At 44.4% G+C, this 70,997-nt stretch overlaps 3 protein-coding genes across 12 annotated transcripts in view; 1 reads left to right on the plus strand and 2 right to left on the minus strand.

The window, feature by feature from the left end:
* Window positions 1-12,651: 12,651 nt before the first annotated feature.
* C12H1orf116 (chromosome 12 C1orf116 homolog) lies at window positions 12,652-22,321 on the minus strand. 2 transcript variants are annotated; one of them, XM_029573347.1, is made up of 4 exons: window positions 22,174-22,321; window positions 17,246-17,396; window positions 16,687-16,846; window positions 12,652-15,971 (listed from the first exon to the last, which is right to left on the minus strand). In XM_029573347.1, exons 2-4 carry the CDS (start codon window positions 17,345-17,347, stop codon window positions 14,224-14,226), a joined length of 2,010 nt encoding a protein of 669 aa, XP_029429207.1. In that variant the 5' UTR covers window positions 17,348-17,396; window positions 22,174-22,321; the 3' UTR covers window positions 12,652-14,223. The 2 variants fall into 2 exon arrangements, with proteins under 2 accessions (XP_029429207.1, XP_029429208.1); XM_029573348.1 differs by lacking the exon at window positions 22,174-22,321 and adding an exon at window positions 21,723-22,011.
* Window positions 22,322-41,245: 18,924 nt separating this feature from the next.
* On the minus strand, window positions 41,246-51,140 carry LOC115073979 (ubiquitin thioesterase OTU1-like). The gene is made up of 2 exons (XM_029572999.1): window positions 50,774-51,140; window positions 41,246-48,228 (listed from the first exon to the last, which is right to left on the minus strand). Exons 1-2 carry the CDS (start codon window positions 50,979-50,981, stop codon window positions 47,519-47,521), a joined length of 918 nt encoding a protein of 305 aa, XP_029428859.1. The 5' UTR covers window positions 50,982-51,140; the 3' UTR covers window positions 41,246-47,518.
* Window positions 51,141-51,232: 92 nt separating this feature from the next.
* LOC115073803 (6-phosphofructo-2-kinase/fructose-2,6-bisphosphatase 2-like) overlaps window positions 51,233-70,997 on the plus strand; it is a 50,968-nt gene continuing 31,203 nt past the window's right edge. For 7 of the 9 annotated variants that reach the window (XM_029572617.1, XM_029572618.1, XM_029572616.1 and 4 more), the window contains exons 1-11: window positions 51,233-51,319; window positions 52,966-53,107; window positions 56,896-57,021; window positions 61,002-61,098; window positions 61,521-61,587; window positions 61,667-61,741; window positions 63,283-63,339; window positions 63,715-63,839; window positions 65,113-65,320; window positions 66,423-66,569; window positions 68,100-68,204. In XM_029572617.1, the coding sequence (XP_029428477.1) occupies window positions 53,008-53,107; window positions 56,896-57,021; window positions 61,002-61,098; window positions 61,521-61,587; window positions 61,667-61,741; window positions 63,283-63,339; window positions 63,715-63,839; window positions 65,113-65,320; window positions 66,423-66,569; window positions 68,100-68,204 (1,107 nt within the window). In that variant the 5' untranslated portion in view covers window positions 51,233-51,319; window positions 52,966-53,007. Of the gene's footprint in view, window positions 51,355-51,472; window positions 51,805-52,965; window positions 53,108-56,895; window positions 57,022-61,001; window positions 61,099-61,520; window positions 61,588-61,666; window positions 61,742-63,282; window positions 63,340-63,714; window positions 63,840-65,112; window positions 65,321-66,422; window positions 66,570-68,099; window positions 68,205-70,997 lie in introns of those variants that run through there. The other 2 variants (XM_029572614.1, XM_029572615.1) reach the window with 2 other exon arrangements.

The following is a 70,997-nucleotide window of genomic DNA, read 5'->3' on the forward strand; positions in this document are numbered from 1 at the left end:
TTTCAGGACTTTAGAACAGTCCTCCAAACTATTCTATTTTCAAAAATTGACTATTGCAACTCTCTGCTAATTGGCCTCCCAGCTATCACCACCAAACCATTACAAATGCTGCAGAACTCGGCTGCCAGGATCCTAACCAACTCTAGTAGAGGAGAACACATCACACCTATTCTAAAGAACCTACACTGGCTCCCTATTAAATTTAGAATCATATTCAAAGTACTAACCATAACCCACAAGACCATTCATTCCCAAACTTCGCTAAATCTAAGTGACCCACTTCGTCCCCACGCATCATCGAGACCAATCAGATCCAGCTACTTAGGCACCTTAAATGCACCTCCAGCCAAGTCATCGCTCAAGAAACGTGCATTCTCGACCGCCAGCCCCTCTCACTGGAATGCCCTTCCCACAGACCTTCGGCTAGAAACTTGTAGTTGGATGTTCAAAAAGAAGCTCAAAACTTGGCTTTTCACAAAAGCCTTCACTTAAAGGTCTCTCCCTCAGGGTCAGATTCACGATGATGCGAGATGTCCGACGCCGTAACCATTTAATCTTATAATTTAATCTCATTATTTCCCCGCAAGCTGTATGTTATAATGCACTCATGCTTTTCAAGTCTGCTGTAAATCCAAGTTTGTTGAATGTTTATGTTTATTTATATTTTGTATATTTATACTTATATTTATAATAATTTTATTTTATTTTAAGTCATTCGCTGCTTTATCTATAAGTTCATACGAAGTTAACCCTGTTATCTGTACCCTCTTGTTTGATGAAATTTCCAACTTTGGTTCTATGTAAACCAATGTGATATGTACTAGTACAGGAACATCGGTATATAAAAGCCTTAAATCAATCAATCAATCAATCAATCAATCTGCAATAGGCCATGTCCCCCAGCCAAGCAAAGCAGGCAGAGTTCCCAGGGAGCTTCACCAGGAGCCCAAGAAAGCTGAGTGGAACAATTACACAGCAAGCCGTCCCTGGAGATTCTTGCTAATTAGGTTTAAGAGGAAAGAAGAGAAGCCTCGGGGAGAGTGTGGATCCCCAGGCATGCAATAGAAGCCTTTAACAGAAATCATACACTGGAAGCCCCTGCCCTGACTCTCAGCACAGACTGGGGAGGACCTGAATCTGTGCCCCAGGCTAATCACCTTCTGCTGCACTCATTAATGCCAGCTGCTGTCAGTAAGGAAATCAACGGTGCTGCTGGCTTGATTAGGCTGATTTAAATGCCTGACGAGGTCTGAGAAAGTGATGCCACAGTGGGATTGGCACCAGGAATGGGCAGGTGGTTTGATGCTGGAAGCTGAGCACCTTCATTTGGAAATCATTTACTTACAAAACACCACGGGTGGATTTAGTCAGCTTCTACATTTTCCCCCTTTTTTGGTTTAAGTTATAATTTAGAATTCCAAAATCATGAGGAAAGCATCCACAATCATACGCATGAAATGCTTTGATATTCCAGAAGTTAAAACGTAACTGAATCCAAGCTTTTCTTCAGCTGCCTTAGAGAGTTCTGTGCAGTTGCTTCACCTTGAAAGATAAAAATTGTGAACCATCCGGTCCGGCCGGCCTGTCTGCCCACATTGACAAATCTCAGGCTCCCAGAGTCCTAAAGCTGTAAAGATGGGCAGAACACCATCTCACCCACATCAACCCAAGGAGGCAGATCCAGACCGGGCTTTGCCCCATTGGATACAGGGAGATGTAGGCCTGCATTCCTTAGGGAACTCAAAACTACAGCTCCAGTGAATATGAGGGGCAGAACCAGCACCGGGTCACTCTATTCGAGTTGACCTGGATGAGATGGCAGAGCCCTAGTGATGGGCGTTTTCAGTGACAAACCTTAGGCATAAGTGAGCCCTGAATGCAAAGTTCAGCAGCTAGGGCCACAGAGGGGCAGGACGACAGGCTATATTCTCCCTGTCCTTCTCTGAACTTGCCCCTGCAGAGCCCAAATAAACAGAACCAGTCTGTGTGCCTATTTCCTTAACATATTCCTCCATCCCTCTTTGATAAGCATAAAGGAATCTGAGGATATAAAGGTAAAGCCTGGGATAAGCACAGAGGATCCTTAGCTGTGGGGGAGTGAGGGGTAAAGCCTGGGATAAGCACAGAGGATCCTTAGCTGTAGGGGAGTGAGGGGTAAAGCCTGGGATAAGCACAGAGGATCCTTAGCTGTGAGGGAGTGAGAGGTAAAGCCTGGGATAAGCACAGAGGATCCTTAGTGTGTGGGGGAGTGAGAGGTAAAGCCTGGGATAAGCACAGAGGATCCTTAGCTGTGGGGGAGTGAGGGGTAAAGCCTGGGATAAGCACAGAGGATCCTTAGCTGTGGGGGAGTGAGGGGTAAAGCCTGGGATAAGCACAGAGGATCCTTAGCTGTGGGGGAGTGAGGGGTAAAGCCTGGGATAAGCACAGAGGATCCTTAGCTGTGGGGGAGTGAGAGGGAAAGCCTGGGATAAGCACAGAGGATCCTTAGCTGTGGGGGAGTGAGGGGTAAAGCCTGGGATAAGCACAGAGGATCCTTAGCTGTGAGGGGAGTGAGGGGTAAAGCCTGGGATAAGTACAGAGGATCCTTAGCTGTAGGGGGAGTGAGGGGTAAAGCCTGGGATAAGCACGGAGGATCCTTAGCTGTAGGGGGAGTGAGGGGTAAAGCCTGGGATAAGTACAGAGGATCCTTAGCTGTAGGGGGAGTGAGAGGTAAAGCCTGGGATAAGCACAGAGGATCCTTAGCTGTAGGGGGGAGTGAGGGGTAAAGCCTGGGATAAGCACAGAGGATCCTTAGCTGTGGGGGAGTGAGGGGTAAAGCCTGGGATAAGCACAGAGGATCCTTAGCTGTGGGGGAGTGAGGGGTAAAGCCTGGGATAAGCACAGAGGATCCTTAGCTGTGAGGGAGTGAGAGGTAAAGCTTGGGATAAGCACAGAGGATCCTTAGATGTGGGGGGATTGAGGGGTAAAGCCTGGAATAAGCACAGAGGATCCTTAGCTGTGAGGGAGTGAGGGGTAAAGCCTGGGATAAGCACAGAGGATCCTTAGCTGTGGGGGAGTGAGGGGGTAAAGCCTGGGATAAGCACAGAGGATCCTTAGCTGTGGGGGAGTGAGAGGTAAAGCCTGGGATAAGCACAGAGGATCCTTAGGTGTGAGGGAGTGAGGGGTAAAGCCTGGGATAAGCACAGAGGATCCTTAGCTGTGAGGGAATGAGGGGTAAAGCCTGGGATAAGCACAGAGGATCCTTAGCTGTGAGGGGTAAAGCCTGGGATAAGCACAGAGGATCCTTAGCTGTAGGGGGGAGTGAGGGGTAAAGCCTGGGATAAGCACAGAGGATCCTTAGCTGTGGGGGAGTGAGAGGTAAAGCCTGGGATAAGCACAGAGGATCCTTAGCTGTGAGGGAGTGAGGGGTAAAGCCTGGGATAAGCACAGAGGATCCTTATCTGTGAGGGAGTGAGGGGTAAAGCCTGGGATAAGTACAGAGGATCCTTAGCTGTGAAGGGAGTGAGGGGTAAAGCCTGGGATAAGCACAGAGGATCCTTAGCTGTAGGGGAGTGAGGGGTAAAGCCTGGGATAAGCACGGAGGATCCTTAGCTGTGAGGGAGTGAGAGGTAAAGCCTGGGATAAGCACAGAGGATCCTTAGCTGTAGGGGGAGTGAGGGGTAAAGCCTGGGATAAGCACAGAGGATCCTTAGCTGTGGGGGAGTGAGGGGTAAAGCCTGGGATAAGCACAGAGGATCCTTAGCTGTAGGGGGAGTGAGGGGTAAAGCCTGGGATAAGCACAGAGGATCCTTAGCTGTAGGGGGAGTGAGGGGTAAAGCCTGGGATAAGCACAGAGGATCCTTGCTGTGGGGGAGTGAGAGGTAAAGCCTGGGATAAGCACAGAGGATCCTTAGCTGTGGGGGGGTGAGGGGTAAAGCCTTGGGATAAGCACAGAGGATCCTTAGCTGTGGGGGAGTGAGGGGTAAAGCCTGGGATAAGCACAGAGGATCCTTAGCTGTGAGGGGAGTGAGGGGTAAAGCCTGGGATAAGCACAGAGGATCCTTAGCTGTGAGGGGAGTGAGGGGTAAAGCCTGGGATAAGCACAGAGGATCCTTAGCTGTGAGGGAGTGAGGGGTAAAGCCTGGGATAAGCACAGAGGATCCTTAGCTGTGAGGGGAGTGAGAGGTAAAGCCTGGGATAAGCACAGAGGATCCTTAGCTGTGAGGGAGTGAGAGGGTAAAGCCTGGGATAAGCACAGAGGATCCTTAGCTGTGAGGGAGTGAGGGGTAAAGCCTGGGATAAGCACAGAGGATCCTTAGCTGTGAGGGAGTGAGGGGTAAAGCCTGGGATAAGCACAGAGGATCCTTAGCTGTGAGGGAGTGAGGGGTAAAGCCTGGGATAAGCACAGAGGATCCTTAGCTGTAGGGGGAGTGAGGGGTAAAGCCTGGGATAAGCACAGAGGATCCTTAGCTGTGGGGGAGTGAGGGGTAAAGCCTGGGATAAGCACAGAGGATCCTTAGCTGTAGGGGGAGTGAGGGGTAAAGCCTGGGATAAGCACAGAGGATCCTTAGCTGTAGGGGGAGTGAGAGGTAAAGCCTGGGATAAGCACAGAGGATCCTTAGCTGTGGGGGAGTGAGGGGTAAAGCTTGGATAAGCACAGAGGATCCTTAGCTGTGGGGGAGTGAGGGGTAAAGCCTGGGATAAGCACAGAGGATCCTTAGCTGTGAGGGAGTGAGGGGTAAAGCCTGGGATAAGCACAGAGGATCCTTAGCTGTGGGGGAGTGAGGGGTAAAGCTTGGGATAAGCACAGAGGATCCTTAGCTGTGGGGGAGTGAGGGGTAAAGCCTGGGATAAGCACAGAGGATCCTTAGCTGTGAGGGAGTGAGGGGTAAAGCCTGGGATAAGCACAGAGGATCCTTAGCTGTGAGGGAGTGAGGGGTAAAGCCTGGGATAAGCACAGAGGATCCTTAGCTGTGAGGGAGTGAGGGGTAAAGCCTGGGATAAGCACAGAGGATCCTTAGCTGTAGGGGGGAGTGAGGGGTAAAGCCTGGGATAAAGCACAGAGGATCCTTAGCTGTGGGGGAGTGAGAGGTAAAGCCTGGGATAAGCACAGAGGATCCTTAGCTGTGAGGGAGTGAGGGGTAAAGCCTGGGATAAGCACAGAGGATCCTTATCTGTGAGGGAGTGAGGGGTAAAGCCTGGGATAAGTACAGAGGATCCTTAGCTGTGAAGGAGTGAGGGGTAAAGCCTGGGATAAGCACAGAGGATCCTTAGCTGTAGGGGGGAGTGAGGGTAAAGCCTGGGATAAGCACAGAGGATCCTTAGCTGTAGGGGGAGTGAGGGGTAAAGCCTGGGATAAGCACAGAGGATCCTTAGCTGTAGGGGGAGTGAGGGGTAAAGCCTGGGATAAGCACAGAGGATCCTTAGCTGTGGGGGGAGTGAGGGGTAAAGCCTGGGATAAGCACAGAGGATCCTTAGCTGTAGGGGGAGTGAGGGGTAAAGCCTGGGATAAGCACAGAGGATCCTTAGCTGTAGGGGGAGTGAGAGGTAAAGCCTGGGATAAGCACAGAGGATCCTTAGCTGTGAGGGAGTGAGGGGTAAAGCCTGGGATAAGCACAGAGGATCCTTAGCTGTGGGGGAGTGAGGGGATATGTACAGAGGATCCCTGGATGCCAGAGTGTGAGAATAAAAGGAGAGATTTCCTGGCTGGCGTTCAGGGCATGGCACCAGGGATGACACTGGGCAGACTTCATTTGCTTATGGTCTTTACTTGTCCTGGTATTCTTTGTTTCTTGGGATGAAGGTCACACTGCAGAGCCACCCTGCACTGCCCCACCCTGCGCAGCCTCTGTGCTGTGACACCGAGTCTTGTCCATGCACTCTGCATATAACAAAGGCGACTTTGTCTTTATCACTTCTTCCAGGATAAACAAATGAAAACGCTGGCTACACAATTATTTGTACAAAAGAAACTGTTACATCTTTAGAAGCACCCATGAGACTGACTCGGGCGGTCTGCCACCCTTCCTAGCGAGCAGTTTAATTCTCAGCTGCCTCCTTGAGGTGCCAGTTGCAGAACTGAAGCCTCTTGTTTGTAAGGCAGGAGGTGCTGTACTGGCAGTGGCATTTCAAGGGAGGGCTGGGGCATTAGAGAGGCCATGGCTGTGCTGATTCGTATCAGAGCCTCCTGGGGCATCACACTGAAACCGAATGTAGCACCAGCCTAGCCCTTCCAAGAGGCCCCGACTGTGCAGCTGGGAAGGTCAGCTATCACTATCGAACAGGCTTCGACACAGGTCCAGGAGGCCGACGCTGACAGGAATGACGGCCAGAAGGAAGGCACCTAGTGCAGAACTGCAGTGGAGGTTATAGGAGCCAACACCGTGACAGAGTCCAAGGAAACTCAGGACAGGCAGCTAGCAGCGGGAGGCTGGAGATCAGAGATAGCAGCGGGCAGGGGAGAGGCAGGCTGGGTGCATGCGTTGCAGGCATTGTCTACTGTCACAATGGAAGACAAATTGGCTGTGTCAGCTATCACATGTGGTTGCTTCTCATGCATGTTAAGAACATAAGTGCCATACTGGGTCAGCCAAGTACCCCCCACTGATGCACAAACGTTGGGTTGCATAAAATGAAAGGGAAGAGACAGGACAGGGTAAAAGGCTTCTGCTGCACAGATATTTTATTTATTGTACTTATAGCCTGTTTTCCCAGTCTCACCCCAAGCGCCTACTCTCAAGATCTCAAACCCTGGTACAAAATGTGGCATAAGCATTGTGGATGAGCACAGATTAATTTACATCAGCAAAAATATTCACATCATACAACTAGAACATGAAATAACAGACAGAACTACAAACCACATTTTATCAGATATCACTCATATAATAAGGAATAGAGAATATTAGGTATCAGCATACACTAAAACAACCCTGCAGTGTCGTGGATTTAAGAAAGGGCGTAAACTGAGATCCCCTGGGAACTGTGGATCATTATCAATAATGCATAGAAAAAGGGGAATCCAGGACTAAGACCCAAAGAGGGAGGAATAGAACTAAAAACCATGCATATCAGCACTGCAGTTTGCAGAAAGATTATACTACTCCTGTTGGATGATTATTATTATAAATTGGGGTTTTTTCCATTTAATGTTGGCTGCTGTCTCTTGCATGGAATTAGATCTGTCTTGACTAGTGGTGAGGACAGAGGAACAATTGAGGCTCTGTTTAAAGTTAATGTGTGTTCAGGTCCTGGGCAGAGCGAGAGCATAGGGGGCGGAGTCAGAGAAGTAGGAAGGAGAAAACACGTTGGGGGCAGTTTTTAAAAAGATGTTTTTATCTGTAATTTGATAGCAACTGTAAGAATTAATTTTGATATTTTTTGTGCAGTTTCTATAGAAAATAGAATTTAAAATACTTTCTGAAGGCTCCCAGGAAACACCACCATTGAGTAGCTGCTACACATAAAAGGGGGGACTGATTGCAACCTGGAAAGAAACTTTTCAGCCTAAAACAGGAATGGGCAAAAACTCTTATTGATCCTTTTGGCTGCCCATCATCCCGGCGAGGTGATCCCGGCAGCAACGCCAAAGGCGGAGAGCGGACCCGCTGACCTCAACAGCGGCAGGCGGCTCGAGCGCCAACACCGGGGGCAGAGGGAAGACGTGCTATACATTTAGTGAGGAGGAGGAAGAGAGGTCACCAGTGCCAGGTAGGTGAGCCTACCCACCCTCCAGGCGAGGTGATCTCAGCAGTGAAGCTGAAGGCGTGAGGCCTTGACGCGTACACAAAAGAGCTTGCCTTGTTGTGCACCTGGAGTGCAAGCCCAAAGTGGTTATTTTATTACCTCCTACCTGGCTTTAGCACAGGCTGCCCTTACTATACAGCTAACTTGCTGGCTTGCACCTGAAATAAATACATTTTAAACCCATCTCTAACCATACATATCAGAAAATGGAGGCAGTCCACTTTATTGAAATCATCACAGTAGGTGGAAGACATGAAAAGTGCCAGAGAACTTCCAAACACAAGCAAAGAGAGGACGAAACCCTGATCTATCCCAAGTTAAGTAACAACTCCTCTGCAATTTCTCCCTGCCTAATGTTTACTCTCCTAGTATTAAAAACTAAATGCACAATCGTTATAAACAAAAATCCCACTAATAAATGATCTACCAGAGGATCTAAATCCCTCTTAGCCTGTGCATCACCGAAACATGGCTGAAAGGTAGTGATAATGTCCTAAACCAAATTGATCACCCCAACTATGATATCTTTCACTTCCCCAGGCACAAACGTAAAGGTGGGGTCTCTTAATAATCTGCAAAAAGGAACTCAAACTTAAACCCTACAAAGTGGAGATAAACCCACCCCGCGAGATTGCAATACTAAAATCACCACTTCTAAATATTGGCTTGATCTATTGCCCACCTAGAACTCAGCAAAAAGACTGCTCACCTCTAATCGAAATCTTCACTAAAGTGTTTCCAACTCTAATCGTAGGAGACTTAACCTACACAGGAGCGGATCGGCCCGTCAGGGGATCGGGCATCCCCCGGTGGGCCGACTGCTCCAGTCACGTGGTCTGCCGTGCGTGGCCGTGACAGAGCCGCGCTCGGCCGACCGCGTGATGTGTCCTGGGCAGCGAATACCCGGGCCGGTCCGACATCGTGAATCCGCCACTGAACCTAGATGTAGTCAGTGCACATAAATCTACAGGCTGTGAAATTTTCCTAGATCCCATGGAAGCCATAGCTTGATGGACTTTATAACAGGGTCTTAGCAAGCTAGGGCGAGATAACATAGTACAAAATGTCATCTTTGTGAGACTTCCCTTATTCCAAATGACAACAGATCTTCACCGAGGTGTACTGTGCTGTTTGTACTTCTCCGAAACCACCCCCTCACCTTGAGCTATTGGCTAACCCTCCTATAGAGCTATAAATACTTGACTATTATGAAAGCCTCTCTACACCTCCCTTTTCCTTAGTGCAGGCATTAGGCCTGTGATATTACAGCATTTTGATGAAGCTAGGGGTAAGTTTGTACCTGAGGCAGTAGAGGGTAAAAGTGACTTGCCCAAGGTCACAAGGAGCAACAGTGGGCCTTGAACCCAAGTTGTAGTCTGTTCCTCTAACCACGAGGCTACCCCTCCCTCCATTCAAGCATAATAAATGCCTCCACATCCTTTGACTCCTGGGATAAAATCATCATCAATGAACGAGCAGACTCCCTACACCCAATCCTGAAAAACAAATCCCAAAATGAAGCCAACACAACTAAGCAAAAGAAACCTTGGTACAAAAAAGAGCTAAGACATAACAGACCCTGAGAAAATCTGAACAACAATGGCAGAAATACCATTGCTAGTCAGATCCTCTCACTGTATCGATGTGGGAAATTACCCAAAACCGTAACAATTAACCATCATCCCTCTACCTGGGCCTTGAGAGTCAGCGCTTCCTGCCTGGACTCGTTTTAGAGCAGTCATTAGTTAAATGAAGCTCAGGCAAAGCCTTGGTTTTGTTTATCTATCTTGCTGCTTTGGGGAAGAGATAGCTTTGCTTCAGATTAGCAGCATTTCTGCTCCTTTGGTAGATTAACCATTAACATCAAACAGGGCCCCATAAACTAAACTGCAGGGAAATGCAAGTCACTTTCTCTAGCAACACACACAGCTGGCTTTAAAGATCATGCAAAACCTCTCAGTGGTTGGTAGATCTAATACCATAGGTTTTCAATACTCTTGCTAGAAAACCGCACACGTCTCCATGGGCGATGCAGGATTATGAAATGCACCAAAGTTTCAACACCGTGTCAGGCACTGGTCCTTAAAATTGCCTCCTCTCACCATGGTTTACAAATGTGCACATCTCCTGGCCCCTGCAGAGTTTACCCGACTCCCACACAAAAGATGAATATTCATTACTTGCAAAGTCTGTTCTAACTAGTGCAAGGGCTGAAGAAAGGGAGCAGGAACACCACAGAGCAGAGCCAGTCTGCTTCCTACTGGAGCCCCTCTCCTTTACAGCAATGAAGTGCCACTCTGCTCCCTAATCTACCCCCTCTCCTCCTGCAGAGAATGGGAGGGGTGTAATGATGGAGGCAGAGCCGGTCTAAGTGTAGGGGAACCTCTGGTCATGCACCCCCTAACTTACCTAGTGGGGGCAGCTCAGACACAGTTCTCGCTCCTACCAGCGGCAGTGGCTACAACCCAGCGACCCCATCTTTGAGAGTATTGGCTCTAGCTCAGCACCACTCTGGGCCTCTTGCTGGCAGGATTTTGCCAGGGCTAAATGTTTGGTGCTCTAATCAACTGCCTAGTTTGCCTAATAGAAGCACCGGCCCTGGATGGCATGGATAATACTTCAGTTTTAGTCTGTATTTAGTGAGGGTTTATAAAACATACAGAAGTGATTGTTATTGTTATTGTTATTGAATTGAATTGGTTATTGTTCAATGTTATTGAATTGTTATTGTTCAATGTTATTGAATTGTTATTGTTCAATGTTATTGAATTGTTATTGTTCAATGTTTAATGTTCTATGTACAAAACCCCGGTCTAACCTCCCAGACCAGGGCAACCTTTTCGTTACTTGTAAACCGGAATGATTTGTATTGCATACAGGAATTCCGGTATATAAAAATTAAAAATAAATAAAATAAATAAATAAGTGCATTTTCTGCACAGAAGGAAGTTGTTCTGCCTTCAGCCAGATGGCATCAAAGCACATAACTGCTCCCTGCCCTACTCCTATAAATTTAAATATAGAACTGGATTGGAAATATACAGCAGAAGGTGCCCCATTAAAGACTCAGAATTAAATCTCACCTCAAACCAAGAATTATGTTCTTTGAGTTACATCTTGAGCCTTTGACAGGCTGATAATTTAAAAGGTCCGAAACAGCTCCAAGAACATTTATCTCAGCCCTATGAGAATGGCTAGCACCACCCTTCTCTTTTCCAGCTTTCCCCCCATGTACAATCTGCACCTGCCAGTAGATGTGGAGAAAAGCCATAGGTTTCCCTGCTTTTGCTGCCTCTTCCCTCACCTCCAAATTTTCAGTACTCTGTGACAGCCTAGTGGCTGTAACCAAAGCTGATCCTGCATCCAGGCTAGTGCCTGCTTTCCTACAGGACTAGTATGGAAGCAGCAGGAATCTTGTATTAACATCCTTACTTGACAGTAATGTGGAGTTAAGGCAGTGACAGACTCCACCTCTTCATTTTAGTGCATAGCCACCACACTGCCTTCTGTGCTAATAAAATTATGACCACTGTTGAGGAATGCAAGACACCATTTACAAGCTTATAGATCGATGATGTAACAGCAGTAAAAGAGTTAACCAGAACTGGGCGTAAATACTAAATACAGGTATGCACTAAGTGCTAGGAACAGGTTTCTCTTGTCCTGAGCAGATTATGTCAGGTAAAAGTATTGGAAAAGTTGCTGTTTATTATGACAGATAACATCTGGAGGCTACACCGCTCCTTCAGACCCAACCAACATCCACCCCTTACAGCACGGGCTGAGGTACTGTCCTCCCCCACGGCACTGAACGGCCAGGATGATTGCCTAAGAAAGTCGGGTGGCTACCTCACGACAATGGAGGTGGATGGGCTGCAGTGCTGAGGACTTTAAAGTTTGTTTTTTTTAAACTCTGCTAACACAGTAAAGGTATTTCCAGGAAGTAAAGTACAGACAGCAAACTGGCTTTTCAAACTTGTGTGTTAGCTGTTCTGCTGCCAGTCACAATAACAGGGGTAAAGTACATGCAGACCTTTAGCAAGTTTGCAGAGGGTAAAGCTCCCAGCACCCTCTCCCCCTTGCACATCCATTTGTAGAAGAGTGACCCACATCTCCCCCTATCATCCATAAGGCCTGGGACCAGAGTGAGAACAGCCCCTCCCCCTGCATATTCAATTCCAGTTCATGCTTCTTGCATGAGTGAAATGTTGCTCAAAGTATCAGCAGATATTTCAGCCCTGCACTTTCCCACTAAGTCCAAAAAAGCTACTATGCAGGAAGTTAGTCACACTGAAACTTGTACAGAACAATTTGCAGATTAATTTGAGCCTCACAGCAACAGCTAACCCACTATAGATAGATCCAGCTCTATCAACCTCAAATTTAAAAAAGAAAAAGTCCAAAATGTACAAAAACAGGGAGGAGACAGCCTAATTAATTCAGTTAGGACAAAGGATTTTTTCCCCCCAGTTCAGGCCACAGTTGAACTCTAGTCTTGGCTGCTAGAGGATGGGGTAGAAGCTGGGTTTGGACAGGTTCCTGGAAGAGATCATAAACCATCAAGGTAGACTGAGAAATCCACTGCTTATCCCTGGGTAAGTACAAGCTGTGTATGAACATAAGTGTGGCAGGACTGGAAACTGGAGAGTGGGCTTGGACCTTTGGTCTTCCTCAGTAGGGCAAATGTTATGCAAACCAAGACAGGTTCTGCAGAGGCTGCACCTCTTACTATAATAGATGTCGTCTACCCACAGCAACGAAATGGCTAAAGCTATTGTAGTTCTGCTCCTTTTAACAATTGCACTGTAAAAGAGCAGCAAAGATTTCCTGCAGCTGCTGGCAGCAGTGGACAGATCACATCCAATGGCAGTAGGACGGCCCAAAATCAACAGAACCAGAGGCGACAAGTACAGTTAAAGAGACAGATGACAATATAAAAGTTTTATTTGGTAAAATAAAAATAACTTCTCTGAGCAAAGGGAGGGCAGGATAGGAAATACAGCAAGTTGTGAAGATACAAAAAAGTACAAAATTTGTTCTGTCAGCAGCACAGTACTGGAGAATCACTCAAAGCAGAATGAAGATAAGAGGAAGGAGCTCGTTTCTTAAACCTGGCAGCTTCAGAGGCAGGGGGTTGAGTGGTAGACACAGCCACTTTACAGGACACCTTTTGCTCACTAGATGAATAAAATGCATGCTGGATAAACAGAAGGAAGATTCATCAAGAAAGAACAAACCAGTGCTAGACTGGCAGCATTTAAAAGGCATCACAACCGTGAAAAAAAAAAAAAAAAATCATAACTGTGTAAACTTATCCACACCAGAATTATTCCAAAACTTTAGTAATTCTCATTAAACCAAACTTCACGTGTGACAATCAGCTCCAAGAACAGATTATGTCTGTCCTGACCTTAAAAAAAAAATTGGTAAATGACCTAGACTTACAGAAATCCCCCCAAACGTTATTCTTTTATAGGATCTAAAAAAGACCAAGTGAGTGCACATCCAGCAGAAGAAGATGCACTCCGGCAACGCTGAAGCAGCTAGGTCCAGGATGCATAGGAACTGTGAGACCCAGGAGAGTGAAGCCCAGTGCTTAAAACAAAAGGGGAGAGAGTAGAAGAGGATCAGTCTGCAAGGTCAGGGTTTGTTACTAAAATATCTTTTCATGGTGTCCACACTTACATTCATCAACTGTTGTGATTTGCTAGCTTTGTATAAAAAAAAGTGAGGGGAAAGATATTTACGTCACCTGCGGCTTCTAACATGTTACTAGCTCTCTGAAAGTTTACATCCTCACTGACCATTTACAGATGCAGCCTCCTAGGTAGGGAAACCTCAATGAGAAACAGAAGCACCCTTGTGTCCAGGTCACAAAGCACCACGAGATACAGCGTGCAAAGACAGAGCTAAGCACCCGAGTGGTCACAGCAAGGGGTCTGCTTGATGGTTACTGTGATGCAAGGTATAGTTAACGGAAAAAGTTAAAAATCCTGCCATCTCCACACTTGTTGTCCATATAAATATTTTTACAATAAGTTTGAGTTGTGCACACACTAGCACAATTTTACATATACGTTTACCACTCATAGGCACGTCCCTTCTAAAAACAAATTAAAAAAAAAAATCACATTAAAAAAATAGAGGCAGTACTATTTCCAGTCTGAGGAAGGAGTCATCCCGCTTCATGTCACAGCACTCTGACATGGCCCTAGTCTTCACTAGCTCACACTTTTCCTCTTCCCAGGTCAAGGACATTCACGTCATCACCAGGATGGAGTAGAAATGCAGTAGCAGGGCAGGAAGTCTATGCCCAGCATCTCCATTAATCAGAGCTTGAATTGCAGAACAGAAGCAGCAGAAATCTTCATCAGGGTGGAGGAAGCAGACCAGCCCCGGCCCTCTCAGAAGTTAGGCAGATTCAGCCCTCCATTGTCCAGTCATCAGGTGCTTAAAAAGCACAAAGCAATATTTAGAGCAGAAAGAACATGGAAGCTACTACTTCAGTAGACCAAGCTTGAGCAACGCCTCTCTTCTGTGCTCCTCACTGCTAGCCCCTTTGGGGGTGATTTTCACACTGACCCCTGGCCTTGAGGACCTGGAAAAGTTCTGCAGGGGAAACGAGCGCCTGTTTTCGTTTCTCTCTGGTTCGGCTTTCTCCTGCCCAGGATTCTGGAGATTGCTGAAGTCTTTACCTGTCCCTAGGGAAGCCGGGCGTGGCCTGCTATTCCGAAGTAAGCTGGAAGAAAACTTGTTGGAAGGTGCATTTTTGAAGATCGAGCCACTGCTTTTTTGGCTTTGCTCATCGCTGTCCGCATAGCCACTCAGACCTATCCCCGAACGCTCCAAGGTGTTTGATTTAAAGCTGAAATGCCTCACGCCAGGCAAGGATCCCTCAGGGAGGCGGAGTCCCACACCAGGCTCAGAGTAGCTGCTGTTTCTTTTATCAGCAACTTCTGTTTTACCATCTCTGGTCATCCCCTCCACGCCAGCCTTCAGAACAGAAACTTCCCTTGGCGTGGGAAAGCCTGAAGGCTGCCCAGGACTGGTGCTAAGCTGGGCCTTCTCCAGTGGCACAAGCCCAGTAGTTGCCCTCTTATCTATGAGGGCTTCTGTTCTACCAGCCTTCACTAGACCTTCTGTGCTAGCCTTGGGATCAACTTCTCTTGACTTTGGGGCAGCCAGTGATTTTTCTGGACTAGTACTTAATCTGTGCATCTGTTCCTGTAGCCCAACGTTTTGGCTGGTTCCATTCTGAACAGTTTTTTTGGCCAGGCCTTTGGTTGTACTCTCTGTACTAGTCATGGGAACAGCCTCACTTGGCTTTGGGAAGCCAGGAGACTTCAGAGGACTTGTACTCAATTCTTCTGGTTTCACCTTTAGCCCAAGCTTCATCAGAGCTTCTTGCCTTGCTTTCCCCTGTTCCCTGGGGACAAAAGGTTTCACATGCAAAGCATCTGCATTTCTGACCAAGGAAGAGGTCTTTGCCTTTGGGTCAGACTCGGCACTTGGGGTAACCACACTACCATCACTTCTTTTAAGGATAATATTAGGAGGCAGTTTCCTTGGCTTGGGTGCTATGGGAGGTCCTTGTTTAAAGTGCTGGTCTACAGTCTTTGCTGTCAGATGGTTAAGAGATTCTTGGGAATCACATGGTGTTTCTTGTACGACTTTCTGCATTTCCAAACTCTTCTCAACATGTTGCACAATCTGTGGTGGCTGAGGACATGGGAAGTTTTGTACCTTCTGCTGTGAAACGCCTTCTGGGCCTGGAGAAAGTTGCTGTGAAGGGACAGACACTTCTGGATTCCCAAAAACTCTCTCAGACTGTTCCTTCACTGCCGTGCCATCAACTTCACTGACTGCTGGGTCTCCAGTGCTCATCTCAGGAAGTTTGGTCTTGGATGGCTGCTTTGCCAGTTTTTGATCTCGGAAAGGCTCAGGTGGTGGAATGAGTAGCAGCTCTTGAAGAGATGCTGTTCTTTGATTCTCTTCCATAGGCCGTTCTGATGCAGCACTTGGCTTTCCGTTACACACTGTTGATACATCTATGCATGAGGCTGCAACGTTGCGTGGGACACTCAGCGTGCCTTCTTCCCTCGGAGCTTGCACATTCCTGGGAAGGCTTCGAAATCCTGAGCTGGGAATTGGCACCGGAACAGAGCTCAGAAGATCTGGTCTGCTCACGTCGATTTTTACTTCCTCTGGATGCTGACCAGGACTTTTAGGGAATGCATCATAGGGATCTTCAAGAGGGAAAAAAAAAAAAAAAAAAAAAAACACGGACATTCAAAACATGAGCTTGGAAAAAATCAGAACAATTGCTGAGCTTACAGTGACATGCAGACTGCATAGCAGTAATCACTTTCAAAGTAGTACTACAGGGTGAAACATTCTTTATGTATTGCAGCTAGGGACAGCAGACCAGAAGACATTGAGATGTGTAGGGAGAGAAGTGAAACACTGAGCTATGATTTATAGCCTAGCATTCCTTGAGAAAATTCTGAACTGTGCACTATAAGTTATCCCCAGCCCCAATTATTCAGAACAAATGCTAGATGCAGTTTGCCCTCACACCTTGGCGAATTCCTTGAAACTTATGCCTCCTCCTGCAGGGACGACACTGGGATATCCTAATCTTTCTGGGGGTGAGATGGTTTGAAGCTCTGCAAAAATGTTATGCTACCATAGAGACCACTGGTAAACATGTTTAAGACAGACCCTTCCCTCCCTCCCATCAGGAGGGACTGCTTGAACAAGTTCACTTGGATAAGATTTACACATGCATGCAAATGTTTTTCCCTTCTGCAGGAGGGTGGAAGAATGTTGATTATACCATCAGGCCACTTGATGCTCCATCCCCCCCGACCTCCCCAAGGTCATGTCCATGTCTTCAAACTACATTTAAAAAAAAAAAAAAAAAAAAAAAAAAAAAAAAAAAAGAGTGTAGGTTTTACACACTTTTAGGAAGCATTTTTTTGTGTGAGGCCTCATCCACACGCTCTGATTCATCAGTGGATAATCCACTGTCACCTTCCACATCCAGGGAGTCAATAGTCTCTTCCAGGAACATCAAGCACTCCCGTTCCTCTGCTGACAGGTGATCATAGCACTCATCGCTCTGTAGTGACCAGAAGATTAACAGATGATTTGTTACTTGTGGTTTATCTACATGCATCTGCTCCTTACCAGCAGAGTCTACATCCTGAGCTTTAGATGCTAACTTGACAATGTGGAAAAAGTTAAGTGGTTTTCAAATACAGTTTTGCTAGCTATACAGATCCTTGAATTAATGCACTCAGCACAACTGTGGTTTACTGGAAAAAGAAAAAAGGGAACAGTTTAGGAACGTGACAGAAGAGATAGAACAGGGAAATGCTCAAAGTGTCTCAGTATTTCCTCCCCAACCATCAGCAGCTCCTGCTGAAGGTTCCCACAGCAGCAGCAGCTGGGCCCAAGCCTGTGGGGAATCTTCAGCTCGTTCACAAGCGTTATAATAAGACCCTGAATGCATACGTACAAAGGTGGAGTGGTTTGAGGTGATGCTGACAACACTGTCACAGCTGCCCGCACTGCCGAGGCTCATCATGGATTCCATGCCAGTGCTCTTGGTCTCAGGCATCACACAGATCAAGCCCTGGGTGAGCTCCCGACAGTCCCCTCTGTGCTAACTGGGGAAAAAAAGAAAAAAAGAAAGTGAAACACCTACATTTGCACTGCTAACTGCAGCACCAGCAGTGCTGCCCCCTCATTTTATCAGAACGAAAAGGCGAGTTTAAGAGTTCTGGCTGTTGTATGGGGAAGGCCTTTGCAGCAATGTCCATGCTGCCAGCGTCTTACTGTATGACAAACACCCCACACTGCAGCAGGCAAGGGGACAAACTTTGGTTCCCCCCCTTTCCAATCAAAGGCTAAGCATCCGACTCTCAGAGATGGTAACATGGATTAAAAAAAAGTGTCTCAGTAAGAATCCAGAGGAAACAGGGCAATGGAGGCATGAGTTATTGCTAAGTAGCTATTTAGGAGAGATGGGTTATGTAATAAAAAAATTTTGAATTTAAGATGACTAAGTGTGAAATCTTCTACAGGAAATAAGGACAATGCACAGCAATACGTCTGCGTGGATATCTCAGACTAAAAGCTATTAAAGAATGGGCTTATCTAGTCATCTTTGCTGTCTCCTTATATCAAACAGCCTCTCACAACCAACCTCAACACATCTTATTATGTATAATATTCAGGCAAGGCCCTGTACCATAAGTGATTTAAAAAAAAAAAAAAGACACCAGCACCCCCCCCCCCCCCAAATGTAAACAAAATAAATGTATAGAAAAATTGCATTTTTCCTTGTAGTCTCACCCCTCTCCTCCACGGAGATCGTGGGGAGGAGAAACAGTACCACTTGTGCTGCCAGGACACTGATAAAATTTATTTGTTGTGCTCTCAAGGAGCTCCCAAGTAGCTGGGGAAAGAAGGAACAAACACCTAAGTATGGAAACCCGAGAAAGGCATTGGCAGATGACTCCCAGATGGGAGAGCGCGGCGCTTGCAGTTTACCTAAGGCTGAAGGGAGATATTCTCCAAGGGCAGAATAAAGTGGGGTACTGATGACAGATTTCCCCCAAGGAAACAGGCAGTGGCACAAAGTGGAGGGGGAGTTTCTCACAGATCCAGATCAAAGCAGCCATGCTTACAGTGCCCTTGCAGGAGAAGCTTTACTAATGCAGGGAAATCAGAGAACCAAGCCGTGGCCAAATCTCCCACGTGTGGCCTTCATGAATACAGCCCTTAAGCACAGAGGATGGGAGCAGTCCAAACAGAAGTACCACACTGGTCAGCCAATTCCCAGGCGCCTTGCCATTGACGCAGCTTTTCTTCCAATTAAGGTAGTCCATAACTGGGTAAGACTTACACTTCAGCATCTGCAGGGGGCCCTGATCTATGGTAATGCACAAGTTTAAGTCCCTTTCCTGAAGAGCTTACAGTCTACATGGGTACCTGAGGGAATAGGATCAGTAGTAGAAGCATTTTAATCCCGCTCATTCCCCCTCCACAGGGCTGTCATATAAAGCTTAGAACATATGAATCTGTTACAGGAGTATAGGCATGCATTCAGAAGCAGGACCAACAATATCTTCTGTGCTCCCAATTACATCACCGAGGCTTGTGCGCTCAGTAATGCAACCAGAACCCTCAGCTCACGTGGTGACCCCTCTGTCCTCCACAGGGCAGGAGCAAAGGAAAGTCAGAGCACCAGTCCTGCCCAGAAGGCTGCCACAGTAAATAGCCTCGCATTATTCAGCGAGACCAGAAATTAAAAACATTTCCACTACCACAGTTAAAATAACTCACTATATTTTAAAAGATTGTTCTTTAAAAAAAAGGCACATATTTGAAGAGATAAAACTGAACAATTTGGTTAAGAACCCCCCTCCCCTGAATGACCGGCAGAAGTAACCAGTTCATGCACTACACGGCTACAGCCGTGTAAATGACTTAGACCGTGGCCTGCTGAGGGATCTCAGGATGTCTGCCAGAAATTGTACACAGGAGGCACTGGTTGCAGTTACATTTCACATCCGGGAGTGCTGAAGGCACACATGGCTAAAAGCTTACAAAAAAGAAAACCTGAGGAAGATTAGCATAGACATCACAAGGCATTCTGCAAACTCCAGTTGCACAGAGGCTCTGCACATCTTGAGAACATTTAAGCAGAGAAGGACCAGCCATTACGGCCCTTTGAAGGTCAGGGCCAGTACTTCCATTAATCAAACTGGGCAGTTTGCTAGAGCCTCAGCCCTTAGGGATGGGGCAACAAGATCCAGCCAGGAAGAAGTCCAGAGCCAATAGCAATGAACGCTGGGCTGCAGTCACTGCTGATTGGATGGAAGGAGGGAGCTGCTGCAAATAGTTGAGGGAGGGGCTGCAAGACCAAAGTTTTACCTAGGAAGCCAAATACTCTTGCACCAGCCATAAAGATTAGAAGGTGCTTGCCATGGACCAGACTGTCAGGAATACACAAGCATTGGAGAACACTTAAAATAATGATAGATGTTTGGGAAGAAAGATCCATTACCCCCTTGAACTATTTGAACAGCTGTAGTATTTTCATGGTAACAGTGAGGTTATCCAGACTGCTTCAAGGAAGGTGGAGCAATGACCTGGCTACAGTGTTGAATCCCCCCCCCCCCCGAATCTGTGTTACCTTGAGTAAGTCACTTCATCCCCATGCCCTAAGGGGCTGAATGCCAGCTTCTCCACATTGGTCTGTAAATGTGGTTGAACCTATTGACCAGACCTGTTATTTCCAGTAAATCTCAGATGAGAGGCAGAGACAGCATAAGATTAAGGCTAAACAAGCTGCATGACATATCCAGATGTTCAGCTGGGTTTATAATCATACCTGAAGTCACAGTTCACCTGTTTCATGGAGACATAACTTCTCTGTCCAAAAAGACAGCTATAACCTGCAATTTGTTATATCACAGTAATTTCAAAGCTTTAAAGAGTTACCACCCACATTAAGAGAGAGCAACCCACAGTAAGGCAACTTCATTACCTAGTGTCCTCAAAATATTAAGCTTGCTCATTTCTGGGCTCAGTTGCTTCTTTTCGTCTTAAGAAAAGCCACCCTCCTAAATATTTTCCAGGCTGGAATGAGAAGTATGTATTTATGGCCACACCCCTTCAGCTTCCACTGCTCATCTTCCAGGTGTCCCTGCAACACCTGCACAGATCTCCCAGATTGCATACCTTTCTACCATCAAGATCTCTATTTTAAAGATTTGAAGGAATATTGTCTTAACCATCCACATATAATATATTTTCCCTCCCACTACTGCTAAGGCAAAAATGCCCCAGAACCCAATATAAGACCATTAGAATAAAATATTACATTGACATTTTAGCTGGAAGACTCTCTGCATTCATGTAGTAGAGGTTAGAAATCCATCATCTTTTCCCCTCCTATCACCTAGGCCTAATGAGGCAGGGACTCAATTCAAGTTCAATATTTCAAAGCAAAAAAATGAAGTGTGGTTACATGGAACTTGAAAGCCAAACACAAATAAGGTACTTTAAAAAAACAAAACCACCATTAAAGTCAGTTCTATTCCTCATTTCTAAAGGACTACTAGACATACCCAGTGCTGTCTTTTTTTGGAAGTATGAAAGTCCTCAGGCCTAGTGTTCCCACCATTTGCAAAGGACACTGCCTCTAACCCACAGCAGTCTTCTTTAACAGCTAAAAAGATCTGAGCTGTAAAGAGTTAACAAGCACTGCTGGGGGAGGGGAGCACACAATCGCAGTTAATAGTTAAACCTTAGCAGCCTCCCATCCCCCCTTGTAAAGTAAAACGTGTAAATATATCCTTGGCACACTGACTTCCACATAAAAAGAGAAAACACAGAAATTAAAAAAAAAAAAAGGCACATCAGGCCAAATATCATAAACATATCAAGCCAAAAAGACCTCTCAGAAAGTACAATATAAAAAGTGTTAACATTTAACCGAAGACAAATACGTACAATGCCAACAAGTATTAGAGACATCTTTTGTCCAAGTTTTTCTTACAGAACAAACACTCAAACCAAAACCCCAACCAAAAGCCTTCTCCCCAGGATCTCCAGGGACCCAAATCCCCACCATGTATCCGATTAAGACATGGGAAGAGAAAAACAAAAGAAAAATATAAATATGCAGATAAGAGCAGGCATAATCCCCTCACAGCGCATACCACCTCCTTGTAAGAATATATATACCAACTCCCTGCGTGTAGTAGACAAGGGGACTTGTTTACTTGGTTTAATAAAAAGTATTTTGAGGAAAAAAAAAAAACAAGCATACAATAAATAGCAATGAAAAGTAGAACAATGCTAGAAACTTAAAGAGAAGGTAGTTACTATTCACAATAAGGGATCTATTGCAACAGACCTCAAGCTGATAAGCAGGTTAGCAACAGCATTTTACCAAGCCCTCTGACCTAAGGCCTTCCCACCTGCTTATCTGGAGGATCTTGCTTCATTCACCCGGATACTTTCCTTTAGTTAAGGATGGATAAGAAGCCCCTCCCCCTCACATTCCTGGGGAGGACAGTTCTAGACCAGGGATGACACAGTCAGAAAACAATCCTTTGTGCTGTTTCCCACTAGGACCTCCTGAATGGAAGAAACTAAAAGAGAAGGAGAGCAAACCAGCTTTCTCTGCCACCACCTCTCGGGCCCAAGGAGCCGCTGGCCACGCCTAGGGTGTGCGGGCTGGTTTCGAGCCCACGAACTCTGCCTCGGACCACCCTCACCGAGGCAGGCAGGCGGGCTCTCCGCTGAAGCCCGGTAATGCCCGATCCCACAAGGACCGCCTTTACGTGCACTTGGAAAAGGAGCCGAGCATCCGTCAGGCTGAATTTAAAAAGATGGGGGGGCTTGAAAGGCGATAAGACCCCGGCTTACCTCCAGCTCCGAGGAAGAGAGCATGCGCTCCTGGCTCCCGCGAGCTTGCACTGCGCCGAACTGCCCTTCGCCTGCCGCACCTGTACAGGTAGAGCGCGCACCTGGCCGCTCCCAGCCAATCGGCGCTCGCCCCGCCCCGCTGCGTTGCTCGGTTTCTCTTTCGGGCCGCTCTCAAACAGGGGAGGCGGAACTGACTTGCAGCCAATCGCAAAGCAAGGCAGGCTTTTCGGCCAATGGGAAGCTCGCCTCGGTCTGGATGGCAGCCCAGGGCTGCGTTTGCAGAGGCCCCGCCCCCCCCCAGTTCCAGGCTGGAGCGAGCGCATGCACGCGGCGCAGTTAGAGCGCTGCTCAACTTTAACCTTATTGTAAATGACCGCTCCCTTATCAATAGAGAGCCTCCCAGAGACATGCTGGAAAGATCATTTATTAAAGGGCAAACTGCCCGATGTTTTCACGTGTACTGTCGACATTCTGTGCACCGCTGGACTTCCTCTGCTGAGAGTCATCCCTTTAGGCATAAGAACATAGGTCAGACCAAGGGCCCATCAAGCCCAGCATCCTATTTCCAACAGTGGCCAGTCCAAATCACTAGTACCGAGAGGTAGTTCCCAATGCCAGACTTTGCCAGCCCAGCAGATCGGCTCTGTCACTCGCGACATCACTTGTCTTTTTTTTTTCACTGTTAGTAACTGTAATGACAGTTGGCAATTTTGTGCTTCGTCTTTCATTGCCCAAACTTCAGCCCAATCAGTCCATTGGCAAGAAAGTTATTGTGCATCTGGAGGGCTGGATAGATTTCTAGTAGCCCACTTCCCAATCTTGGCTGAAAAGCAGGGTCGATCCGGTGACTCAGTGTCGGTGCTCCACATCTGGTCTCAATTCCACTCCCTGTGTCTGGAGATGCTGCAGAGGTAGCGCACATAGTTCTTGGAGGAGGGAGGGAGTCATAGCCTTTGTGCAATGGCAAACACCTAAGGGCTAGATTTAGGATCTGTGACTTCAGGTTCAGGAGCTTGGGTGTGTGGCCTCCGGCCGAGAACTGTTCTCACGTTAGGCGCAAATATTAAAAAATACCTGGGTAGCTGTGAATGAAGGCTTTTGGTAGCAGATTCTGGCCCTGGTTCCAACTGAGCTGGGCACCCAAAAGTGCCAAGCACCTCCCCCCCCCCCCCCCCCCCCCCCCCCCCCCCCCCGAACTAAGGTAAATGAAGAAGAAGAAAAGTTTAAATGATTTCACTTCTCCCACCCTTTGGACATTGTTGGAAGTGGATAACATCTAACACTGAGGAGGGTAAAGCTTTTCATGAGCTTGATAAAGTGTAGGGAATTTGGAAGGCCAGGCCACACATCCTTTTCAAAACAGACCTTTGTCTTTTTGCTTTTGATATAAAGGTGAAGAAGCAGGCGGTAGGTTTATGGGACTAAGCGCTCTAGTGCATGCATGGAGGGAGAAGATTACAAACCACATGAGACCAGGCACATGTGATGGGCCCCCTGTGTCCTGACATCTGGGTTTCTGCTTTTAACATCTGATCTCTTTCTTCCCAGGTATTTCTCCAAAATGGAAAGTTGGCCCTGGTTGTGTTTACGTGTAGGTTTATTTTATAACAGATGCTGCTGGAGTTCCTGGAATTAAAAAGAGGAACTAGATTTGAATGAATTGTAAGAACTCAGTCCTAGAAACGTTTATAAGCAGAATAAAACCAAACAGATCAGCATCCCATGCTTACTCATGTTTTTAAGCTTTTGATTTGAAGGGAAGAAAGAATTAAAAGGTTGGGTTTCTCCATATGGAGATGTTTTTACATACCTAGATTTCCTGAATCCTGTTGATGAATTTATAATACAGATTTGAAATAAGGATTATAGGCTGAAAAATAAAATGCTTTTTAAGGAGAAAAAATACATTTTGTGAAATAAGGTTCAGTGACTTTAATTTTACACGGATTCATCTTCAATGAGTTTCAGCAGGATCTGCAGAGAGGGAAAGCTACACTGACTTGTGGAATGGCCTGTACAGGTGTCATTAGCCGTGATGTCATGAAACTGAGCAAGCAGGAAGCTGGCACCCTCCTCAGCTGGGACTCTAAGGACATCAGCACTGTGTGCCACATGGCTCAAGGCGCTGCCTGGCCTGTGTCTAGGCTTGGTTTATTTATTTTAGTTATGGAGAGAAATGTATTGCCTGCCTTTGTACCAAGTACTTGTTCAAGGCAGTTAACAAAGGAAAACAGCAAAAAAATAAAATCACATAACCAAGTCTCCTTTGACTTCCTGTCTTTCCCTTCCATTTTGTTACACTTTTTTAACACCCTCTTTCTATCAGCCTTTTGTTCAGTTGCATGCGCTGTTCTGTTATTTTAGCTGTATCTAGAAGATGTTGGTGTGGGATTGGAATTAGCACAACAGACCCCAAATTGCTGGGATTCATAACTGTGAGACTTGGAAGCAGTGGAATGATTAAGGCTCCCAAGTGAGAATTTCAGATCCAGGAGTGCATGCAGGTGGGGCCCCTTCTTCCTTGGGTCCTCCTGCACCACAGGGGCTGCTTGGGCAGATTATGAGGGCACAAAATGTTTGCAGAAACTTTAGCTACAGCTCGTCTGCTCCTCCTCATCACCACGTCCCATCTTTGATATTAAGGCTGGCAGCTCGGGTTCACGAGTTCTCTCTGTGCTCGGCTTTCCTCCTTCTTCCAGCCAGGTTTCCAGATCTGCCCTCTATGTTTCTCCAGCATTCCCTGCACATGACCAGGACGACTCATTTTCCTTTTGACACCCAGCATCCCATCATTTCATTCGAGACCACGGCCTTCCAGATTCTTCCACAAGACCAGATTTCCAATTCTTCTTTTTACTGTTTCACTTCTGGTTGCTACCCCCCAGCAGATGTCTGCACTCAGCCACCCACATTCCTCCTAAGAAACTCCTTACAGTGCCCAAAATCATTGTAAGCATTCCCAAATCTTTAGTTTGTATTTCTGCTAAAACATTTTCCACCTTGTCTAAATATTTCTGTTCTTTAGCTTGTTCCAGTTTCTATAGCATTGGTAATCTTTAGGCCAATTACCATGGCATCCATGTTCTTGCTGCTCATTCCATAGACTTCAGAGGTTCCGCATAATAATCTATTTAGCATCTCTTTTAAAAGCTGTTTGTCTGTGTCCATTAGATTTATGTAAATTGAGTAGAGATTCATTATAGACACTGAATACGAGTGGAGAGGGTGTGTATCTTAATATTTTCTGCTGCTGTTCTGACAGTAGCAGTCTGTCTCCAATAATATAATAATATAGGGATTAGTCTAATTTCATGTTTGGTGCATCAGCTCTGCATCTTGCTTACTACACAGGTTTAGGTTTGGTTTATGGTATTTGATATACTGCAGGTATGCACCAGTCCCAGCAGTTTACATAATAAATGCATACATAATTCCAGAACAACAGTCCAAATACAATACGTAAAGCCATAATTCAACTGCTATTTCAAAAATAGGGCACATAACTTGCATTCAAATATTCTAATAAATCTTAATCCTGGCAAAAGTCAGAAGAATACATAACTGCAAAGAATCTCATTAGAAATGTCACAAAATCAAAGTAACCAGCAGTAATTCCAATTAAATAAAATTCATTCCATCAAAAATTTTGGCATAATCAGAAAAGCGAACAAATAGGTCTTTCTCCTCAGGAATGTAATAAAGTCAGAATAAAAAAAACCTCAGGATCTGTAACTACAAATTGAACAATCTAAAAGCTGCATTTTTTTTGCTAGTAATGTGCTTTAAAAAAGAAAGGATTACCTGACTACAAATCATCATGGCAGTGCTGTACAAAAACACATGAGAAACAGTCCCTGCTCAGTAGAACTTACCATCTAATTAACACAAACATACAGGGCAAACGAGACTTTGGGAATTTCATTTCTTAAGAAAATGGTTAAAACTAATAAGGCTGTGAACAGGATAATCAGGGATTAAGATTTAAAAGCAGCCTTTTAGACTGGATTTGAATATTCATAGCATATGGTGCAGGCAGGTGAAAAGCATGAAGTCAGGAATTGGTGGTAGAGGTCAGGAGAAGGGCATAGATTGGAGTGATGAGCAGAATTCATGAGGAGGGGTGTAGGGAGAGGAAAAGTAGTGAGGAGCTGCACAGGGAAAGTTCTTGTAGGTAAGAGGAGCTTGAACTGTATGTGGGATAGAGATGTGAATCGTGTCCTCGATCGTCTTAACGATCGATTTCGGCTGGGAGGGGGAGGGAATCGTATTGTTGCCGTTTGGGGGGGTAAAATATCGTGAAAAATCGTAAAATCGTGAGCCGGCACACTAAAACCCCCTAAAACCCACCCCCGACCCTTTAAATTAAATCCCCCACCCTCCCGAACCCCCCCCAAATGACTTAAATAACCTGGGTGTCCAGCGGCGGTCCGGAACGGCAGCGGTCAGGAACGGGCTCCTGCTATTGAATCTTGTTGTCTTCAGCCGGCGCCATTTTCCAAAATGGCGCCGAAAAATGGCGGCGGCCATAGACCAACACGATTCCACGGCAGGAGGTCCTTCCGGACCCCCGCTGGACTTTTGGCAAGTCTTGTGGGGGTCAGGAGGCCCCCCCCCAAGCTGGCCAAAAGTTCCTGGAGGTCCAGCGGGGGTCAGGGAGCGATTTCCCGCCGCGAATCGTTTTCCGTACGGAAAATGGCGCCGGCAGGAGATCGACTGCAGGAGGTCGTTCAGCGAGGGTTCCGGCGCCTCGCTGAACGACCTCCTGCAGTCGATCTCCTGCCGGCGCCATTTTCCGTACGGAAAACGATTCGCGGCGGGAAATCGCTCCCTGACCCCCGCTGGACCTCCAGGAACTTTTGGCCAGCTTGGGGGGGGCCTCCTGACCCCCACAAGACTTGCCAAAAGTCCAGCGGGGGTCCGGAAGGACCTCCTGCCGTGGAATCGTGTTGGTCTATGGCCGCCGCCATTTTTCGGCGCCATTTTGGAAAATGGCGCCGGCTGAAGACAACAAGATTCAATAGCAGGAGCCCGTTCCGGACCGCTGCCGTTCCGGACCGCTGCTGGACACCCAGGTTATTTAAGTCATTTGGGGGGGTTCGGGAGGGTGGGAGATTTAATTTAAAGGGTCGGGGGTGGGTTTTAGGGGGTTTTAATGTGCCGGCTCACGATTCTAACGATTTATAACGATAAATCGTTAGAATCTCTATTGTATTGTGTTCCATAATGGTTTAAGACGATATTAAAATTATCGGACGATAATTTTAATCGTCGAAAAACGATTCACATCCCTAATGTGGGAACAGAAAGGCAGCCAAATGTAGTGACTTTAAAAGAGGGCTGATATGGGTGTAGTGATGCTGGCAAAGATAAGTCATACAGCTGAATTTTGGATAGATTGTAGTGAAAAGGATGATTGTTCACTGGGAGACCTGTGAGGAGCAGGTTGCAATAGTTTAAGTGTAAGTGATGAGAGAGTGGATAAGGGCGCTGAAAGTGAATTCAGAAAAGAAGGGATGGATTTTGGTGATGTTATAGTGAAAGAAATGACACATTTTAGTAGTGTTTTGGATGTGTGTAGAGAAGGAGAAAGAGGAGTTGAAGGTGACCCCAAGGTCACAGGCTGAAGGGACTGGGAAGATGACAGTGTCATTCTCAGAAACAGAGAAAAGAGGGGAGGTGGGTTTGGTGAGAAAGATAAGGAGGTCTGACTTAGTTACAGCTATGGGGATATGATAGAAGTCTACAAAATCATGAAAGGACTTGAACAAGTTATTGTAAATCGCTTATTTATTCTCTCAGATAATAGAAGGACCAAGGGGCACTCCATGAATTTAGCAAGTAGCTCATTTAAAACAAATTGAAGAAAATTATTTTTCACTCAGGGGTAGATTTTAAAAGAAGCGCGATCAGCCTACTTTTGCTTGCGCATCAGACTCAAGCAAAAGTACGCTGGATTTTAGTAGATACGCGCGGAGCCGCGCGTATCCACTAAAATCCTGGATCGGCGCGCGCAAGGCTATCGATTTTGTATAGCCTGCGCGCGCCGAGCCGCGCTGCCTCCCCCCGTTCCCTCCAAGGCCGCTCCGAAATCGGAGCGGCCTCGGAGGGAACTTTCCTTTGCCCTCCCCTCACCTTACCCTCCCTTCCCCTACCTAACCCACCCACCCGGCCCTGTCTACACCCCCCCTTACCTTTGTCGGGGGATTACGCCTCCCGGAGGGAGACGTAAATCCCCGCGCGCCAGCGGGCCTGCTGCTCGCCGGGCCGCGACCTGAGGGCGGGTACGGAGGGCGCGGCCACGCCCCCGGGCCATAGCCACGCCCCCGTACCCGCCCCCAAAATGCTGCCGACACGCCCCCGGAACGCCGCGACGACCGGGCCCGCCCCCCGACACGCCCCCCCGACACGCCCCCCTCCGAGAACCCCGGGACTTACGCGAGTCCCGGGGCTCTGCGCGCGCCGGGAGGCCTATGTAAAATCGGCTTCCCGGCGCGCAGGGCCCTCCTCGCGTAAATCCGCCCGGTTTTGGGCGGATTTACGCGAGCAGGGCTCTGAAAATCCGCCCCACAGTGCATAGTTAAGCTCTGGAATTCATTGCCAGAGGATGTGGTTACAGCAGTTAGTGAAACTGGGTTTAAAAAAAGTTTGGCTAAGTTCCTAGAGGAAAAATCCATAAGCTGCTATGAATTAATAAGCAATAGTAGCTTGTGATCTATCTGATGTTTAGGTATTTGCCAGGTACTTGTGCCTTGGATTGGCCACTGTTGGAAACAGGATGCTGGGCTTGATGGACCCATATTTTATATCAACAGGTTAAAGGTACGGCCATGGGGGCCACTATGGCCCCCAGCCTGGCCTGCCTGTAGTCAATAGGTTGGAAGAAGAAGTCATTTACACCTCTCCTCTATTTCAATTTGTTTTTGCATGGTATTGTTACATTGACGACATTTTTTTAATATGGACAGAGACAGACATCCAATTTTATTTCTTTTTGGATTGGCTTAATCACTGCAATGCCCATTTAAAATTTAATCATTGTCTTGATCCATCCACCATTTCATTTTTAGATGTTCAGGTACAGTTACATGAAGGGTCATTCAGTACATCTATTTTCCGGAAGAGTACGGATCGCAATACTTTTACGATTCGATAGTCATCATCCCACCTCTCTAAAAATGAACATACCCGCTAGTCAGCTGTTAAGACTCCAGCGGCTCTGTTCATCAAAGGATGACTTTACTGTTCAAGCTAAGCAGATGGTGCTTAGGTTTAAAGAAAGAGGGTACCCTCATCGGGTACTTCGTAAAGCCTTTAAGAGAGCACTATATGTGAACCGTGATCTTCTTTTTCTTCCTCAAACCCGGACAGAGGACACTTCTATTAACTGCATTTTGCCTTTTTCTACTCATGTGTACAATATTACCTCTATTTTGAAACGTCACTGGTCAATGCTATCTCTACATGAGGTTTTTAATTGTCCATTACGCTTCTCCTTTTGCCGAGGTAAAAATTTGAGAAATATGTTAGTCCACTCGCATTTTCAACATGATATGATTACTGATACAGTTACTATTTTAGGCCACCAACCATGTGGACAATGTTCAGTGTGCCCCTTTGCACTCTCTACCAACAGTTTTGAACATCCTATTACACATAGACAATTTTTTACTGAGATTTTCCACTACTTGCTATTCACGAGGAGTAATCTATGTGATTGTGTGCCCTTGCCCTAAATTATATGTGGGTAAAACAACTAGACAGGTGCGTACTCGTATTATAGAGCACCGATCAAACATTCGTACTGGCTGCGAATTGGCTCCCCTCGTCACACATTGGCAAACGGCAGGGCACTCTGAGAATGACTTAAGATTTTTGGTAATTGACCTGCTTCATCCCCCATGTCAGGGAGGCAATTTTTCCGAAATGCTCATTCGTAGAGAACAGAAGTGGATTTTTAGATTGAACTGTCTTCACCAGGCAGGACTTAATAATGAAATTGAGTGGCAATATTTCATTTGATTTATTTGTGTCTGTACTTTGGTTCCACCTCCTGTATCATTGTTTACCTTGCATTGTTTATCCTGTTTTTGATTGGCTGCTCTACTCCCTTCCTGATTGGGTGCACAAAACCGCGCCAAAATAGCCGCTTTAAAATGCTGTGTTTTGTCGATCCGCCCGCTCTCCTTGCCGTATTAGCTGTATGAACTCCTCAGCTAGTTTCAAGGTATGTGTTCCGGCACTATTAGATATACTCTGTCCCCTTAAATTTGGTCCATTAATTCTAAAACCGATTTCTTGTTGTTCTCTTTTAGTTATTGCAAAATAATCTTGTCCCTCCCGACGCAGCCTTCGGGCGAAACACGGGGTCCGTGTCGGGGGACCCTGAAAGAATTATTTACTTTCATTGTTGTGGAGAAAAGGAGTTGCCAAACTAAAGTTTCAATAAATTGTCTTTGATGAAAAAAACTTTTGGACCTATAATTCCTTTGCACTCCTTGTGGATTGGATATTGTACTTATTGGAGTGCTTTTCCTGCTCCTTCTCTATATTCCGATATTCATTGGAAACATCATACCGATTTACATAGAACATTAATGCAGCATAACTTGCTTTACAGGGAACATAGAATAATATAAAAGGTATTTATAACATAGGTTAACATATATAAATCAGTTTTTAAATCTCTCATTAAGGATAAAAGTGCCTGAGCTTGACTGTCAGTCAGATAAAAGGCTTTCCCATGGGATTCGTATGGCTCTAACCTGCTGCTTACATATCAGTCATTCTTGCTAAATTAAACCTATCAGGTGGTTAATTTTCAAAGGTAAATTTCCAATATTCATTTCGTAAAATGTGATCTAACTTCTATGGTTCACGCCAAGGAAGGACGCAAAACTATTAACTTTCCCAATGAATTACAGCTGCAGAGTGGATGCTGAGCAAGAGGCACAGCTGAGTTTACTCTTAGGACTGTGACGGACGTTAAAGTGCCAGAACACCAAGCGTCGTGCGCCGTGCGCCGAAGGGGCTCAACAAAGGGGCACTCCCCTTTGTGCACCCCGTAGTGTTAGCCATTCCCCATGTTCTTTTATATCCCTTGTTAACAATCCCCATATTTAAATGTTTAATTTGACAAAGGTAATGCATGGGTTCCTGCAAATTTTGTTTAAATGTAAACTGATGTGATATGTAAAATCGAACACCGGTATATAAAAATAAATAAATAAATAAATAAAATAAATTAGTCGGATCTTACTTAGGAAGAAATGCAAAGAAAGAGTTTACAGAGGACGGCTACTGATATTTGTCAGGATACCCAGGCAACAATTTTTTTTCTGCAGTTCATTTTTTTTCATTTTTGGCCCATTATTAGGCTGAATTTAATTTCAAAAGGCTTTTATAAAATTATTTTTTTGGGGGAGGAGTTTGTTTAGGAAGTAGTGCATACTATTTACAAATAAGTGCATGCTCTTTGTTGAAACAAAGAATCAAAAAATTTTGGGGATTTTCAGTGGCATCATCCATTTGTTTTGGGAAAAATGAACTGAAAGGAAAATAAGCTGTTTCAGTTTTGTTTCCCTGTTTATTTTAAATAAATGCACATCCCTATTATTTTTTAAGAAAGTTGCTGTGAATGAGCACTCTAATGACTTATCTTTGAAAATTGTGATGTTGGCAGCAAAGTGTTGCAAAGAACAGCCTAGTGATTAGAGCAACACATGCAGACACATACACAGATGTTTCCCAAAATCCAAATCTGTGATGATAGGTGGTTACAGTGTTCATACAGTGGCACAATTCTTAGCAATAAAGCAAAGCATGGAGGTCATCCATGGTAAAAACAAACAAATGAGGCTTGAAGTGGGCCACTCGTTTTACTGAACATTTGCTAGATGTGTCAGTAAACTAATAGTGAAGAGCAGTGCTTCCCTGCCAGCTCAACCCGCAGATGGTTTCTGCCTTGGCTCACTCATTTGAATGATATAAACAGGGGTGTGGATTTGGGGGCATGGAGAACATCTCCTCAGATTCTCTTGAACAATAACTGCACTGCCTGGGGGAGGGAATGGAGCATGCGATACACGTTTTACATACCATAGTAGGGTACAGTGATGTCATTGACAATACTGTAGTCTCTCTTATTACATAAGACTGGAACCGAATGTTGCCGTTTGAGATGAAAGCAGGTAGAAACGTGACAGGCCCATGTGGATGACTGCTGAATCTCAGATACATGCATTCCTTTCCACCCGGTTATCTTGTGATTCCCAGAGAGCAGCCAAGAGAAAGATAGCCAAAGACCTGTTCAGCTATGCACAAGGTCAATGGAATGTGCTTGTGCCTCTCAGACTTCTCATTTTAAATTGCAGAGGATTTTATTATTTATTTTGCAGGATTAAAGAGGGCACTGAGCAGTCATCAAAGGCAGATGCAGATTTTTTTTAATTTCAAGAGGAATTAGCATCCGGAACCTTAAACGGGTTAGGAAAGTCAATATTTGCCCCGTTTCAGAATAAAATGCCTTTTTGTTAATAATTCTGCAGAAGGAATTTAGACCTGCTCTGTCATGTGACAGAACCAAGCACAAGCAAAGAAGGAAGTAACTGGGAGAATACAGGGAGAAAAAGGAGAGGTTTCCAAAACCCCATAATCTAAATTTGCAACTAAGGTTTGGGAAACCAGATGCCCTGTAAATAGTTTCTCTTACACTGTATTTCCTCAGGTCCCCTTGGCAATAAACTGAAAGGGCTCATGCTGGCTTTCTTCTAGATTTTGTACACATTCCCAAGGCTGTTCTGGAGGATGAACAGAAATAAATGCTGATACCTTTTCTATTTGACTAATTGAATACATTTCTTGAATAGCTTTGGAGAACTAATGCTCCAAATAAGCAAAAGATGACATTTACCAGGAACTGTACAGTAGTGTGAATCAGTGATAGGGGAAGGGGTGGGGGAGGATTGGGTGATCAGAAGGGGACAGGCAATACTATTTTATGGTTCATAATGTGTTAGGAAACCCAGGATTTTTTTTTTTGGAGTCCTTTCTTTCAGTTCCATAGTGTCTCATCATTTTGATGTCAAAAGCCTTGTGTTCCTGGATTGTCTTAAATTTTCCTTTGAAAATTCCTGAAGGGAGTAGAGAAACTGGACGGCTTGTGGGAACCAGCACTACATTACAGAGCCTTTTGCCTTCCATTTGGGCTTGGATCGGCAATGATTGCACGTCATTGCCCTCCGCAAGTCCTCTGACGGCCTTAGCCACTTCCTAGTGGACAGATGTGCACAGTAGAAGATTCAAATAAGTAACCCCCCCCCCCCCCAAAAAAAAAAAACTACCAGCAGCAAAATGAACATTCATTAAAGAAGATAAAGTCTGCACATGCTAAGGGTCACAGGAGGCAGGAGCAGGGCCCTTCCTTGATGGAGGTGGGGAGTGCTAACTTCTGTCCCAGTGCTGATTGATGCTTGTACCTATTTCAATGTCCAAAAACACGATATCACCTCAATATAAATTTTCAGAAAATTGTAATATGATTTGCAGTGATGAGAAAAAATTCTCTAAATCAATTCAAATAAATTCAATATGATCTATAGGTGTCCACTATAATAGTGGGCACAAAAAAAAATTTTGGGGAAAGAAGAGGAAGGTTTCATATAACTTTATGACATCGCATCCAGCAATGTGTAATGTTTTTAATCATAAACCGACCTCCTCCAACCCGTGCCTATTTTTCTATTTTTTTGCGTGATCAACTCGAGATTTTTCTTTTTGATGAAATTATAAATGTTTTAAATGTTTCCCCCTAAAGGGTTTTTTTCAATAGACAGCAAATGAATAATCGTTCATTGTTCATGGAGAATTATGTGGTATTGAAAAAAATGTGAAGTGATTTATTGATAAGATATTTGACAAGATATTTATGCAAAGTTCCAGATTAGAATGCGTTGAAGGGGGTTTAAGAAAATTATACGATTATTCATTTGCTGTCTATTGAAAAAAACCCTTTAGGGGGAAACATTTAAAACATTTATAATTTCATCAAAAAGAAAAATCTCGAGTTGATCACGTAAAAAAATAGAAAAATAGGCACGGGTTGGAGGAGGTCGGTTTATGATTAAAACATTACACATTGCTGGATGCAATGTCATAAAGTTATATGAAACCTTCCTCTTCTTTCCCCAAAATTTTTTTTTGTGCCCACTATTATAGTGGACACCTATAGATCATATTGAATTTATTTGAATTGATTTAGAGAATTTTTTCTCATCACTGCAAATCATATTACAATTTTCTGAAAATTTATATTGAGGTGATATCGTGTTTTTGGACATTGATGATTTATATCCCTCAGGAAACATTGTGCTCTTTTGTTTTTGTACCTATTTCAAGGCATTGCTCCTAAACATCTGCAGAAACGAACTTAAAATCCTTTGCAGCCACTGCATCCCGCAAGTGGCCGCACTGAAAATGCCTTACAATATCACAGATCTAATGGTGACTCATTTACCAGCCAGGGAGGGGTAACTGTGGGAGGAGTAGTCTCCTGGGTGCAGAGGGGATGGGGAAAGTGGAGGGAAGAGTTCATCACTGTTAGGCGTGTTCTCAAGGTGCCTTATTGCATTGGCATCGTGGTTTTGGGGGGTTGGTCATCTTCATGGGTGGGAAAAGGGTTAGGGGCCGTAATCCTGGCAGGGAGGCTTGCCCAAGGGACACCCCTAGGCTATGGCTAACTAAGGACGGAAGCACCTTACGGTTTCATATTCATGCCCTGATGGACATGTGCCACTGCCCTGAAAACAGATCCTAAGCCTAACTTGACTGCTTAAATAACCAACGTCAGGAAATATTTCTTCACAGAGAGGGTGGCGGATGCCTGGAATGCCCTTCCAGAGGAGGTGGTGAAGACAAAAACAGTGAAAGGTTTCAAAGGGGCATGGGATAAACCCTGTGGGTCCCTAAAGGCTCGAGGATGGGAATGAGGAAGAGTGCATGGGGGTAACTTGCTGGTGTGGCGGTTACTGCCCTTACCCAATAAGCCTTCATACTGTTGATGCAACTCATCATTGCTCTCTGCTTCAATGGCAGGGGTACTGGATTCAGACAGCGACCAGAGGGCCCTGACTTTGACGGCCTGGGAAACTAAGCATGGGGGAGACCTGTATGGCACGGCTGGTGCTACCACAAGCTTGTTGGACAGACTGGATGGACCATTTGGTCCTTTCCTATTTCCATGCTGGCCCTGGCTAAGCACAGAGCAGTGAAGTGAAAGAACTGTTTGCAAGGTGGCATTAGAAGGTAGGAGCCTGGTGGCTTTGCAAACATTACCTGCCCCTGTTAGTTCCAGGTCTAGTCATGCTGTGGCAAGCAAGATGAAATCTAGATGCAGCAGCCCTTAAAACAAAAAAATCCCTGCCAGATGGACACTTTCAGCTCCTTCTGTGCAGATTCAGTCAGGAAGCCACGCCTCCATCTGAAAAGTCAACTTCCAAGCCTTTTGAAGGGCGTAACCTCTGCAGGCCGCATATGGTCTGCACAGAGCAGGTATTTCTTGTTAACATTTTATCACAGCTATTCATCTGGCAAGGGAACCTGCTAAAAATATCTTTATTATCAATTGTGTTTTTTGAAGACAAGAGGAAAAGCAAAGGTAACCCAAAGAGAAAAAACCCCTTCTGAACTGAATAAGCAGAAGGCACAAGCACTGGGTGTACAATGCTCCTCCTTCTTTGTAAGTACAGAAGGGGGTCCTCCAACCTTTAGGAAGTAATTGTCCTAGGACTGAAACCCGAGGAAGGAAGTGGAAACCAACCTGGTCCCTGGTGGCCATTGGCTGTCACTTCAACCCTCCCCAAGGGGAGGTGGGAGGTAATGGCTCCTACCCCTTCCCCTCTTTTCTGCCAGCAGTAGCCCACTCAGGCCAAGAGATGCGGGGGCAGCAGGGCAGGGCCAGTGCTCGTGCACTGGCCCTGCCCGTACACAACTTCCTATGAGCAGCTGTACTAGCGCAGCAAACTAGGCAGTCACCTAGAGCACCAAGATTTTGGGGGTGGCTAACTCCTGCCCGCATGAGGTGCAGTACCAAAGGGAGCACAGTGGCACCAGCAGGAGGGAGCGCTATGCCGGCCCTGCCAGCACTAGGTAAGCTGAGGGCTGAATGACAGAAGCTGTGCCTAGGAGCAAGGAACCACATATTCTTGTACTGGCCCTGCTATCACCCTCTGCCAAGTGCACGCCCCGCTGTCCACAAGCCCCAGCATCCCTTCCCTCCCTGCTCAGCACAGCGGCCTCTCTCCACCTCCCAGGTGCCCAGAATTCTGTCTCCCCCCCCTCCATGCAGCATCCATTCCCTTCACGCTGCTGATGCCATACCTGAAAGGTGGAGGGGGAGCACGCGCAGGTTTCTGCGGATTTTGAAACCCCCTCTACAAATTGGTTTTTTTTTTTGTTCCCCAGGCACCTGCCTAATTTGGGTAAGGGGAGGGAGAGAAAGAGAGTGGTGATTGAGAGGGAAGGGGAAGAGACACTGGTGTGGGTGGGAGGAGAGAGACAAATGATTGGGGGTGGGCAGGAGATCACAGAGGAAGGGGGGTGGGGGGCACCTCAGGCACCAAAATATTTGACTGCAGCCCTGCTGTGGAGCGCCCAGACCGTCGCTTCTTCCTTGCTGCTGGCGCCGGCCCCTAGGGCATTCAACCTCTTCCAGCCCCATAGGGTCCTCAGCGCTGGAATCCCCTTGCATGCTGCCCTCCCTGGCGGAGCACGGTCCACAGCCTGTCCCTGCCCTCACAAATTAAATTACATTTTAAAGGTTGCGAAATCCTTTCTAGCATTCTTCAACTTTGAGGGCATTGAAAATGACCCTTACTGGACAGAGGAGGTGCCAGGCCCATGCTCCAGCTTCTCGCCCAGTCTGGACCCAGTCGGTGAATTCTCATGGACGTTATCAAGCTGTCAGAGGGACTGAGAGCAATGCCAGCCCTGCTGGAAAACCTAAAAACAGGGCTAGAGACGGAGCCAGCGAAACTAGACAGCCACCTCGGGCAGTGGGGTGCAAGGTTAAATGAGGGCACCATTTTCAAAACATTGAAAGAAGGGCAGAGAGAGAGAAGGATTTACCAGTAGGGAGAGTAAGCAAGGGCTCACAGAGGGAGGTGGGGGAGGGGAGCGTGCACACTAGAAGAGGGGACCATAACTATGTATCTACCACTGGCAGAAGGGCACAGTCAGCGCAGGGGGTGCGACATTGGTCTGCCTAGAGCACTACAAACTCTTGCATCTACCCTGGGGCAAGAACAGGCTAGAAGCTAAGGTAGCTCTTCTCGCTGCTATGTAGTTAACAGTTTTACAGCACAGGCCCTGCTCTAAAACCTAAATGTAGTTTTTGTAAAGAGACTTTAGCACAGCGCAGTGGTCATGTGCTAAGGAAGGAATGTTAACTCGATCCGATCTCCTCTTCAAATAGTGCACAGTTCATGTCAGAGCTGCAGAGATTTCAAAATGTTTTATCGTGGTTATTTCTTGCTAGCAGAGATGAAAGGCGGGGATTGTGTTACAAAAGAAAAATAAAAAATTTCACAACCACACCTGGGGTAAATAGAAATAGAGGTGGGAAGCCAGATAGTTAACTTTTAATAAGCACAGTACCTGTCATAGGTAAAATAAAACAAAAATAGCCCAAGAAAACAAATAATTGTCCAACATCCTCAAGGCTGGATCTCAAAAGTGCCAGGCCCAAGCCAAATATCCAAAGAGAGACAAAAGCCACATAAGCCAAAGTCCTGGAAAGCAATCCCCCCTCCCATGCAGGATCCCATTAAACTTGGTGCCAGGGCTGTGCCCTTTCCCCAGATGAGGCCCCTACTGAAAGAATGCAGCTGGATCTGTGCTTTAACTGTCCCTGCTCGCAGGCACTGCGTGTGTGTACACACACACACACACACACACACACGGGTGGGGAGTAGCAACCTTTCAGGATAGTGGAACCGGGACCCGAGCGAGCAGTAGCACCTATGGCCTTTGGAGGTGAGATGCCACAAAACCAGTCTGAGCAGCTCCGGCAGCCTAGAAACCCAAGGCAAGGGAGCCGGATGATGCAAAAGCAGCTCTCTATGTTCTATTAGTGCATTACAGGAAGAGAAGACGAGAGCCAGGCGGCTTTCTCAGGGTTTCTGGCTGCGCCCCTTGCAATGAACTGGCTTTACATAGACAGAATGGATGTATAGCAACAAGACGACCTTCAGCCTGTAACCAAAAGTAACATGAAAAACAAACAGCCTGCCGTTTGCTGCTGCTAAATTGAACAGGATACACTGAAAGGGAGAGTGGCCTTTCCCCATTCTCGAGCCCAGGTTTATTACACTTCCAGGATCCTTGTTGCCCTCCTCTGCAGCCCCGAGCTTGCACAAGACCTTGGTTTCTAGTCACTGATTAACATCCTTAACTCTTCCTTTTCTGTCCTCTCCCAACTTCTCTCCTCTTAATCTAAATAAACTAATTATGAGATGGGCATTATCTGGCTTCAATACATCAAAGCTTAGATTGCAATAATATTGCACCTTAACATACTGAGAGGACATCATTTTAAAAGCAGTAACTTGTTAGGGTGATTCTGTAAACTCAGCCTGAAGATGCCAGATGTATCCAAAATATTCAGCACTGGTGGGGAGGAGGGAGAGGGGCTTGAAGAAGCAGGGAGATCCTAGCTTTGAAGGCATCTTTACACAGTTTGGTATGTACATGCCACTCACATGACCGCATGATTTTCCAGTAACAAGAAAAGGAAGTGTTTGGCACAAAACAGTCTTGCATGCAGAGAGCTGAAACATTTGAAGAGCAGGGTGGCCACTGACTGTGGCTGCAGCAGAGCTGGCTGATATAGCAGACGGGGAGTTTTATCTGAAGCAGTCCTGCCATGCATTGGAGGGGCTCTCAGGCCTTAAAGCATTTTCCCCATAGACACAACATGGGAGGAACCTCAGGATCCCGGCTCTGGCTCACCTTTCATGGCGCTAATACAAATCCTGGAAGCCCAGCTACCTTCAGCTGCCCATTGGATGGTTTTCCTGTGCACTTGTTTTTGTCAGGGCTTTTGAAATCCTCTTTTACAGGATAATCGTTGTAGATGCCAATCAGAGCTTCAGCTATTGGGAATCCCAAATACAAGGAAAAAAAAAAAAAGCTAGGCTGGCCCCAGGGCTCGATTTTCAGGACAGGTTGATCCACTCCTGCATGCATGATTTTCTTAGGGAATGCAATAGGGAAATCAGAACAAGTATTGCATTTAATGGGGTAAAACATGCACTGGATCAACCTGCCCTGAAAATCTGGAGCCAGCTGGCAACCCTAGCTGGCCCAGTACCAATTAATAGCAGGTCTCAGCATTATCAGCTCAGGTCTTCTACAGTCCCACTCCTCATGCAACAGCAACACCGTGTGGCCACATTTATGACAATTGAGGATTTCAGAAGGAGACCCTTGGACTGGCACTGACTAAAGGGAGGGGTAGCCTGGTGGTTAGAGCAGCACAAAACCTGGGTTCAAACCCCACTACTGCTGCTGCTTGTGATCTTGGGCAAGTCACTTCACCCGCCCCAGGTACAAACTACCCTTTGGGGTTAGGGAAATACCTACAGTGCTTGCATGTAATCTGCTCTGAAGTGGGGGCATGCAGAATATAAATACAATTTAAAATGGGGGGGGGAAAGCACAGGGAAGTGGTGAAGGAAGCTTCATGACCACATCCTTGCATTAGTGCTGACGGAGCTGAAGCTTTAAGAAGCAGGAGGAAATAGCCAACCCCCTCAGCCTTTTCCTCAAACTGCCTGGTGAAGAAAGAAAAGCAACGACAGCACTCCTTCCTAAAGCCCACCAGTTATTCTTCAAGACATTAAGTTAGCCATGACTCCAATTAGAGTCTGGCATGGGCAGGTAGGTGCACAAGGCAGAGGTCTTGGGAAAAGCATTACAAGTTATGGCACCTGCACCTTTTTGACCAGCGAAGGGCAGGTAGAGACACTGCAGAGCGCACTTGCCTGGTTGTTTTCACACAGATCCAACCCAGCATGACACACAACACAAACATTTTTCATGCACACACCCAATACCAAAAGTAGCCTGCACCGTGCTCCCGCCCGCATGGGGAATCTGCAACTTCCAGCTGTTGTCCTGCTTTTCTGAGCAGTTGTGGCAGACCTATGTTTGTTTTTTAAAAATTCACAAAAATGAATTCAAAATCTTTTTTTTTTTAACCAACCAAACAAAAGAAATTTACAAGGATTCCAGTTTACTCCAGAACCAACAGTGGCTAGAATGGGTGATTTGGTACATGGATTTTTTTTTTTTAAAGGGACTCTGGCTGTACAAAGTGAAGCTTTCAGACACCAACTCACAGCGCCTGTGTGTACAAGTGGATGTCATTTCCGAGGACAGCATTGACTGCAAGAGATCTGCACCAGCTCAGAATAGCCAGACCTCACAACCCTGCTTCCCTCTACCAGCTGGAATGCAATAATGTGTCCGAATTATGTAAACAACTACAATTCAGGAGGGCTTGCCAGATTTCCATAAATGATGGAAATGTAGCACCCTCTGGCGTTCCAAAAGGAGAAGTAGTTTGTGATCTAACAGACCTACACCTTTCCACCCAAAAGCAGCTCACTGCCATGTAGAATGACTGCACTTTGAAACATATCTATTGCTGCGTCTCTGCTGGCGAGTCATGCACAAGGGCATTTGTACACAGCTCAACAGCAGCTGTGCTGTGCTGCCACATGGGAGAATATAGAGTTTGACCCAGGGTCCCAACCACTGCCAGACAGAGGGAGCTCTGGTATGTGGACCCTGCCCAACGTCTGTCACTGTGGATGGCTGGGTTACACATGGAGAAAAGCCCCAGCCCCATGGAGGACAGCAAAAGAAACAGAGTGGGGAATGTAGTCGTGCACTAAGGAGTCCATTTCAGAAGCCGTTAGAAGCAGAACATGCTCCCACTGTACTGCTAAATTCACCCGCAGTTCAAGTGATGCACCAAAAACAGGAACTTTCAAAGAGATGAATTGGCAACAGAACATTTTTTTCTCAATCATTTTATTTTTTCATAACATAGTCACCACATACAGCTTTCCCCATCACATCATTTTCAATGATCACCTGAAGTCATGCAGCAGCTTCACAGGGAAAGGGTACCACAGGGAGCTTTAAATAGAATATCAGTCAGGCAGGCAGCCAAATTCAAAGGTCTTATTAATCTTCATATTTAAGGGCCTCCATTTGATTGTGGCTTTACCTATTGTGCGTCCTGAATTGTCCTAGGAGTCCTGAATAGCCACAGGTTGTGTGGCTGCTTTACCAAGAACTTCAACTGCTGCAATGCGCTGTTCTCATGTCAACTCCCCCAATAAAACCAGCACTGCCAAAGCAGTAGAGCAGCTGAAATGCAGATCAGAATTCATTTTCTATGGTCTTTCCTCCAACGTTTGTTTTTAAATATAGGACTCAATTCCAAATCACACACCGAGGGCCAGAAAATGTACCTGAAATCCACTAGGAAAAATAAAATATACAGATACAAATATTGAAAGGGAAATTCCATGATCAAAATGTGAAGTTGGTTTCTTGTCCAACGTTTAGACACATGAGAACCACAGTTTGGCTTACCTTAGAGGTTTCTGGTATGGCTGGGAGCATCTAGTCTATCAGCAGCAAGCAATATTAGTAAAAAAACAACCAAAAAAAAAAAAAACCCCTACCGCTCGCAAAAAGGAAAGTCTTCCTCTGCTGTTGAGGGCAGCTTGCAGCCCTCTTCAAAGTAATCTCACAACCCACTAGCTTTCAGTATTAGTCCAACTTCGAAGGTAGATAATAAAAAGGCTCTTAATCTGGTGCATCCTCAAGAAAGTCATTGTTGTATCACTTAGCAGAACATCCTCAGTCTTAGCACAAGGTTAAACTGGATTCAGAGAAGATAACATCTTTTTTACTAGTTGCTTGAAAGAAAGGGCCAGTTCTAAGGGGACCAAGTGCATCCACTAGCATGTTTCTAAGGATAAGTGTGTTTCAAGTGTCTGCTAGCCTTCACCTCAGAATGCACTCGTAGCAGGGCTGCTTGCCTTCTAAACTAAGGCTCGTGTGCAGAGGTTGATTTCCATTTCAGAACCCCGCCTTTGGGAGAAAAATCAGAGGTGATCATCCTTACAATATCTGTGAACAGATGTAAATGGCAGAAAGGAAAACATCTCCCAATAAATACGTTACTTGCAGTATTTCTACCCAACTTTTTGAAATCCGCATTTCCTACAAAACTAGGGTTTTTATACCACAGAAGCAAGCTGCTCAGTGTTTTTTGCTACGTTGATTCACAACAGAATTAAAAGTTGAAAGAAAAATACCAGACTCTTCCAAAGACAACACCATCTCAGCTCGATTCACTACGGCTTCTCTCCCGTTCTGTGTCTATGATTCCCGTGCAGTCCGAGAACATTGTTTTACCATCCCCTATAGTAGGGCTGGTTTCTAACAATCAATTTCTAAAATAAAAAGCACACTCCAGAAACAGGCACAATTTGGTGAGGTCTCCCAAACTGAGCAAGTATCCAAGTTAAACAATGAGAAGGGGACTGGAAGGCGTTCTCCACCAGGGCCCTGCACTGAAGGAATGAGAAGCACAGCAATGGAGTCAAATTAACTCAGGACAAAGATAATCTTTAGAGGTGACAGTAGTGCCTGTAGCCCATTTCTCAGACATGATTGTAACCTGCACTGTAACTGACAATGCATCTATCTGAATCATGTGCAGACTGACAGAAGGGGGAATTTGTAATTTAACTCAATTTCCTGAGAATTTACAAAGGAAAAAACAAACAAACCAGGAACTATCAACTGCCAATCTCTGGATCCAATTCATAAAAATGTCTTCCTAAGATGGGAGAAGTACAAAAGGATGCTTTAATAGTGCTACAGTTCATAAATAAAATATTTTCAAAGTTTAACAACTGTTAAAATACTGGAAGGACTAACAGCATTTTCCATAAATGCAGAGCAGCTTAATTTTCTGAAACATTACTACAAATCCATCAGGAAGAACTGGTAATGTGCTTCCCGCTTACCAATATCCTGTTGAATACATCAAAATTACAAAAAGGTGCCATTGATTTTTCATAATCGCCTGATTGCTGTTTAAACACTAAGCACACAGAAATTCAAGTAATGCAGCTCAAACATCTGTTAATACATTCATCACCCCAGCATGAACAATGTGTATCCAGATATGAAAATATTTTAAATGTATTGTGTAAGGTCACTGTTTCACCTTGTAAGAGTAAGGCGTGCCCTAGGGTGAAAGCAGGGAAGCTCAGGATTCAAATCTCACCAGCAGTAAAACAGGAGAAAATCTTTAGTAAATAAGCCCCTTGGATTGTATGCTTTCTGGGGCAGCGAAATACTTACTGCACCTAAACGAGGCTCACCATGAGCTACCAAGCAAAAGGCGTGAGCTAAATCAATTTTTAAAAATGCAAAAGTGTAAAGTCAAAGACTAGTCAACTTTAGACAGAACTGAACAAGTCCAGAGCCGAAAACCACCTTGTTTTTGTCACTAACTGGAGAATTAAGGGGTTCAGCTCATGTGACCTCATGGTCTAAGAGTGAAGAGTAGGGATTTTTATTTAGACAGAGATATACATAGGCGCCTTCTTTACATATCTGCCTGCTATTGTCTAGAGCAAGAGTGGACAGACCAGTGCTTCAGGTTTTCATCACTATGCATGAGATAGATTTGCATACAATGGAGGCAGGGCATGCAAATCTCTCTTCTTACCCTGAAAACCTGATTGGCTAGGTGTCCCAAGGACCGGACTGAGAACCCCTGCTCTAGAATCTGCTGGTAGCATGTTCAGAGCACAGTTTACCAATTTCAATCTCTGAAATCTGGTAAGCTTCCTGAACTTTCAGAGGGATTGCTGTGGGTAAACATTTGAAAATGCCCTACTCTATCTGGTAGGGAACAGTGGCAGTGCTAGTGGAGAGATTTCATTTTGCAATCCGAGTACGCAGGGTAAGGAAATTCCCATAGCACCAGATGCTGGCACAGGACATTTAAAATGCCACTAGCTGGCCTGCAAGCTACGTTTGGGGGAAGGAGAGGCCCGAAAATAACCCTCTGCTTGACTTGACTAGATTGCACGCTGCATGGAGCAGGAATGCCATCTTAGGTATTCTTATGCCTAGAAATGCTGTAGAAATAAGGAGTTGCAGCGGTTGTTAGATTTTCTAAGATAACAAAAAATGGATAAATATATTAGGAGAAACCAGCATATGGGGCTTTATGAACATAATGGTGAAACTGTACATATACAATATGCTAATAATCCTATGAAGAGAACCAGAATGGGAACTACAATACCTTAGTTGTTTTCCCTGATTTACAAAGTATGCAAGTCCTTTTACCATGTCTAACCACACAGATGGGCCCTGGGAGTTTGCTAATGTAAAGTGCACACACACATTACACTATTGCTGCGGCTGGCGGAGGAGGGGTAAAACAGCATGCAGATGTGGACCTAAACACACCCAAGGAACATGTCTGTTTAATGTGCTTTGAATCCCTTATGTACTTTATGGCAGCTCTGAGGAGATTCATTTATCTGAATAACTGGTTTTGAACCTTGCCTGCCATCTGATTAGCTGAGCCATCATTCAGTCAAAACCCTATAAAATAGCTCCAGCCTAACACAGATGGACAGAGCCATCCCCAGACTGCTCACCTCTGTAGATGAAAGGTCCAAATTTTGTTTCAAAAGCTTTACTAGGACCAGGGCTCACCAATTCCTCCTTTCAAAAACAAACCTAAATAAATTGTAAAGCCCTGACCCAGAGATTGGTCACATTTCTTGCTTTTAAACAGCCCAGTTCTGTGCAGGCTTTATCCCTATTCTTGGTCAGAAAATCTCAAAGGACCCAGGCCAGACAGACAGACTGCTGGCACAGGCAGGGGGCTTTTCATGCCTGGCTATTTAGTTCCCCCCCAAGTATACAGTACCCCCGTGTACCCAAACATGTCCAGAACAAACTTTGTACACAAGACTGTAACAAACTCACCACTACCCAAATTAACTTTCCTCAAGCTCATATTTTGGAAAGGCAAGTTAATAAATCTAAAATCCAACTCCGTGATGACTGACACCAATTTATCAGTAGGTAACATCCCCACACACTATATAACTATCTCAGACTAGGAAAAAAAAAAGAAAAAGTTAATTTTAAGGAACTTCAGGGTCAGGGAAAATCCTTTGACTACAGGCCTAACTCAGAATATGCTTTTCCCCCATTCTGTCTCTACAGGAGAACTTCGATAAAGCTCATCCTGTGGATTAATCCTAGCTTTTCAATTTCTGAAAAAAGCTACAATAAAACCAGTTCCCTGACAATGTTAAGTTTTAACTTTAAATGCTGAAAAAAAATACTAAAGATAGGAAAAGGCACACAAGCAAACTGACAGTGACTGCTTCTTCATGCATAGCCAGGTTTTGTCCTATTCTAAGCATTACAGATTCCAGGGAGCCAGCTTTAGGTATTTGATAATCGTTTGTGTACTTAGAATATTGAGTTTCGGTTGCAGGGGGTTCTCACACTGTGCACATTTTTAATTATTCGTATTTTATTGTTCACTGCTTTGATTTGTATCAGAAGAGTGGGTAAATAAATAATTAACTAAAGTGTTCAAGTATTCATGATTTGATTTGCTGATTTCAATACAATTGCATGAATTTTACAGGTACCACATGAAAAACCCTTGTGGATGATCAAGACCTTTCGGAACAGACTGCTCCTGTTTTATCCTTAATAAATAAGAATCCATGGATTCCCAGCAAAGGGAAAAAAAGATTAGATACGTATTAAAAAAACCAAGCTTTTCAAGTGTCTGCAAATAGCCTGATAGAGCTCGAAGAGGTAAAGCAAATGGCTTCAAAGCCTTTGGCTACTCAAGAGTCCATTTTGGACTCAAAAAATAGTGAGAGCTTAATGCTAGCATAGCTTTAAAAACTGAACCCAGTGGTAAGTCAGACTGGGGAAATGAAGGCAAATTCTTACAGTGACATAGCACCTGGCGGCTGCACACCGCCATGCAAAGGGTTCCTGAGTAGAGTCTTCCGCTCTCCAGGTCAGCTGGGCAGGCAGAGGTCACAACGCACAGACAGGAAGGAGACATGGTCATTGCTCAAGGGTGACACCTGGTGGCTGGATCGGGACCTGTGATTACAGAAGCCCTGCTGCATAGTTCCTGGCTGAGGAGAATTGCTGCAATGACCAGACTAACTATGTTTTGGGGAGGGATATAAAATCCCTACATTGTTGCAAAATGAAGGCTCCTGGCAACAGATTCTGAACTTTGTTCCAACTTAACTGGAAGTAGAAAGAAGCAGGAGGAAGTTACTGGTTATACACGCACAGCATTTGCAAAGTAACTGGAGAGAACTGCATCCTACGTGCCAGGATCAGTGAGTGCATAAAAGCAGTGCAATATGGGGTTTTTTGACTAATTTAGTGCTACAAAAATCATGTTCCTGTGAGTATATTCTATATTTACAAGCAAACACGTGCATATAACTATCCCTGTCTGGTATTCTGCAAGTTTCACATTTAGATAAACCACAATGTCAGACTGTGTGACCATTTCATTTTTGGGGAATGGAGTGGTGGTGTTTTCTACAAACAATACTTCCCAAATAGATGAGACATTTACTGGCAGTTACTGCCCCCTGTCTGGCGGAGCTGAAAGGTCACAGCAAACCCAAGAGACTTTAACCCTTGCTTGGCATGAAACAAGCCCCATCCATTGCACAAGGTGTAGGTGTGGAGAGAGGGGAGGGGGAAATAGTGTTGCTATAAGCCACAACAGGGACAGGAGTTCATAATGAATATGCATATTATTTGTATGCAAATATACCTCCTGCACATTCATGCGGATGTCTTAAACACCAGGCCAGGACTGGAGTTTCCTACCCCCAAGCTATAGTTTGTATTTGATAGGGCTTTTAAATGTTCAGTCCATATGTTTTTTTTTAAGTTGAGACAAAACATTAGAACAGCAAAGTCTGTGAAACAGAACATTTGACGTGTTTCGGTCAGACTGCTCTCCCTCTAAGTGTAATATGCTTTTAATACTGAAGACTCAAAAGTATGCTTTTAAAACCGTAGTCAGAAACAAATCCAAAAGCAAGCACAATAATTCTCCTTTAAAACAAACTCTGATTGGATTTCTTTCATGTTTTAAAAATGAGCTTATCTGAAACCCAGAGCCTTCTGGATCAGTGAGGTAGTAAGCTTATTTCCCCTCAGATGTCAGTCACACTTCCCCAAAGTTAGTATGTCCACTATCCCTGGCATGCTCTCGAGCTTCTGCCTGTCCAGTTAACCCTTTCTGGCAAACCATGCACCTCAAAGTAAAACGATTCACATCTGTAAACTGTCTCTTCCTTCTCGCTTCATCTGCCAGTTCCAAGGCTTCAGCAAGCACCACATCATCTGTACAGGAGAAGATAGTCAGTGGAGGGATGTCTTTTTCAGTAAATTTACGCTGGAGGGGATCATAGTGGATCCCATCATAGATCAGGAGAACCCGTTTTGTGTACCCAACATCTTCCCCAAAACGATCAATTCTGACTGACTGAGTATCCACCACACATATTTCACACTGATAGAACTTGGACAAAATGGAGATCTCGATGGCCCCGCCCCAGGTGTCCTCCCTGCGGATCCAGTCGCAGTACTCCTCGTTAGTCTTCCCTAGCACTGCTTGACAGTAATACTCTGGATCACTTGCCACAATCTGAGCTATCAGACTCCGCATTTCTGGCGCACAGGCTGGCTCATAAACCCCACCTTCCACCACATAATATACGCTAGTGAAGAGGCAGGAGTTGTCAGCCGGCACCATCTTCCTCGCAAGCTCAGGCAAAGTTTCTCTCCCAGGGTCAAGGTGAGCGGTCTGCATGGGAACAGAAGGAGACACTGAGGCTGGCTTGGTTTTGCTTTCTTCCACTATGAGAGTGTCACCTGGTAAAATAACAGAAGAAACCAGAACTGGATTAGAAGCAGAGACTGACAGCAGTTAGAATTATCCTAACAGCCCGCATAAGAAACATCAGCAGATGCACCACTTTTCAAAGTGAACCTCCTCTCATCTTTCAGCTTTCCCTCCTACCTCTAACAAAACCTTGGCAAATTTTCCACAATTTTATTATTCAGACAGTTCAATGTCATATCAAACACTTTTACTAGTGTTGCAGTTCTTTCAGAATGTCTACTGTTCAATACTGCGATCAAAGTTACAAATTAACAGACACAAAAAGGCTTCTTCAGATAAAAACACTGCTAAACTTCACTTTTCAGATGAGCCTCAATCATCTTCCTTATTCAACTAAACTTTTGTTTTCAATACTGCTTGTGCTGTTCCTGTGCAAGAATAAACGCATTGACCAGAATTTCATGTGAATGAAGAGCTCAGCCCCTGAACAATCCTTGCTAAGTGTCATTTCTCTTTCAACTCAAAGAAATTAGACAGTACCAACAGGAATCTGTTGCCAGAAGATGTGATCAAGTTGTTGAGCACAGCGGAGTTTAAGAGGTTTGCACAAGCTCCTGGAGGAAGAGTGCATAATATTACTAGCCAGGTAGACTAAAGAAAGCTATTGCTGTGCCTGGAAGTAACAGGAATTAGATCTATTTTATGGGGGTCTTCCATGTACTTGCAAACTGGACTGACCACTGTCTAGACAAGATGCTGGACTTGATGGACCATGGCAATTCTTGTGTTTTTATAATCTGGTCTAGTCTGTAGTTACATTTAAAATATGCCACAAGTAGAAGGATTGCCTCTTTCTACTGCTGATTTGTAGGTTTCTTTTTTCTTAAAAGAAAATCGATGATTTTCAACTAGAATTATTAACTCCTAAAATAAATACCAATTTAGGAGGGATGGAGGGAATGTTGTGGTATCAGGAAATGGTAGTCTCTCCCAGACAATTGAAGAGGATTTTAGTATTGCATCCCTAGAAGATTACCCTATTGGGAAACATTACTGGATATGTTTTAATCAAGTGGTAAAGCTAGGAATGGAAAAGACTGGACTTACAAAAAAACACAACTATTGCATCTGCATTAGATCCGGCACAATACTATAATGGGTTTAAGTCTTTCCTTACAGAACAATCTTTTCAAGTAAGTTTCAGAATCCAGGACATATGTTTGGTGCGCCACAAGGCTATGCACTTCCCCACATCTCTTAATTAGTTTCTTGCTCCCTTAGCCACGTTCATCCAAAGTGAGGGATTCAGCTACTACAAATACAATGACATCCAGGTCTGAGCATCCTTTACATCAGCTTCAGTTCTGGATAGTTTCAATGAATGTTTGGATGAAACAGCTTGCTAGTTAGGAAACCATACATTGAAAGTAAACCCACAAAAATCAGAAGCTATTTGATTTTCAGGCCATGACAAATTCAGGCCAATGCAGAACTTTATCCACATTTGAAAGCAGCAAGGTTTACACTCACAAAAGATGTGTTTAAAAATCCAAGCACCACTTAGCATCCTTGTATGGAAATCCCATGCAAATCAGGGCATTAAGCAGTACTCCCCGACACAGAAAGGTGCACTGGCTCAGACCCAGGTTTTAACACCAGAAACTTTACTCCAGCTTCCAGTGTTGCTGTGCTGGCATGTAAAACCAAGGGATTGGCAAAAAGCAAAGTAGTTTTTCCTGCTCTGGTCAGATAAATCCTTCTAGTGATAGGGTGACATAGAAAGGGTTAGAGGGGATTTATGAGGGATCAGAAAGTAACAGTATAATTGTATGTAACAAAAAAAAAAAAAAAAAAGACTGGAAGACCTAGATTTCCTATAGCACTATGAGCCATAAAATTATACTGCTTGTTACCTTCTGAACACCCAATCCCCCTCCCCCCAATCATTGGAAAGCCTTTTGTGTTTCCCTTATGGCAGTCACACTATTGCTAATGGTGCAAGGTAATCTTAACCATTCGTTTCTTTCCTCGAGTCCTAGCAGACTAGTCTGACTCCTGGAGTATAGATGGGCCTGCAATTGGACTAACTTAATACATTTCTTAATTAGCAGCCATAAGGGAATCAAAAGTTTTTCTAATGATTGTGGGGAGAGGGATTGATGGGTGTTCAGAAGGGGACAAGCAGTAATAATTTTATGGCTCATAGTGCTACAGGAAACCTAGGTCTTGAGTCATTTTTTTTGTTCCATACAATTATACTGTTACTTTCTGATCACCCATACATCCCTCCCTATTATTCTGAAGCTACATACACACACGTCCGTGTTAACCTTTATTTCTGGGCATAATACATGAGGCAGCCTCACCGGCTTGGACTGGGCAGTCTTTTGCAATGCCCCTCAAAGACGTGGCTGAAGGCTCTCACCCTCGCTTACTGCACAGGGAAGGAAGGAAGGAAGGCCCGGTACCGTCAGGCTCCGGCCATGTGCCGACCAAGAAACACAGAAAAGAGGTAAAAAGGAACGCATTACAGGGCCCAAACGAGGGCGAGTCCCGGCTTTCGCTGCCCCTTACCCGATCGGATGGCACAGTCTCCCAGACTCCTCTCGTCGTCGCCCAGCTCCAGCCGCTGGGGCGGGAAGCCCCGCAGGATGCGCTGGCGGTCCCCGGGGATGCCGGTGAGGGCGGTGATGCGCTCCTGCAGCTCCCGCAGGCTAGAGACTTCGCTCAGGCCCTGCAGCAGCTGCGTGCCCTTTTCACTCTTACAGCGAAGCCGCAGCATCGTGCTCCTCGGCCTCTCCCCCCCGGGGCCCGCCGCGCCTCGCGCCTCGCGCCACCGCCGTCGGCGGAACAATGGCAACCGCACCTCACAGCCGATCGGCAGTCCCGCGAGAGTTCCGTCGCCAGCACGTGACCGCCCCGCCACCTCGCGCCTGCGCGCCACCTCGCAAGCCAGCGTCTTTGACGGGGAGCTCCCGCGCGCCGCCAGCTGATTGGAGCGCGGCAGCCGCGCCCCCACGTGCTCTGTCCAACCGCCGCGCGCGGGGCCGGCCTGTCATTTCCGGTTTGCGGCTTGGACCTACCGCAGAGGGAGTCTGGTGTCCTCCTGCTGGCTGCAAGGTGAGCGGGAAAGGAATAAGACAAGAGGGACAAGGGTAAGGCTGAGGAGAGGGAGGGCAAGATGAGGAAGAGAGGGTAAAATGAGGGGGAGGGGGAGGGGGAGGGGGCGCGGCATATAGGTGAACAGACTGGAGGGACCACGTGGGTCTTTTTCTGCTGTCAGTTGCTAAAGCATGATGAGAGACTGCTGGAGAGAGAAAGGCGGGAGGGCAAGGTGCGAGACTGAAAGAGGAAAGGAGCAACTGAGAGGCGGAGACAGAACCAGAGGGAGGGAGAGCACTTTGTAAAATATTTTATAAAAATGGGACAGGTCTCTCCAAATAGTAGCGAGCTAGGATTAACGCCGTGATAAGAAAGTGGCAACACCTCATTGGAGAGATTAAACGTGTGGAGGGGAAGACTGCTACAGCCTGCACCTGAAAGCAGGAGCTGTGCAGGAAGCGGGTGGCTGAATGGGGAGAAAAGGGTTTCAGACACTTGTACTGGTATGTATGTATGTATGTATGTATTTAAAGCTTTTATATACCGAGGTTTAGCACATGCCTTCACCCCGGTTTACATTGAAACGAAACAATGATACATAGAACAATTTGAGAAACAAAAGTATATGCATATAGCATATGGAGTAGGTTGTAACAGGAAATAACTAAAAATAACTTAAGTCAAATAACGAAAATGAAAATAGAAACGAAAAACGAGGAAGGTATATACAAACTCGTGCTCTGAATACAAGAAAGTATGAATGGGAAAAGAAGGAAAAAAGGGATTTATAAAAATTTTATAAAAAATTGATTTATATTCTGTTTTTCTACATTTCAAAGCAGAGTACATTCAGGTACTGTAGGCATTTCCCTATACCCAGAGGGTTAGATTTAAGATTATGGCGCCCGTAGGCAGAGGACTGGGAAAGGGAAGTTTTCACCCCTGAAAATCAAAAAGTAGTAGGGAATTGTCCCAGGTTTCTGGTGCTTTCAGAATTTGGTGCCCTAGGCACTTACCCTTGCCTAAATCTGACCCTATTTACAATCTAAGGACCTGATTTACTAAGGTTTTCTCCCATTCTGTGTCTATAGGGAAAATGCTTAGTAAATGTGGCCTTAAGTTTGTACCTCAGGCAATGGAGGTAAAGTGGAGTGACAGTGGAATTTAAACCTTGGCTTACCTGGTTCATAGCCCACTGCTCTAACCATTAGCATATTTAAAGACAAAGGAAAAAACTGCAGCAGTAATGATACCAGATATTCTGCATTATCGTTAATGACTTACCTTTTCACACTTTGTGGTAATATTGTAATCATTGTAATTTATTCCCCAGTTCCTTGATCCAAGTTTATTCTCCCTGTTCGATGTAATCGCATTCTTACATACTTGTTAATGTTTAATGTAAACCGAAATGATATGTAACATTGCTACATGAATTTCGGTATATAAAAATGTTAAATAAAATAAATAAATAAATAATGGCTTACTTCCTTTCCTTAGTTTTTTATTTTCCAAAGTTATCTGATCCAAGATTTTCTTCCTTTGTGTTAAATTCTATTGGTTTTAAAATTGGAAAGTATATTGATGATTTAAAACAATTATAAAAATGTTTTATTTTATTATTCTGAAACTGTATATTTATTTTTATGTTTATTATTCTACAGAAATCTAACTAAAAGTACTGAGTGGTATTTTGACCAGCGGAGATGTCTGGCGAGCAAGGTCAGAGTCCAGGAAAGAACCAGGACCAATATAATAACAATGATAAGAAAGTATCAAATTCCCGTGTTACGGAAAAGAAGTGCTGTAAGTATCAATTACCACAGAGATGCAGCATTTTTCTTTATGACTGGCAAGATATTGCAAATGTTTTGTTAAGTACAAGACATGAAGGAAGAAAAAAAAAATCCAAGACTTAGAAAAGGGATATATTTTATATATTTGTTGTAGTAATTTTAATGTTTGATTTTGCTGGGTTAACATAAGTCCTTGAAGTAACCTCTAGCCTCTTTTTGGATTTGCAATGGCAACATTGGACCAGGACCAATTTCCAATATTAGATTTCTGTCCTGAAAGGTTATTAAACGGGATGATGATTGTCCATCGAATCACGTGGGTGACAGTTCATATGTATGTTTGTACATTTCTTTTGCTTTTCTTGTACATATAAAGAACTTTGTTAGTCATATTTTTTTATTTTATTTTTATTAAATTTTTCAAAAATTTATAACATTACATTATAAATGAAATACAGATATCATAGGTAGGAATTTTCCCATCAAAAAGAAAATTGATTAATTCCAATACCATCAATCCTTAAACCTGTTTTATTACAGGTAAATATGAGCTATTTAAGGAAAATTAAACGGTTAACCATTAAACATATAAGGGTCTAGACCCTTTTCCAACAAGAAACAAGAGTTTTACACTGTTTAATATATTAATACTACTTGCTTCTAACCATTCCTGTGGTTCCTGAGGTATGAGAACTCAAGAACGTCTGGAGCTGAGTCACTTCATAAAAAAATGTATTTATGATTTAAGTGAAATATTTCACATTTACATGGAAATTTGAGAAACATTCTAGCATCAATTGCTTCTACAGCTGGTCTAATATTCAAAAAACTTTTCCTTCTTAACTGAGTTGACCTGGCCAAGTCTGGATAAATCCAGATCTTTTGGCCATGGAACTGTAGTCACTGTTTCAGGAACAATCTTAAAACTGCATCCCGATCCGCCGTAAAGACAAAGGTCACAAATAATGTGGCCCTTGTCTTTATTTCAGTGTCAACCGATATCTCCAACACTTCGGAGAGATCGATCGGCTCCTCTGTTGTTCCCACTTCTGCTGAAATACCAGGTGCAGCCCTAATTGGCATATAATACATTTTTGAAATTACAGGCATATTTTGTTGTTGCATCTTCAAAACTTTTATTAAGTATCTATTAAACATTTCCTTAGCTGATGTCAATCTAATCATTGAAAAATTCAAAACCCTAAGATTCAGATATTTTGTTGTGTTTTCCAAGTATTCCAACTTTTTATCTTTTATCTATTCCACTTTTACAAATTTTTGCTGAAACACTTCTACTTGTTCCAAACATTTTTCTGACTTTTCTATATTAATTTTATTCAAGGTAACTGAATTTTCCAATTTAGAGAAATTTTGTTGTGTACTAGTAATATTTTGAGATAGATTTACTATTGCTTTCTCAAGGGATTTTATTGTAATCCATATAGAACCCATAGTAACCTCAGGTATGTCAGAGGGTATAATTATATTCATCTCCTGCTTAGGCTCTCCATCGGTTCTCCTTGGCCCCTAGAGTCATATTATAAAGGTATGCAAGGAACCCACAAAGTATGGAAATCCCCAATTTTGAGTAACAGCACCTAGAGATAAGGACTGCCTTAAACAAGAAATGAAGGCCTCATCCCTCATTCTGCAGTATGCATTTAATACAAAATGTTTGTTTAGTTTGGACTCTGTCTGAAGCCCTAGCTATGCTAGTTGTCTTGATCACATCCTCTGGCTATGAATTCCACAGCTTGAATGTGCATTGCGTGAACAAATGCTTTCTCCAATTTGTTTTAAATCTGCTACTGTTAGCTTAAAGGAGTGTCCCCTGGTCTTAGTGTATTACAAAGGGAAATAGCAGTTCTCTAATTTCCTGTTCTACTGCACTCATGATTTTATTGGTAGGCTTCATGTACTATATGTGCAAACTGCTAAATATCTCCTCCAGCTGCTGTCAGGGAGGCAGGTTTTAGGTTCAGCTGCAGTTCTGCATGACACAATTGTTTTAATGTTTTGTAATTTGAATAATGTGTTTTTACTCTCTTTGTTTTGGAAATATGTTACACAATTTTTGTCCCCGAAGAAGTTTAACAATAGTTAACCTTTTACGTCAGCTTCTAACTGGTATAATCATCCATGAAATGTTTTTTAAATAAAATGTTTTATGTGTCCCTGAAACCTTTCAGTGGCAAAACTTGACAGTTCCGTTTGTTTGCTCACCATAATTCTCCCTGTGGCCGTGTACAGACTCTTCCATGCACAAAACTGCAGTGGAATAAAATATGACCTTCATGAGCAGTAGACACCTCAACATTACACAACCTGGCATCTATTATTATTATTTTTATTAATCTGTATGTATTAGATGACATTGCTCTAACTACTAGACCATATTGCCAGCTGAATATTAGAAGAGGTGTCCTTGTCACACTAAGAAATGCAGAAATACATTTACTGGCAGCAGATAGAGACTGTAGTCCCTCTTTAAGGAAACCTGCCCATTGGCCCTATAGTATGCACACTATAAGCCTTGCTAAGCTATCTAAGCTTGTGTTGTAACAGTGTATGTTGGGCATTACTACTATAAGTTCCAACATACAATACAAAAATACTTCATCTGATCTTGTTAGATTGTTAGCCAGGTGGGATCCAAGATAAGTCCCAGTCAAGGTGACAATAAGGGCATTTTGATCTGGCTGCATTATCCCAGCATAACAGCAGCTCGTTTGCCAGCATACTGGTATGACAATGCTGGTATTTTTCCTGACCTTTGAGTCTGCCCTCGAGTAGAACTGCCTCTTGCCCCCTCCACTATCCTCATTCGTCTCTTAATTTTTTTAACCTTATTCCCATCCCTTCAGGATGATTATTTCAATTCCTCTTATATTTGGATGAGCTTATTATCTGATATGAATAAATAATTTCCCTTGATCTTAAAAGGCAATGTTTAGTCCAGAATGTTACATTTCTTTTTCCTGTTAAAATTGTTGAATTTGCTAACTTGTTTACTGTATCGCTATAAGACGAAATTGAAGTTAAATGTAAACCAGTATGATTTGTATCTCTACAAGAATGTCGGTATAGAAAAAATAAAAATAAATAAATAAATACAGTTTACAACCCAAGAAATACGGCATCAGCCGGAGCATACAGTCACATCTACATGTCTCTAATCCTTTCCGGTTTGTATATAATTTTAGAGGTAAAATAAGTGAAACTTAGTATAGCTTTTCCCCTTTGTCCTAACTCAGAATTAAAATAACTTAGCCTTCCCTACTGCTAGGGCAGTTTGTCATCACAGTTTTGACTAGCATCGCCCCAGCACAGTCTGAAGAGTAACATCCCCTGTGGTGAGGGGAGGCGACTTAGAAACAGAGGCAAGGAGTTCTTGTAAATATGGGGTTTTGTGCCACATCCTTAATCTTGAATTGGAAATCCCCAGGGAAGAATAATTAAGGCCAGAATTCTCTCCCTGCTCATAAAGGAATCTGTAAAAGTGGTGGGAGAGGTTTGGAAAACGACCTTTGCTCTCAGTGTTTCTTGTTTTTGAATCGGAGGCTGTCAGAATGAGTTTCTCTTGTACCTCAGCTGCACGTTTCCAGATAACTCTAAAGACAGGAGCTGAAACAATGAATACAAATGTTTCACTTCTAATCCTTTTTTATTTTTTCAAAGCTAATGACTTGCATAATAACTGTATGAACTTGTTATGATCATGATTGTAAAGATCAAAAATGAAACTTCTTGCCTTCAGTCTTTGCTGTATATAAATTATTTGCAACTGTCCGTATACAGCCTGGGCTTCATACATGACCAACTCGCCAACTTTGATCATAATGATTGGTCTGCCTGCCAGAGGAAAGACTTACATGTCCAAGAAATTAACGCGTTACCTCAACTGGATTGGCGTACCCACCAAAGGTACAATAAATGCATATTTCTTATTTCTTATGTGTTAACATATGAATTGTATGTATGTGGCGTGGAATGACACAATTGCGGCTGGGATCTAAATCTGAATCAGTTGTCAGAACCAAGGGAAGAGGTGGAAACTCTGCTTATGCGGGGATTTTCTAGTGCTTTTCAATGCTGACCCTTATCAGACTGAGGTAATGTTCAGTAGGGTAGATGCCAGGCCCATGTTACACCTCTTCCCAAGTTTGGACCTGATCAGTGGATTTTCACTGATTCTCATGTCCCCAGGCAGACAGACTGACTGACTGAAGCATTGCTATAGTGCTTTCAGCCCTGATTGAAAAGGGCTAAAAACAAACAAAAGCAGATCATCTGAAATGTTTCCTGCTTTCAGCACTGCTCCTTTCCCTGTGCAAACCCAGATCAGTCCAGACTCCTGGTTTTGCCTCCCTTCCAGCAGATGGAGACAGAGAAATGTTCACAGCCACCGGCATATAACCTACTGTACCACCTACGGTCCTTCAGTATTTCTCTGTCTCCAGTAGATGGAGGAGGTGCAAGCCTGCAGTTCTGAACCTAAAAAAAAAAAAAAAAAAATTAAATTACAAGAGAATTTACTTCATTTGCTTCAAGCAGAGATTCTCTCCCAGGAGGTTGGCAGGTCCTGGTAGGGTCATCCCTCCTGGTTGTAGAGGTGGACGAGCAGGGGTTGGAGACCCTAAATTGCTCTCTGGTCAACGCCGGAGGTGAAAGCTGGTGATCCAGATCCCTTACCTCCAGGAGAATGGGGAGAAGCCTTTGCCATGCTTCAGATAAGGCTTTTCCTTTTCTTTTCTCTGTGCCTCTGTCTTTAAAGTTTAAAAAAAAAAAAAGATTTTACAGGGGCAGCAGTTCTGTGCACTTTACATCTGTTCTCTCTGGCGCTGGTAGTGCAGGGAGGTGGCTCGGGGGACAGATATTCTCTTTGCAGCTCCCTGGAGCTTCAAATCGTGACCCCTTTGAAGCTCCAGGGAGGAAGATTCAGAACCAATGTCAGGAAGTATTTCTTCACGGAGAGGGTGGTGGATGCCTGGAATGCCCTTCCGGAGGAAGTGGTGAAGACCAGAACTGTGAAGGACTTCAAAGGGGCGTGGGATAAACACTGTGGATCCATAAAGTCAAGAGGCCACCAATGAAGAGTGGGTGGCTCGCCAGAATGATGGCTACTGCCTGGACACAATACCCTTATTCAATAAACATACACATGCTTACTGTGACTCCAACATCACTCTAAGCTTCAACAGCAAGAGGAAATGTGGAAAAAAGGATTTGCACTCACAAAGCGGGGAGTAGCTGGCTTGTTACGGCGGTTACTACCCCAAACCAAATAAGCCTGATATCTGTGTGGGGAAGGTGTTTCTCACAGAAGAGCGTATGGTCAAGTTACAGTCTCAAGTTTGGAGTTTCTTGCAGGCCCGCGTGCCCAGGGTCTCGGAGTTCTTGCAGGTCCTTGGCTCCATGGCATCTACCTTGGAGCTCATTCCCTGGGTGTTTGCTCATATGAGACTACTTCAGCAGGCACTGCTATCCCGATGGTATCCAGTGTCGGTGCAGTTTCATCTTCCCCTGCCGCTTATAGGCTCAGCAAAGTCCAGTCTATCATGGTGGCTTTCTTACCACCATTTGTGCTGTGGAGTAGACTTGGAGGTTCCACAGTGGATAGTGTTGACTACCAATGCCGGTCTCTGATTGGGGAGCAGTGTGCCAGTCCCATTTGTTCCAAGGGCAATAGTCTTCTGAATAAGCGTCGTGGTCCAACAATCAACTAGAGTTGAGAGCAGTGCGGTTGGCCCTCCAAGAGTTTTTACTTCTTTTGTACAATCGCCCAGCCAGGATCCTGTCTGACAATGTGACAGCTGTAGCCTACATAAACTGCCAGGGGGGAACCAGGAGTCGAGCGGTGGCTCAGGAAGCATAGATGCTGATGTGTTGGGTAGAGCAGCATCTGTCCTTGATAGCGGCCTCTCACATTGTGGGATCCGGCAATGTGCAAGCCGATTTTCTCAGCCATCAACAGTTAGATCCTGGAGATGGGACCGACTGATATGGATCTCATGGCAACTCGGTACAATGCCAAAGCTCCTTGATTCTTCAGTCACAGGAGGGAGCGCAGAGCAGAAGGGGGTTGATGCCCTGGTTCTTTCTTGGCCAAGTGACGTCCTGATATACGTGTTTCTGCCATGGCCTCTGGTGGGCAAGATAGTAAGGAGAATAGAGGTCCATGCAGGCCAGGTAATTCTGGTGGCTCCAGAATGGCTCCAGAGGCCTTGGTTTGAGGATCTGGTCAGTTTAGCAGTGGATGGCCCGTTGCGGCTGGGACATCTTCCAAACCTGCTATGTCAGGGACCCATTTATTCAGATCGGGCAGATCGCTTTTGTCTAGCGCATTGGCTTTTGAGAGGCGCAGATTAAGAAGGAAACGATATCCGGAGGATGTTATTACTACTCTGTTGCAGGCTCAAAAGACTTCCACTGCTTTGGCATATGTCAGGGTGTGAAGGATTTTCGAATCTTGGTGCTCTGATTAAAGGATTGACCTCTGTGGCGCAGATTCTGGCTTTTCTGCAAAAAGGGTTGACAAAGGATTTTACATTCAATTCCCTGAGAGTACAGGTCTCTGCCCTGGGCTGTTTTCGAGGCAAAGTCCATGGAAAGCCCCTGGATGCGCACCTGTATGTGGTGCTTTTTCTTTGGAGGCGTGAAGCATTTACGTCCTTCTGCTCGTTCTGTGTGTCCATCTTGGAGCCTTAATTTGGTCCTCAAGGGCATGTGTGTGGCGCCGTTTGAGCCTTTTAAAAGGGCTACCATAAAGGCTTTCACTTTGAAGGTGGTATTCTTTGTGGCTGTTTGTTCGGCCAGGAGGGTATCAGAACTTCAAACTTTGTCCTGCAGGGAGCCTTCTTTACAGATCTCGGATTTGGAGGTCTCGTTGAGGATGGTTCTGTCTTTTCTGCCAAAGGTGGTTTTGGCGTTCCACTTAAGTGGAACTTCTGCTTTCCTAAATTTGGAGCTTGGTACGCCTCATGCAACGGAGTTAAGGCGTTTGGATGTCAGGTGCGCTTTGTTCTGGTACCTGGAGGTTGCTAACAGTTTTAGACTATCAGATCACCTTTTTGTACTGTGGAGTGGTGCAAGAAAGAGTCAGAAGGCTTTGAAGGTCATCATTGGCCATTGGTTCCACTTACATTTGTCGCGGTCGTCCTGTCCTGGAGGGACTAAGGACTCATTCAACCCAGTCCCAGGCGGCATCCTGGGCAGAATATCAGCTAGTTTTATTTGCAGGGTGGCTACTTGGAAGTCTTTGCATACCTTTGCCAGACATTACTGATTGGACGTCCAGGCCTCTGACATCAGCAATTTCGGTGAAAGTGTCCTCCGAGCGGGACTCTCTCAGCCACCCTGGTTAGGGAAGCCTTGGTACATCCCAGGAGTCTGGACTGATCTGGGTATGTACAGGGAAAGGAAAATTGGTTCTTACCTGCTAATTTTCATTCCTGTAGTACCACGGATCAGTCCAGAGTCCCACCTTAGGGGGAGATTACTTTTGGAGAGTCCACTTGATCTGTCCTTTGTCTTGGTCTGAAGAATGGCACAGGTTTTCCTGCCACTCCTTAAAGTTTTCAGTATTTACCATAGTTATGAGTTGTTTTCTCTTTCCTCTGCTCATTCGGGGAAGGTTGTTTCATCGCTGTCTCAGCTTGGGTACATAGTAATACTGTAGGTGGTACACCAGATTTTATGCCGGTGGCTTTGAAAATTTCTCTGTCTCCATCTGCTGGACGGGAGGCAAAACCCAGGAGTCTGGACTGATCCTTGGTACTACAGGAACAAAAATTAGCAGGTAAGAACCAATTTTCCTTTTCTGCTGCCCGTGCATCGGGTGATGTTAGAGAATTGTTGGCTTAATGTTCTCTCTGATCTCTCCCAATGCCAATCTGTTTCTTTAGTGTTTAATTTAGGAGTGTATCGTCGGGAAGCAGTGCAGTCCTACAAGTCGTATGATTTCTTCCGACATGACAATGCAGAAGCCATGAAAATTCGGAAGTAAGTCTGTCTATAGTGTCTGACATGGAGGATTTGTATTATAAAGTAGCATGGGCAATGAGCTGGAAGATCATAAAAGGAACAAAAAACCCCTCTTTTGTTCTGTTCACAAGGCATAATATGTGTTTCCTTATTTATAAACTTAGTATAACGCTTTTCCATAAAATATCACACTAAAGCAATTGTCAAATAAAATCATAATATAATATAAAAATGAAATAAAATCCAGTACAATAAATAAGAGAAAATAAAACCTGATCATTACAGCATAAATGAAATGAAAAGCACCTGAAAGCTTGAGTAAAAAGCAGTGCCTTTAAGTCTTCCCTAAATGTCAGATATTTAGGCTCCTGCAGCGTGTTGCGGAGAAGGGGGGGGCTGTCTTCCACACTCCCGATCTAAGGTGCTAATTTCCCCTTTAGGCAATGCGCTCTGAGAGCACTGGAAGATGTGAATTTCTACCTAAGGGAAGAGGCTGGCCAGCTGGCGGTAAGGAAGCTCTGTCTTGATGCAGACTTCACTCTGTCCTTTGGCAACTCGCTGAGCCTGTGCTATTTTTATTCCATAGGTGTTTGATGCCACCAACACCACTCGGGAGCGGAGAGATCTAATCTTAAATTTTGCAAAGGAAAACGCTTTTAAGGTGAACATTTTATTTTTGTCATCCTGGATTTGGGCAGTTAACTTTCTGGTTCTGTGCTATGGACAGGAAACCTGCAGTTCAAGAACATCTTAGTCTCAAGACACAGGTTTTCTTAAATAAGATGAACACAGTTGTATACTTACTATACACAGTACTCCTGTTTGTCCCAGAAGAAAAATGATATCCTTCTGATTTCCCAAATTCAGGGATTACTAATCCTCAGCAAGCACAGGGCACAATTTACTGACTGTAAAAAAAAATAAATAAATAAAAAGATATCCGGTCTGGCTCATGAGATATCTGAAATTGTAAATAAATACATAAAAGACATTCAGTTTTGTCCCGTGCAGAGCGGCTGCAGGCCTCTGAATTTTGCAGAATAGAGCCTATAGACCACAGTCACTGTACTCTTTGGGTTTATCCCTCTTCCAGTTGTCCTTAAGAACCTGACTTACTCTGTACCATAGTTTGCCAGTTTGAAAGAAACCAAGAAGTGGAGGCACTACTACTGCGTGATGTGCCATTCACTGCTGCTGCTACTTATTTTGTTTAGTTTATTTATTAATTAATCGCTATTTGTTACGAAGGCAAATCATAGCGATGTACAAAAAAAATTATAAGGTGCATGAAATAAATCAGAAATTCAATAAAACATTTTGTATACATAATAAAATAGGCTTAAACAGTTAAAAATGAAAAAAAAGCGATGATCTTCCAGGCATGCGCAGCAGTCTCACATAAGAGACAGTTCCTACTCCGTCAAAACAAGCAAACCTGATAAACAGGAGTCTGTGGGAAATATATTTATGTTAGAGAAGTTGTTAAGATTTAGAAGCAATCTTGAAAAGGTGAGTTTTTAAACTGGATTTGAATATGGCCAAAGAGGGAGCATAATCCAACAGGTGTGTTGCAAAATCAATTGCAAAGGTCCATGTAAAACAAACCAGAAAAAACAATTTAAACTGGAAAAGTTCAAGAATTCCAATATACCAAATCAGTCCCCCAACACGGACCGTGGTTGCATCGGGAGGGACCAATTACATGTGGTAAAATGAAGCAATCTCAGTGGCATTACATGCTTGAGAAATGAGCCTGTGAAAACAAAATCAATTGAGCAATTGTTAGGACCAAAGGAAGGCTAGAAAGAGGGAGCATGCCATCCACAGAGACAGAAAGTAGAGAGAGGACACGTGTCTTCCCATCCCATCTTCATAACGCCTCTGTATCACTCCATGGTGAGACCGCACCTTGAATACTGTGTGCAGTTCTGGTCGCCGCATCTCAAAAAAGATATAATTGCGATGGAGAAGGTACAGAGAAGTGCGACCAAAATGATAAAGGGGATGGAACAGCTCCCCTATGAGGAAAGGCTGAAGAGGTTAGGGCTGTTCAGCTTGTTTACCTAAGTGATACTCACACCTCACTCTTGATTTTGTAAACTTCTGTCATATCCGCTTTTCTTCAAGCTTCTTTAAAATGCATCTTCAGTTTTATGCTGGCGATTCTATAAGTGCTTCCTTCTTTCCTTTCCTGCAATGTAGGTGTTTTTTGTGGAGTCAGTCTGTGATGATCCAGATGTCATTGCTGCTAATATCATGGTTTGTACATTGTTTTACCATTTATTCAACTCTTTATGCATTATGACGGTTACGTAGAAACGAGCCCACATGCACAGGAATTCAAAATACACCTAGCGCGCATACGCGTGCTCTTAATTTTAAGCAATTTCACGAGCAAACATTATTCACGCATTTTCCTTGGGAGTTTGTTGGCTTTAACGCCCGCAGCTCAGCACGTTTTAAAACCTGCACAGATACTGAGATGTCCAACCCTATGGTTTCTGAGAGCTAGTAAGTCTGTTGGTGATCAGCCGAGGAGTCCCTGAGATTCTCAGAAGACTTTAGGCTGCTTTTAAAGGCTAGAGTCCAAGATCAGCATTCGCCAAGTGAAATAAGCTCTTCTTGTACACACAGGAAGTAAAAGTGTCAAGTCCAGATTACCCTGAGAGAAACAGAGAAAACGTCATGGAGGACTTCCTGAAGAGGATCGAATGTTACAAAGTCACCTATGAGCCTCTTGACCCAGATGACCGCGATAAGTAAGAAACAGCTTGTGGTACTGAAGTGACTGCTTAGGATGTTTGCCCCGTCCTTGTTAGGCTGGATCTTTGGGGATTGCGTTCACGCGTGCAGTGTCCTGGAAGCGCCACCTATCCAGTGGGTTTTTCGGGATTGCTGCAGTGAATACTCGTGAGGTGCACGTTCATTACGGATGCCCTGAAAACCCAACTGCTGGGGGGTGCCTCCGGGAGAGGGTGACACGCTGCATTCATGTCTCGTTGTTTTCACAGGACGAGTGTAAAGGGTTTAGAAATGAAATGTTACCACGAGGGAGGCTTACGGCCCTCACAGCCCCACGGTGTGCACCTGGGACCTTGCTGCCAGGGCTTGGACCCCAGACAGGATGAGAACTTCACACCTGCTTATCCCTCAGTAAGGGCAAGCCCAGCTCCATAAATGACCCTCCTTATGTCTGCCTGCTCTGTTGCTGAGAAGCTTAAAAGGCTTTGGTTCTCGTCCGCAGCTCAGGTCACCCGGGCATCGAAAAAAGCAGCCCCTGGCCCCTGTAACCCCCACCACACAGACCCCTTCCTGAGCCCGGAAGGAGGCATCTCTGCTGCCGCCGGGCGGGACCTGGAAAGAGCGCGCGGCACGGCTGCCGCAGGAGGTCTGAGAGGAGCCCCTGTGGTGCCAGCTGTGCCTGCCTTCCTGAGAGACGAGCAGGGGTGGAAGAGGGGAAGGAAAAGGAAAGGCAAAAATGAAAAAAAATCCTCACTGAAAATGTTAATTAAAGGCAAATTCCCCCCCCCCCACCCCCAAAAAATAAAGCAGCAAAGATTTTTAATTTTTTAATTTAGCATATTTTATATACCGAAGTATAGCAGAGTTGCCTTCACTCCGGTTTACAGTTACAACAACCTGATACATTTAAAGTGATTTAACAGCAAACACTGTAAAAACTGGTATAGAACATTAGCATAAACAGATAACGATATACCATATCATAGGTAAAAGAAGAAATCTGAGTTCAAATCATGTAAGGGACATCTGCTATAGAACAAAAGGGAAGGATTCTGGGGGTCAGAAAGAGAGTTAGTCAAAGGTGGGAGATTGTATGTTGGATGGAGGGACACACAGAGGGAGAGATCTGTGGAATTATCCTTTATAATCTTTGAGCGTGCAGTCTGTGAGTGATGAAAAAGCAGAAAAAAAAAAGGGTTAGAAGTAAAAATGTTATTTCTCCGGCCCTGATATCGGCCCAGCTCCTGGGACAGTACTGAAAGCTGATTTGTGTTTGCCTTTGACCTCTAGAGACCTTTCCTTCATTAAAGTGATAAACGTGGGTCAGCGGTTCCTGGTAAACCGGGTGCAGGATTACATCCAGAGTAAAATTGTCTACTATCTCATGAACATTCACGTCCAGCCCCGCACCATCTACCTGTGCCGGCACGGGGAAAGTGACTGTAACCTTTCCGGCAGGATCGGTGGCGATTCGGGCCTCTCCCCCCGGGGGAAGCAGGTAGAGTCTGACCTTGAACTGCTGCTTCTCAGCTGTTATCTGCTTTCTGGGTTTTTCCTTTCTTTGCTTCCCTAAGGTAAGGGTTTTGCCTTGCACATTTTAATAAGAGATCCCTGTAGGATTAGCATACGTCCAGTTCCTTTCTTCCTACCCCTCCAGTTCTTTGTCTCTTGATGCAGTGACTTAAACATCGTCTCTTTAAGGAACGTGTAGCTGTTAAGCATTTCTTATGTCTCTTGTTAGGTCTGCTGGCCTGAAGGCTAATATTTCAGGATGTAAGCAGTTCCAGGCAATATTGTTTCAAAAGCTTGTAATCTTGTATATTGAGGTGATAAGAACATAAGATGTGCTATGCTGGGTCAGATCAAGGGTCTATCAAGCCCACCCAGTATCCTGTCTCCAACAGTGGCCAGCCCAGGTGCAAGTACCCAAACATCATATCACATCTATCATATCCCCGCTTGGTCGCCACTTCTCCAAGCTGAACAGCCCTAACTTCCTTAGCCTTTCCTCATATGGGAGCCGTTCCATGCTCCTTATCATTTTGGTCGCCATTCTCTGCACTTTCTCCAGTGCAGCTATATCCTTTTTGAGATGCTGCGACCAGAATTGTGGTCTCACTGTGGTGCGATACAGTGGCATCATGACATCCCTTATTTTATTTGCCATTCCCTTCCTAATAATTCCTAACATTGACCAGCACAGCACACTGAGCCGATGATTTCAATATCAAATCAATTATGACACCCAGATAAAAGAAGTGGGTAGATAAATGGCAGCCTTTCATCGCTAGGATAAAAGTGTAAATCTGCTTGGCGAGCCCAGATAATGGTGGGATGGAACTCAAATCACAAATTTTGGCTTAGGAGACGGCACAGAGCAGAGTTGTAATGGAGCCTGAGCCACTCCACTGGAGGCTTTGTGATTCAGGGCTGCTAGACGTAGCCCGTACCTGCTGAGAGAACTCAGCTTCCTGTTCCCTCTGTAAAGAGTGGGGAACCAAGCTAGTTGGCAGAGATTGTGCCCTGTTTCGATTGATGACAAACAGCACTGAGAAGTTACAGTTTTGCTTTTTCTCACTCCCTCTGGTGCTTTCTCCTAGTTTGCCCAGGCACTTCGGAAGTTCATTGAGGAGCAGGAAATTGTAGATCTCAAGGTCTGGACGAGCCAGCTGAAGAGAACAATCCAGACAGCAGAGGCCTTGGGAGTGGCATATGAGCAGTGGAAAATCCTGAACGAAATTGATGCTGTGAGTGTTGGGGGGGGGGGGGGGGAGGAAACACAATTTTCGCTGTGATCAGCCAGTAAAGTGCATGATTTCCTGGAAATGTTTGAGTCTTTAGCAGCAATGCAAGAACTCTGTAATAAATGTCTCACACTCCACAATTGCACCTCATACTTAGATTTTGGATTTTATTTCATTCAGGCAACATGAGCATAAGTACATTTCAATGGCATTTCACCAGCAAAGTAAAATATTGAAAGAAATATTTTTCCTCTTATTTAAAAATGTGACGGCATTAAAAACCAACACGGCCTATCCAGTCTGCCCATCCATGCCAACTACCCAGCTTTATGACCCCTTTCATTCCCTCCGAGATCCTCTGTGTTTATTCCATGCCATTTTGTCTCCACCACTGCCACGGAGAGACTGTTCCATGCATCCACTACCCTCTCTGCAAATAAATATCTCCTTAGATTGATCCTGTTTCACTCTCATCCCATGACTCCTCGTTCTAGAGCCTCCTTTCCATTGACAGAGGCTCATCTCCTGTGCATTCAAACCTTAGAGACATTTAAATATCTCAGTCATATCTCCCCTATCTCGCCTTTCCTCTAGGGTGTACATGTTTATATCTTTAAGTCTGTCCCCATATGTCCCCATATGCTTTAAAACGAAAACCACTGACCATTTTAGTAGCCTCCCTCTGGATCAACTCCATCCTGTTTCTATCCTTTTGAAGGTGGGGTCTCCAGAATTGTACTCAGTATTCCCAGTGAGGTCTCACCAGGGACCTATACAGGGGCAATGTCACCTCCCTTTTCTGCTGACCATTCCTCTCTCTCTTTGGTGAGAATGATCGGTTGATCTAGACTGAAAGCACTTTGCAGCGTGACTACCCTGGGTACTGGGTGGAGACTTGTAGAGTAACTGCAAAGAACTTCAACATATTTATAGTTCATTTCTATTTAATACAACCAAAATGATGTAGGGTGCAGTTTTCAAGCTGTTTGTATTGGGACAAAGTCTGCACGCTTATCAGGTGGGCAGCTTTAAAAAGCACGTAAAACACTTTAACCTAAGGATATGCTTTTGAAAATTACCCTTATTATGAACTTCCATGCGAGCTCTTGACGTGTTAATCTCAGCCTTAGGAGTTAAAGTGCATTCTTCAACATGCATTCACTAGCTTCTGGTAATGTTAACATACAGTCTTTGCTAATGGGTAATGAGATGGTAACTAGCTCATCTGTTAAAACCTGCAAAATTTAACATCAACCCATTAATGCAAAACCTTAACTGCATCTCAGGAAGGTGCAGTGAACGTTTTGCATTAACACCCAAATGCTCATACTTTAACACACTTTTTTAAAAGCCTGTGTTATCACATCTAATAAACATTGGCTGTTAGCGCTCAGTGCTTAATCCGTGTGCTGATAGCGGATGTTAACGTCCTTAAGTACATTATTATGTGTTTTGGAATGGGGATTGTTGCACTGACAGGGCAGTCTGAATGGTGACCATAAAGAGGAAGTGCATTTGTCCTTGTGTCTTTAGGGAGTCTGTGAGGAGATGACGTATAAAGAGATTGAAGAGCAGTATCCAGAGGAGTTTGCACTGAGGGACCAGGACAAATATCTTTATCGCTATCCTGGCGGGGAAGTGAGTATTCTCCCAGGCCTCTAGTCCTAGGGGCTTCTCTATTAAACTCCTCTGTTGCTTTGACATGGAAGGCTCACAATTTAAGGAACAAGATTTAAATTGATTTTTAAAAGCATTTACATGTTTAAATGGGCTTTCAGAAAATTGCCCTGTGGGTTGTGCACGTGGATGCAATTTTGCGCCTACCTGACAGAGGCGTTCCTGGGGCGGAGTGGGGCCAGGGATCCGCGGTACTACAGGAACGAAAATTAGCAGGTAAGAACCACATTTTCCTTTCCCTAAGTTTGCAGGTATACTTTCTACCTGCTCCCAAACATGGCCATGTTCTCCTGCTGAGATTCAGGCACGTAAGTCTGCTTTGAAAATTCAGGCTGAACTCTGCATGGGACTTTGGCCCTAGGCAGGCCATTATAAATGACCCTCTAAATCTTGAGTTTACTGCTTCTGCCTCTGCTTTTTTCCCTCTGTTACTTTATAGGAATCTCAATACTGTGAATACCACTTTAATAGGAATAAATACCTTAATTAGAAATGAAACCACTGTAGTGTCTCTTCCAAGTGTGCCAGCAACCTGAGAAGAGTATCTGTCCTCCACACACCTGCATGTATATCCCTTTTATCCTGCATTCCCCGACTGAAATGATGCAGTTCTAGTTCGAATACTTGTATTAAGTAGTGGAATACATAGGAGGTAATATGAAAAAGGATTTATGATCATAAAAGGGCTTTTAAAAATTGCTACTTTTATGCACATAACTCCTGTGAACATTCCCTCCATAGGGCTGAAATGTCTAAAGGTTTTATGCATATAAATATGTTTTTGAAATTTGCTATGATATATGCTAGTTTTGAAGGTAATTTTCAAAAGTTACATGTGTAAATTTAGCATACTGTCATAGCAATATTTAAAAGCCCATTTACTTGCTTAGTGCTTGATTTTCAATAGCATTTGCACACTTACAAATGGGTTTTACACATGTAAATGCACTTTACCCGTGTAAGTGGGCTTTTGAAAATTGCTATAATAAATGCCATTGAATTGTTCATAGGATTTAGCCACGTACATGCACTTTATGTGAGTAAATAATGTTTGAAAATTGTTACAATAGTAGTTACATTTACACTTATCCGTTTGAAAATTACACCCTTAAAGTACAGTTACACGTAAAATCTATGAACAATTCAATGGCAAGGATTGTAGCAATTTTCAAAATCCTGCTTAAACAGGTTAGGTGCATTTACATGTGTAAAACCCTGATTCTAGTTCTCCATATGAACTATGCAATTCATTTGAAAAACATTTTTTCAATCAAAAATTCAAAACCTAATTATGACATTTCCAGTTTCACCTTTGACTGTCTCAGTTGTGGCTTCCGTTAATACCTGGGACACCTTTGTTACTGTCGCTAGCACAGAAATCTTACAAAGAATCACAATCTCATCCTTTGTCACCCTGTTTTTTTGCCCTTCTCAAAGCCATTAGAGAAAATGTAGCTCTACCGATTGCCAGTATTGTCGATTCTTCTCTTTCTGTTGGCACTCTTCCAGAGTACCAGAGTACACGGTGGCTGTGTGGGGGTATATTTTTATATTATGTCGTAGAACACGCAGAAACAAATATTGCAAAAACAAAACTTAGTTTACTAAATGTTGTAACTATATGGATCATAAATCAGCAAAGTAATATCAACACTGAATAGAGTATCGCAGAAAGTTGTGCATAAATCAATACAGGTAAATAGGAGATAGAATATAACAAAGAACAAACGAATGAACACCTCCCTTATACGCTCCTTAATTGGAGTGGACTGGGAGGGAACTTCCCTACCCCCCTACACTCCCACCCTTTCTCCTACATTTCTTTTTTTGGTTTTATTGCTCAGCAGAAGCAACTTGCGCGGGCTTCCCTGGTATAGCGGCAAATGGCCCCTGCACTGGCTGCCTCCAGCCCCGCCCCCGGGCCCGGCACGTCTGTGTGTAACGGGGGTTACGCGTGTGGCTGGGCCCCTCTGAAAAGGCCTAGCCATGTGCATAACCCCCATTTTTTACGCGTGTGGCTGTTTTAAAACTCAGCCGATAGTGTATTTCTCATTACAGGTTTGGAAATAGGCACAATGGCCAGTTTCTGGGTCAGTTAAACTCCTGGTGTACTCGGATGGGTTTAGGTAATTGAGGAAAGTAATATGACCAACTACACAGAGAGAGAGCAACAGATTAATAGACTTTCCTTTTCCTCTTTACTTAAGGTACTTTTTACATTACAGAGTTTGTCTGTAATCAGAATGAATTCACAAGCCCTGGTCAAGTAGAAATGTAGAAACCTATTCTGCATATTCCTGTACTACCTTTGTGAACAATCTATACAAAATGCTTCATTTGATTGCTTTAACATGTTTGATATTTCATTTTAAATGCTTAGTATTAGAAACATTCACAAATATGATAATTATGGTAACATTAATTAATTCTCCCAATCTCCGCTAAAGTGAGACCCAACTAATATATATGTATCTCAATATTAATCTCACCCTCCTGTGTCTAACAATTTTTTATGTATCAATTTTTTGTTTAGTTTTAATTAAAAAATAATTTGGAATGGAAAAAGGTAAGTTTCATACATATGAATGCATGCCTCCTCGGCCTTGCTTCAATTCTGTGGTGTAATCATAAACTTACCAACCTCCCGATCCCTTTTTGTTTGTGTATCTTCTTTATTTTTGTCAATTTGTTAATAAATAATAAAATTGTTCGCTGTATAACGCCAATAGTGGCTTTTTGCTTTTTTGCTTGTTT

Source organism: Rhinatrema bivittatum, chromosome 12, assembly GCF_901001135.1.
Source record: "Rhinatrema bivittatum chromosome 12, aRhiBiv1.1, whole genome shotgun sequence".
Classification (NCBI taxonomy): Eukaryota; Metazoa; Chordata; class Amphibia; order Gymnophiona; family Rhinatrematidae; genus Rhinatrema; species Rhinatrema bivittatum.

Coding starts and splice junctions, on each gene's coding strand:
- C12H1orf116 (XM_029573347.1), bottom strand. CDS start 17,347: ATGCCTGAGACCAAGAGCACTGGCATGGAATCCATGATGAGCCTCGGC. Junction 16,847..17,245: donor CCTCAAACCACTCCACCTTT/GTACGTATGCAT, acceptor TGGTCACTACAG/AGCGATGAGTGCTATGATCA. Junction 15,972..16,686: donor CAAAAAAATGCTTCCTAAAA/GTGTGTAAAACC, acceptor TCCCTCTTGAAG/ATCCCTATGATGCATTCCCT.
- LOC115073979 (XM_029572999.1), bottom strand. CDS start 50,981: ATGCTGCGGCTTCGCTGTAAGAGTGAAAAGGGCACGCAGCTGCTGCAG. Junction 48,229..50,773: donor AGACTGTGCCATCCGATCGG/GTAAGGGGCAGC, acceptor TTATTTTACCAG/GTGACACTCTCATAGTGGAA.